Genomic DNA, 72,089 nt, shown 5'->3' on the forward strand with positions numbered 1-72,089 from the left:
CTTCGCCAGCGGGTGGACGAGGCCAAGGCCATTACGCGGCAGAACGAGGACGAGATATGCCAGCAGAGGATCTTGGAGCACGAGCACGGCCCCATGCTTGCGAGGCTCCGAGAGAGAGCCAACGCGGCCTTGGGTAACATCTGCAAGGCGGCTGTCGACCAGCCCCACGTAGTCAACTATGCTGGCAATCTTTAGTTCTTCACCAACGTGGTGATGCAGCTGGAGGCGCGGTCGGCCGGTGCAAACAGGCTGGTGGAGGAGAGGAGTCGCGCCCTGCTCGGACGTGCCTTCTCTCGTGTCTTTAGCCACCTTCAGAACATGTTCCCCAACTTCGACTTCGACGCTGCCATCGCTTCAGTACCCCAGGCCATCCGGGACAACCTGGTGCGTTGGGTGAAAGACAACATGGATGCCCTCGTCAGGGCCTTCGCTTCTGATAACGACAACGCGGTCGTGGCTGCTGATGAAGGTGACGTGGTGAACGGCCCTGGTGTCGCTGCCGGCGATGCGGAGGACGATGGCGAGACCAGTGACGCCAGTGATGATTCAGGAGGCGCCCTTGAGGATGCATTGGGGGATTTATCCGACTGACTGTGTGTTGTCTCTGCTTCCTTACCCTGCGTAAATAGAGTTCGGGTGAGGGAGTTCCGGACTAGGGGGTGTCCGGATAGCCGAACTATCATCATCGGCCGGACTCCAAGACTATGAAGATACAAGATTGAAGACTTCGTCCCGTGTCCGGATGGGACTTTCCTTGGTGTGGAAGGCAAGCTTGGCGATACGGACATGTAGATCTCCTCCATTGTAACCGACTCTGTGTAACCCTAGCCCTCTCCGGTGTCTATATAAACCGGATGGCTTTAGTCCATAGGACGAACAACAATCATACCATAGGCTAGCTTCTAGGGTTTAGCCTCTTTGATCTCGTGGTAGATCTACTCTTGTAACCCACATCATCAATATTAATCAAGCAGGATGTAGGGTTTTACCTCCATCAAGAGGGCCCGAACCTGGGTAAAAACATCGTGTCCCTCGTCTCCTGTTACCATCCACCTAGACGCACAGTTCGGGACCCCCTACCCGAGATCCGCCGGTTTTGACACCGACATTGGTGCTTCCATTGAGAGTTCCTCTGTGTCGTCACCAATAGGCTCGATGGCTTCTTCGATCATCAACGACGATGCCGTCCAGGGTGAGACTTTCCTCCCCGGATAGATCTTCGTATTCGGCGGCTTCGCACTGCGGGCCAATTCGCTTGGCCAGCTGGAGCAGATCGAAGGCTACGCCCCTGGCCGTCAGGTCAGATTTGGAAGTTTGAACTTCACGGCTGACATCCGCGGGGACTTGATCTTCGACGGATTCGAGCCACAGCCGAGCGTGCCGTACTGTCACGATGGGCATGATTTAGCTCTGCAGCCGGACAGTACCCCGGAGGCCGCACTCGAACCCGCTCCGATCTTCGACTCAGAGCCGGCTGCGCAGACCAAGGATGGATGGCTAGACACCACCTCGGGGGCTGGAACCTCTACGGCGATAGAGCCGAACACCGATCCTGTCCCCCATGAAGCTCATGACTCCGAGGTGCCGGACTCCTTGCCGGACTCCGAACCTCCCGCGCCCCTCCAGTCGAATCCGATTGGGCGCCGATCATGGAGTTCACCACGGCGGACATCTTTCAACACTCACCTTTTGGCGACATCTTGAGTTCGCTAAAGTACCTCTCGTTATCAGGAGAGGCCTGGCCGGACTGCGGCCAGGACGGTTGGGATGCGGATGACTAAGAAATTCAGAGCCCACCCACCACCCACTTGGTAGCCACTGTCGACAATCTAACCGACATGCTAGATTATGACTCTGAGGACATCGACGGTATGGACGACGATGCCGGAGACGACCAAGAACCAGCGCCCACCGGGCACTGGAAAGCCACCTCTTCATACGACATATACATGGTGGATATCCCAAAGGATGGGAACGGCGAAGGAATAGCAGAGGATGACCCCTCCAAGAAACAGCCCAAGCGCTGGCGTCAGTGGCGCCGCTCTAAATCCCGCCATAGCAAGAATGAGGATTCCAGCACCGGAGACAATAATACACCGGATAGCACCGAAGACAACCCACTCCAGCAAGATCCAGCACAGGAGGAGGGGGACGCCAGCCCTCATGAGAGAGCGGCCGAAGAAGAGGTAGAGGACTATATGCCTCCCTCCGGAGACGAGGCAAGCCTTGACGACGACGAATTCGTCGTGCCTGAGGATCCCGTCGAACAGGAGCGTTTCAAACGCATGCTTATGGCCACGACAAATAGCCTCAAGAAAAAGCAGCAGCAGCTTAGAGCTGATCAAGATCTGCTAGCCGACAGATGGACCAAAGTCCTCGCGGCCAAAGAGCATGAACTCGAACGCCCCTCCAAAAGCTACCCCAAACGTAAGCTGCTCCCCCGATTAGAGGTGGAGGCATATGATCACGCTTCACCAGGAGACAATACGGCTGATCGACCACCCCGTGGTCGCGACAGAGAGGCCTCAAGGCCCTTCACTAGACCCATACCCCGGCATCGCTCGAAAAGCACAAGGCCACAGGGGAACACTCCGGACCTGCGTGACATATTGGAGGATAAGGCAAGACAATCAAGATCAATCTATGGATCACGTGGGCGCCCCACGATATGTGACGATCATCGTCACCCCGGACACAGTAAGTCCGTCCGGGCCGAACACAACAGACAAAGCTCTTTTGAGCTCCGTCGCGATATCGCCCAGTACAGAGGCGCCGCACACCCACTGTGCTTCACAGATGAGGTAATGGATCATCAAATCCCAGAAGGGTTTAAACCCGTCATTATTGAATCTTATGATGGCACAACAGACCCCGCGGTCTGGGTCGAGGACTATCTCCTCCACATCCACATGGCCCGCGGAGACGATCTCCACGCCATCAAATATCTCCCACTCAAACTTAAAGGACCAGCCCGGCACTGGCTTAGCAGCTGGCCAGCAGAGTCAATCGGGAGTTGGGAGGACCTGGAAGACGCATTCCTCAATAACTTCCAAGGCACGTACGTGCGACCACCAGATGCAGATGACCTAAGCCACATAATTCAGTAGCCAGACGAATCGGCCAGACAGTTCTGGACACGGTTCTTAACCAAGAAAAACCAAATCGTCGACTGTCCGGATGCCGAGGCCCTCGCGGCCTTCAAGCATAACATCCGCGACGAGTGGCTTGCCCGGCACCTGGGACAGGAAAAGCCGAAATCCATGGCAGCCCTTACATCACTCATGACCCACTTCTGTGCGGGTGAGGACAGCTGGCTAGCACGCAGCAAGAACCTCAACAAAAATTATGGCAGTCCGGATATCAAGGACCGTAGTGGCAGGTCGCGTCGCAACAAAAACAAACGCCGCATTAACAGCGATAATAGTGAGGATACGGCAGTCAATGCCGGATTCAGAGGCTCTAAACCCGGTCAACGGAAAAAGCCATTCACAAGAACAACTCAGGGTCCGTCCAATTTGGACCGAATTCTCGACCGCTTGTGCCAGATACATGGCACCCCTGAAAAGCCAGCTAACCACACCAATAGGGACTATTGGGTGTTCAAGCAGGCAGGCAAGTTAATTGCCGAAGACAGCGACAAGGGACTACATAGCGACAACGAGGAAGAGACCCGACCGCCGAACAAAAGAGGACAAAAGGGTTTCCCCCCACAGGTGCGGACGGTGAACATGATATATGCCACGCACATACCCAAAAGGGAGCGGAAGCGTGCACTCAGGGATGTTTACGCGATGGAGCCAGTTGCCCCAAAGTTCAATCCATGGTCCTCTTGCCTGATCACCTTTGACCAAAGGGACCACCCCACCAGCATTCGTCATGGTGGGTTCGCCGCATTGGTTCTAGACCCAATCATCGATGGATTTCATCTCACCAGAGTCCTGATGGACGGCGGTAGCAGCCTAAACCTGCTTTATCAGGACACGGTGCGCAAAATGGGCATAGACCCCTCAAGGATTAAACCTACTAAGACGACCTTTAAAGACGTCATACCAGGTGTAGAAGCCAATTGTACAGGCTCAGTTACACTGGAAGTGGTCTTCGGATCCCCGGATAACTTCCAAAGCGAGGAGTTAATTTTTGACATAGTCCCGTTCCGCAGCGGCTATCATGCCTTGCTCGGACGTACCGCGTTCGCAAAGTTCAACACAGTGCCGCACTACGCATACCTCAAGCTCAAGATGCCAGGCCCTAGAGGAGTCACCACGGCCAACAAAAACACTGAACGCTCCCTCCGAACGGAGGAACATACAGCGGCTCTTGCGGCAGAAGTACAAAGCAGCCTTTTAAGGGAATTCTCGAGTCTGGCTGCTAAGCGGCTGGACACAGCTAAGCGTTCCCGGAGTAACCTACAACACGACCACCTGGCACGTTCCGAGCACGCGTAGCAGTGCGGCCCCAACCCCAGCCCTTGTAAAACATTAAGACAGACCCTTCGCGTACTCCATTACGCTCTGAAGATACCATGGGCATGGGGCAAGGGGCTCGACCACGATAAGCCCAGACTGTGGCTCAACCGCACCAGGGGCTCTTAAGTGTGTCGTTTCTTTTTTTCCTTTTATTTTTTACCCATAGGACTCCGTTCGTCAGAGGCCCTGTCCGGCAGCAGACATGCCGAACCCACGATACAACAGCCAGGGAGGAGAAAGGCTACAACGAAAATCCAGGTGGTCTCCATTATGAGCATTAAATCTGTTTTATGCATTATTCCGTAGCCTACCCCTGGAGGGGGACATGTTAAATAGTCCCATCCCTTTCTTACCGCACCACTTGTATCGTCCTGCACTTACAACAGTTTTTATTGAATAAAGCAATGCAGCACATTTTTACTTCTAATTGCATTTCTTTCTTACACATATGTTCATCTATGACATGTTGCATCCGTACGTTTTGGTACGGCTAAATACACCAGGGGCTTATGTTTCCCGCGTTATGGTGTGATAAGTCCGAACACTTTCACAAGTGCGGCACCCCGAACTTATAGCATTATATGCATCGACTCCGAATCATGTTCTTGGATAAATAGTTGGGTTTGCCCGGCTCCCATGTTTTGGTACCTTACGTTCCGTTTTATCGGCTAAGGTAGCACTGGGAGAATCACTGCGATTGCGCCCCAGTTGAACTGGGTTAACGCCTCAGTGGAGAAAGCTAAAACTGACCGTCATGATGAGGCGAGAGCTGGTCGCTGTTCGAGAGGTTCTTTGGGAGTCCCTAAAGACTTATGCCGCTTCGAGCGAGGAGCCGGATTCTGTCCGGCCAAGGTGTGGATAGCGCCCCAAATTCGGCCTTCCAAAAACTAGGGGCTTCGCCGATATTTAAAATTATAGAATTCTATGGCTAAGTGAGAGTGTTCAAGCATTATAAGTCCGGTTGCCTTGTTCGTTGTGTTGAGCGCCTCCCTAGATGGACCCAAAAATGGGAACAAGAGCGCTCGAGTTTATCCCGAACACCCCAACACTCGTGGCATGGGGGCTGAAGCCGACGACTTGCTATCTCTCAGATTTGATAAACAACCTCACATAAGGTAATATTTTAAATTAACAAGTGTTGCTTAGCGCATATGAACCAAGTTTTCAGCGCACATGATAACAAAATGCGAGTCTACTCAAATATTACATCTTTGGAGCACTCACCCGCAATAGTGCGGGCGCCCATCAGCACACTCCTATAATACATCTCGGGCGTGCGATGCTCCTTGCCCTCTGGTGGGGGGTCCGTCACAAGCTTCTGGGCATCCATCTTGCCCCAGTGCACCTTTGCGCGGGCAAGGGCCCGACGTGCACCCTCGATACAGGCGGAGTGCTTGATAACTTCAACCCACGGGCACGCGTCCACCAGTCGCCGCACCAGGCCGAAGTAGCTCCCAGGCATAGCCTCCTTAGGCCATAGCCGAACTATGAGGCCCTTCATGGCCTGTTCGGCCGCCTTGTGGAGCTCGACCAGCTGCTTCAGCTGGTCGCTAAGGGGCACCGGATGTCCGGCCTCAGCATACTGAGACCAGAAGACCTTCTCCGTTGAGCTCCCCTCCTCGGCCCAGTAGAATGCGGCAGCATCGGACACGCTGCGGGGAAGATCTGCGAACGCTCCTGGAGAGCTCCGAATTCGGGTAAGCGACAGGTAATTAACACTCACATGCTTACTTTGCATGAAAAATGCCTTACCCGCTGCTATTTTCTTCACCGCCTCTATCTCCTGGAGGGCCTTGTAGGCTTCGGCCTTAGCGGCTTTGGCACTCTCAAGAGCCGTTGCAAGCTCAGACTCTCGAGTCTTCGAGTCACGCTCCAGGCTCTCATGTTTCCTCACGAGATCCTGGAGCTCTTGCTGTACCTCCGCCACCCGCGCCTCATGTTTCTCTCGCTCGGTGCGCTCCGCAGCCGCATTGCGTTCGGCCGCGGCCACCGCCTCCTTCAGGGTCGCCACCTCGTTAGTGGCCCCTGCAATACCCCAGTTATCCTTGTCATTTTTCTTGCAACCAAATCCTTTTCTGTAAGGTACAATTTTCATAAGGTATTACTCACCTTCTTTTTCCTCGAGCTGCTTCTTGGCATGGCCGAGCTCGTTCTCGGACCGCTCGAGGTTTTCCTTCAAAGTTTTGACCTCCGCAGTCAGTGCGGCAGAGGTCAGCAGCACAGCCTGCAATCCCATATTGACATATTTTCATGACTCCTGCGATTATCTTTCTAAAGATCCTCAGTCCGGCTTTTCTTTCCGAACACCGAACCGAGCATCAGGGGCTACTGTCTATGCGGTACCATTTTACATATATTGAAATTCTTACCTCAAAGCCTGTTAGAAGGCTGCTGCAGGCTTCGGTCAGCCCGCTCTTGGCGAGCTGAACCTTCTGAATCACCGCACTCATAACAGTGCGGTGTTCCTCTTGATGGAGGCGCCGTTGAGCGCCTCCAGCAAATTATCCGGCACCTCCGGTTGGACGGAGGCAGCCGGCGTCGCGGTCTTGCCCTTCTTCCGAAGGGGTCGCCCGCCGGACTCCGGTGCCACTATGGGTTCCGGGGCTGAGTCCGGTGCAATGTCTGGGAGGTTGTCCTATGACACCTCCGGGGCCCTCTCCTCCTGGTGGGTCCCTTCCTGGGATCCCACCTCGGCATCGTCCGCATCACGGGGGTGGAGGCAGTCGGAAGAGAATCCATATCCGACGCCCCTAAGGACCCGCTCGACGAAGTGGGGAGATCATCCTTAGGCGGACTGCAGGGTTGTATGCGGCATTAGAAAGACATAATGTGGCGGAAAACGAAAACCTTGAAGTTATTCGGGAGTCCGGATACTTACGATCTCGCCAGAGGCTTGGCCCTTGGAGGCCAGTCCTCGTCGTCGTCACTGGCGTTGGCGGAACAGTCCGGGGGAAGAGTTTTTCCCCTCTTGGACCCTTCGGCCTCCCTTGTTGGGGAGGCCTTCCTTTTCTTCCCTCCCCCGCTGGGGGAGAGGCTTTCTTCTTCTCCTCCTCGCCTTGGTGGGAGGAGTCGGCCTCAGATTCATCATCCGATAGCACCTGAAAATGGGAACTCTTCTGAGTCCCCGTGGCCTTCTTCTTGGCCTTCTTCTCCGGCACCACGTTGGGTGCCGGAGCCAGCAGCCCCGTTAGGCGGGCGTCAGCTGGGTCCTCTGGCAAGGGGGCCGGACAGATAGCCTGTGCGGCCTTCTTCAGCCAGTCCTGTCAAAGGAAAGGGAGTTTAGATCCCGCATAGAGTCAAACTATGAATAACAAGCGTCCCGTAAAGTACAATATCACTTACCCCGTCAGCTGGACGCTGCGAGCTGAATCCGCGGTCTTCGGTAGCGGATGCGGGAGCCTCGGCGCCCTTGAACAGCACCTTCCAGACCTCTTCGTACGTAGTGTCGAAGAGCCCATTCAAAGTCTGGTGATGTGCCAGATCGAACTCCCACATATTGAAGCCCCATCGTTGGCACGGGAGAATCTGGCGGATGAGCATGACCTGGACTACGTTGACAAGCTTGAGCTTCTTGTCCACCAGCTTTTGGATGCAGGCTTGGAGTCCGGTCAGCTCCTCCGAATCGCCCCAAATCCGGCCACTCTCTTTCCAGGAGGTGTGCCGTGTGGGGATGCCGGATCTGAATTCGGGGGCCGCTGCCCATTCGGGATCACGCGGCTCAGTGATGTAGAACCACCCCGATTGCCACCCCTTGATGGTTTCCATGAAGGTGCCCTCCAACCACGTAACGTGGGACATCCTGCCCACCATGGCACCTCCGCACTCCGCTTGGCTGCCCTTCACAACCTTCGGCTTGACACTGAAGGTCTTGAGCCACAAGCTGAAGTGAGGATGGATGCAGAGGAAGGCCTCGCACACGACGATAAACGCCGAGATGTTGAGAATAAAATTCGGGGCCAGATCATGGAAATCTAGGCCGTAGTAGAACATGAGCCCCGGGACAAAGGGATGAAGTGGGAAGCCTAGTCCGCGGAGGAAATGGGGATGGAATACTACCCTCTCATGGGGCCTGGGGGTGGGGATGAGCTCTCCCTCGTCGGGGAGCCGATGCGCGATGTCGCTGGACAATTATCCGGCGTTGCGCAGCTTCTGGATATGCCCCTCCGTGTCGGAGGAGGCCATCCACTTGCCTCCCGCTCCGGACATATTTGGAGAAGGTTGAGGTGAGATGTGCGGGTTTGGGCGCTAGAGCTCGAGTTCGCAGAGATGGATAAGCCAAGGAGGAAGAAGGCGCAGGTAAAAAGGTTGGATCTTTATCCCCTTATATGGGCGGACAGAAACACGCGTCCCCACCGGCCTGGTAAAACTCGCTTATCCCCCAAGTGTCGCGATTGATGGCGCGGTTGGGTTAACCACGTCCGTATTGATGGGAATCCCGGAATAAGGGGAACATGATCTCTGCTTCGACAAGACGTGCCAAGGAAACCGCCTCGCTAAATGCGCTGAGATGGAACAATAAAAACAATTTGAAGGCTTGGTAGTGGTGTGACGTTACGGCACAAAATACGTCAGCAGATTGAACTTGTGTAATATTATTCTCTCTACGGTTGTATGTGGAATTTATTTTGCAGAGCCGGACACTATCCTGGTGTTCACAATCTTCTATAAATTATTCGGAGGAGGTACCCGCCTTGCAATGCCGAATACAATATGCGCGCCAGACTCGTCATCATTGAAGCCTGGTTCAGGGGCTACTGAGGGAGTTCCGGACTAGGGGGTGTCCGGATAGCTGAACTATCATCATCGGCCGGACTCCAAGACTATGAAGATACAAGATTGAAGACTTCGTCCCGTGTCCGGATGGGACTTTCCTTGGCGTGGAAGGCAAGCTTGGCGATATGGATATGCAGATCTCCTCCATTGTAACCGACTCTGTGTAACCCTAGCCCTCTCCGGTGTCTATATAAACCAGATGGCTTTAGTCCATTGGACGAACAACAATCATACCATAGGCTAGCTTCTAGGGTTTAGCCTCCTTGATCTCGTGGTAGATCTACTCTTGTAACCCACATCATCAATATTAATCAAGCAGGACGTAGGGTTTTACCTCCATCAAGAGGGCCCGAACCTGGGTAAAAACATCGTGTCCCTCATCTCCTGTTACCATCCGCCTAGACGCACAGTTCGGGACCCCCTACCCGAGATCCGCCGGTTTTGACACCGACATTGGGCCTTGCCGTGAAGATTGTAAGAGCATTTTGGGAGGGGGAGCCCCTCATGTAAAACTCATATTTGGCGTATTAGTAGATGCGATATCACACGTATGCCTGCGCCAAGCGGCTGGCTTAGCGACGAGCCGGCGGGCTTGTTTACCTTTGACCTGCTAGGGCCTAGAGCTAGCCTACGGAGGGTTGTAGTGCCTCGAGCGTCTCCTGAATGAACCCATCGAACCTGTAATGAAAACCTCCTAAGAGGGCGCGGCGTCGGTAGTCTAGGCTGCACGGAAGCTAGGCCTGGCCCGGCTCGCGAGGGGCTCACGAGGGGAGGCAGCTGAGGCGGAGTGGTAACTAGAACGCGAGAGATTGCTCGAATGAGACTAAACACCCCTTCCCCGAACACACACAAATCTTCGAGCTTAAATCAAACTTGAAATCCAACAAGGGAAAAACGACAGCCAAGGGGAAAAGCAACGAAAGCAGAAAAAGGCCACGTCCGGCACCTAGTCTAGTCTTGGACGTCTTCTCACCAGCGCGGAGCTAAGTGCTTCTACTGGGCGTAGGAGGGAGCCCCAGGGCCTGAGGCCGGCACCCCTGAGACTCCGGGGCGTGTACAGCCCCACTCATTATTACGTTAGAGTGTCACGGGGCGGCGAGCTTCACAGGCACTGGGCCTTCTTCACAGGTACCGGCCTTGCTTCATATCGCCAAACGAGGGCCCCGCCTTGCACCACACTCTAGTGCCACCGACGATGACCGGAAACTAGGACGCCACCAATGGGGTAGAGCGGTCGCCAGCGGTTCCCCCGATGACCACAAGTCCTCTGCCAGGGGCAGGCTCTGGGGGCACCTCCCCAGCAGAGGGCCTACCTCCTAAGGACGCCTTGCTCCGAACGCCGTGGTGGTGATGTAGGGTCGTGGCCCCTCTCCTGCAGCCCCCGGCGCCCTCCTCCTGAGGGGTAGGAAACTGCGGGAGTGGGGCAGCCACCCGTTGTCGTGACCTGCACTTCCTGCGATCCACGATTGGCATATGCCTGCTCCTGGGGGATTAGTGGTACCTGATACTCGCTGTTTCCAGCGTAGCCGAATGGGCCTTCTCGGGGCTCATGGAAGAGTTCAGCTTCCAGCGTCTCGTCCCCCCAGCTTGGGACGAGGAGCGAGCCCTGTTCGTCCTCATGGGCGCGCCCTTGGTCCATCATGTGAGGCATGTACTCTTCTAGGGCCGCCATCCCGAAGACCGCGCCGTAGCGCCCCGCGTGCCACGTGATGCTGCTTGAGGCGCTCGCCTGGGGGTGGTAGCGCGGCGGCCCACCAGGGCCGTGGGTTGTGGCGAGTCCTTCTTCAATGGCCGGGGGTGGAGGTCGCGCCATTGCTGGCCCGACGTTGACGGCCTGGCCGGCGTTGGGGTTTCCTTGGAGTCCGCTTGGGGCCGCACGGGAGTGCACGGAGCCCCCGGACGGGCCACCCTGGACCTGAGGTGGGAGTTGGGTGCAGAAGGGGGGAGCCCCCGAGGCGGCGAAGCCCAGGAGCTCTGCCACCCGCTCTAGCAGCACGACGTGGCCGCCTTCCAGCAGCCTGCACTGCAGCAGCTCTCCAGCCACAGTGAGAGTGGCCCTCGAGTTCGCCTGCTCCCGTCGGGTGTACGGCGCCGTGGCCGCGGCATGGTGGGAATCCCTCACCGCCGACCACGCCTGCCGTGTCATGAGAGCTATCGCCGCCTGTCCGCACCGCCCGCGGCCCGCAGCGCCCTGCGGACCGCGAGCTGCCTGGGGCGCGGGGTTGCCCGGGGCGAGCGGTTCCGCATGGGCGGGCCAGGCCGCCCAAGGATCAGGGTTGCCTGCCTGGTCGCTGGACATGATGATGACGATGCGACGGGACGCGAGGCGGCAGAAGGTGGATTCCGGCGCACCCCTACCTGGCGCGCCAAATGTCGGATTTCGGGTTCCGGCAGACCCTCTAGATTCGAACACTGGGGTGCGCACGGAGATTTAGCCCTCTGCCTACCTGCTCCTCACCGCCTCGCTATGAACTAAGCAATCAAAGGAACAACACAAGAGACATAGGGTTTATACTGGTTCAGGCCACCATTATGGTGTAATACCCTACTCCAGTGTGTGGTGTGGTGGATTGCCTCTTGGGCTAATGATGAACAGTACAAGGAAGAACGGCCTCGCGAGGGTCTGTTCTTGGCTGGTGCGATGAACTGTTAGGGGAGTTCAGTCGCTCTCTCTATTGGTTTCTAAGTGAGGATCCAATTTATTTCTCCCTCTCTACCTTGTGGGCGGCTAGTCCTATTTATAGGCAAAGGCCCAGGGCCTCTTCCCAAATATTGAGCGGGAAGGGCGCCAACAATTGGCCATTTTGAAGGGGAACATCTAGTACACTTATCCTGACTAAAGTTGGTCCTCGCCTGCCAAAGGCTCTGGTGGTGACGCCGGCTTGGGCTCCACGATGACTTCCATCCTGCCGTTCTGCTGGTCTTGGTCTTGTTGCACCGAAATGGATGCCTTTGCTTGATGCTCTCGCCTGCGCTTGCCCCCTTTGCACCAAAGAGGAAAGGAGGACACTGTGCGGGCTGGCGCCCGCCCGACGCCCTTGGTCGTCATGGCTTGCGTCATGGGCACCTCGCGAGGTACCCTGCCTTGATCTCTCCACCTCCTCGCGAGCCAGCCTAACGAGGCCATGCCTGAGGAAGCCTCCTGTCGCCCGCCCCGCGAGGCTTGGCCCCTCGCGAGGGTCTTGAACTCGTGCTGATGAAGATGGGCCATGCTGGGCCACCCCTTGAGCCACGCCGCAGGCCGCAGGCAGGCAAGTTTGGGGACCCCCGTTCCCAGAACGCCGACACCTGTCTCTGCTATCACTAATTCCTCATCTGAGGACATTGCTAGTACTACTAATGATGCATGGATAAAGGAATTGTACACGACAGGCATGTACAAAAGCCTCAAAGGGCATCAGATTCTTTGTGATGTGCTCAAAAAGAAGATCCTCAACAGAAACCCTAGTAAAGAGGGTATTGCCTTTGAGAGGAAACTCAATGCTGATGGAACATATTGGAAGCCCGAGCAGTACCCCAAAACCTCATGGGTTGCTGCAAAGGGACATCCAGTTGATCCATCCAACTTATCTGGATTTACATGTGAATCTCCTCATTCTTCTGATGAGTCATTTGACTCTAACTATAAATTGTTCAAAAATCAGAATGGTGAAGTATTTGCTAGATATGTTGGGACTAACTACAGGAACGGTTCCCCTATGAAGAAAATCCGGGTTCCCAAAAGTTGCCTTGAAAGTCTTCAGGTGAATGTCCTCATGACACCACCTGTGAAGAATAGGAACCCCAGATCAACTTCTTCATATGAACAAAATTCTTCATATGGATCCAAGTCCTCACGTGGATCAAATTCCTCAAAAGGATCAAAGTCCTCATATGATCATCATCGTGCTAACCCCTCTATTTCGCAGGATAGAGCTAAGGGCTATGAATATGAGCGTTATTCTTCAAATCATTATGTTCATAAGTCCTCGAAGAATTTCTCTGCTTACTCATATGCTTACCCTAACCCCTCTTATGTGAAACGAAGCGGACTAGCTTCTATGCCACCTTTCTCATATGGTGCTCGCAGAGTGATGAATTATTTTCCACCCCTTCAGATGTGGGTGGTGAAGAAAAAGAACTAATCTCTTATGCAGGGTCAGGTCTCCACACGTGCTCAAAACGTCTGAAGAATTTGCAGGAGACCTGAATGTGCGTGAAAGGACGCACGCTAATCATGAAGAAATGAATTTTCATTTCTCACGTCCTCATACTAAATTATCTGTGCTATTGCTTGATGAAATTGATTTGATGATATTGATGTCATATTCTTCACTGATGAAGTATATGAGTTCATAAGTTGCACTAATTCATCTGCAGGATGATCAACCCAAAGCAAACGAGTGGGTCCTCGATAGTGGATGTACAAATCACATGACTGGTGACAAGAATCTATTGATGGATGCTCCTTTATCACCGTCACATCTGAAGCATATCATCTTCGCTGAAAAAGGCAAAAGGCAGGTATTGGGTCTAGGTAAGGCTGCGATCTCAAAGGATCGTCACATGGACAAAGTCATGCTTGTCGAGTCCTTAGGATACAACTATCTCAATGCTTTGTGATCTCGATATGGTTGTTGTCTTTGGAATATATCGTTGTGTTGTGATCATGGAAGCTGACCATTCCAAAGTCTTCGAAGGCTTTAGGAGAGGAGATCTGTATATTGTTGATTTCTCTACAGGACCGCAACCAGCCGTGTGCTTACTTGCAAAAGCTTCAGAAGGCTGGCTATGGCATCGATGACTTGGTCATGCTGCCATGAGGAATCTGCACACGCTTGCAAAGAAGAAGCATGTCATTGGCATTGAGAATGTCAAATTCCTCAAGGATCACTTATGCGGAGCTTGTGAAGCTGGAAAGATGAAAAAGTCCAAGCATCCAGCGAAGACTGTCATCACTACCACTCGACCATTTGAATTGCTTCACATGGATCTCTTTGGTCCTAACCACTATTCTGCAATTCTGAATGATGCATCTCAATATGGATTTGTTATTGTTGATTATTATTCTCGTTACACATGGGTGCACATTGTCACTTACAAACATGAAGTGCAGGAAGTCTTCAAACGATTTTCCTCGAGGGCTTCAACCAACTTTGGTGTGAAGATCAAGCACATCAGAACTGACAATGGGACCGAGTTCAAGAATTCCGGTCTAGATGGCTATCTTGATGAACTTGGTATTACTCATGAGTTATCTGCTCCTTATACTCCTCAGCAGAATGGCGTCGTGGAGCGCAAGAACAGAACCCTCACTGAAATGGCTCGCACTATGCTTGATGAATACAAGACGCCTCGTCGCTTCTGGATTGAGGCAATTGTAACAAGGTATATCTTCACAAATTCTTCAAGAAAACTGTGTATGAACTCCTCGCTGATAAAAATCCCAATGTGAGTTATTTCAAAGTCTTCGGTGCTAAATGTTGGATTAGAGATCCTCATCACACTTCCCAATTCTCACCGAAAGCACATGAAGGTTTTATGCTTGGTTATGGAAAGGACTCGCACACCTACATACTCTTCAACATCGTTCTTCACAAAGTTGTTGAATCTGTAGATGTGCGGTTCGATGAAACTAATGGCTCGCAAAGAGAGCACCTACCTTCTGTGATAGATGAACCAGCACCTGAGGATTCTATCAAGTTCAAGGCTACTGAGGATGTCATTCCTACCGAAGAATCTGCTGAAGAATTAATTCCAGATCGTGATGATCACTGGGCTGGCGCACCTGAAGAAAATGGTGCTGAAGAAAATGCTCCTGAAGGGAATGCTGATCAAATTCCTCGAAGACAACCCACTCATCCTCGCATTGCTAACGAAGTGCAAATTGAGAAGATCATTGATGACATTGAAGCACCAGGTCCTCTCACTCGCTCAAAATCTTCACATTTATCTAACTTTTGTGGGCACTTTGCTTTTGTCTCTATCTTAGAGCCCACTAAGGTAGATGAAGCATTTATGGAGCCTGAGTGGATTCAGGCTATGCAAGAAGAATTGCATCAATTCGAGCTCAACAACGTCTGGGAACTGGTCAAACATCCAGATCCTCGCAAGCACAACGTCATTGGCACAAAGTGGATCTACCGCAACAAGCAAGATGAAAATGGCCTTATGGTGAGGAATAAGGCACGGCTTGTAGCTCAAGGCTACACACAGGTTCAAGCAATTGATTTCGATGAAACTTTTGCACCTGTTGCTAGACTTGAGGCTATTCACATACTACTTGCTTATGCTAACCATCATAATATCACCTTATATAAAATGGATGTGAAAAGTGCATTCCTCAATGGTAAGCTTGAGGAATAAGTATATGTTTCTCAACCCCCAGGTTTTGAAGATCCAAAGAATCCCGACAAAGTCTTTAGACTCAACAAGGCCCTTTATGGCCTCAAGCAAGCCCCTCGGGCGTGGTATGACACTTTGAAGGAATTCCTTATGAAGAAAGGCTTCAAACCCGGTTCACTCGACCCAACTCTTTTCACAAAATCTTATGATGATGAACTATTTGTGTGCCAAATCTATGTTGATGATATTATCTTTGGCTGTACTGACCAACGTTATAGTGACGAATTTGCCTATATGATGAGTGAAGAATATCAAATGTCTATGATGGGAGAACTGAAATTCTTTTTGGGTCTTCAAATTCGTCAACAGCGCAATGGCATATTCATATCTCAGGAGAAATACCTCAAAGATGTATTGAGGAAATTCGGCATGCAGGACTGCAAAGGGGTCAAAATTCCAATGCCCACTAATGGCCATCTATGCACTGATGAAAATGGTCAAGACTTCGATCAAAAGGTATACCGCTCCATGATTAGCTCTTTATTGTACCTATGTGCATCTAGGCCAGATATTATGCTTAGTGTTTGCATGTGTGCCCGATTTCAAGCTACACCGAAGGAATCACACCATAAGGCTGTGAAGCATATTCTTCGATATCTAGCTCACACACCAACACTTGGATTATGGTATCCCAAGGGCTCTTCATTTGATCTCATTGGATATTCAGACTCTGACTATGCTGGCGATCGCGTGGACCGCAAGTCAACATCAAGCACATGCCATTTCCTTAGTCGATCTTTGGTCTGTTTGTCCTCAAAGAAACAGAACTACTTATCTCTCTCCACTGCAGAAGCTGAGTACATTGTTGCTGGATCGTGCTGTGCTCAATTACTACGGATGAAGCAAACACTCAAGGACTATGGCATCAACATGAAGAATGTGCCTCTCTACTGCGACAATGAGAGTGCTACCAAGATTTCTCGCAACCCAGTTCAGCACTCGAAGACAAAGCACATCTAGATTCATCATCATTTTCTTCGTGATCATGTGTTGAAGGGTGATATCTCCATCTGCCATGCACGCACTGAAGATCAGCTGGCCGATATCTTCACCAAGCCCTTGGATGAGAATAGATTTAGCAAGTTGTGGTGTGAGCTAAATATCCTAGAATCTTCGAATGTTCTCTGAAATGGACACTCATCCTAACACTTATGTTGACTTGATGACTTAGATGCGCAACACACGAAGTAACGTTTTTCTTCAATCAATGAAGACTAACCCTCTAAGTGTGAAGAAATAAACGAAGAAATTGACTCTCAGAGCCCTACGACAATTGTACGCGGTGTCTAAAGCCAACTTTCTTATACGGTGGGTTATGCCACCACAAAAGTTGAAAATCTTCAATTTGAGTTTTTTTTCTTAGTTTTGAAATTCAACACTTTTCAAATTCTTCAACTTGCAATGTCTTCACTATTTCCGTCGTTTGTCTTCATTTGAATATATATATATATATATATATATATATGAGTTTATGTCCTCTACAGCATTCACTTATTGCTAATTCTTCAAGTTGACTTTTTCGCTAAGTGAATGTGATCGGACCCTTCCCCCTCTATGCTAAACTCAATCTAATCTTTTCACAAATTCTTCATGTGCGTTCTGATTTGAAACTCGTTCAAAATCTTCACCGTGTCCTTGACAGCTGAAGAAATTGCGAACGGAAACTTAAAAAAATCTTATCTGAATTTTTGGCTTTGCCGCTCAGACCGTTCCGCATTCCACGACAAAATACTTATCTATTCACCCATGATCCTACAAGATCGCCACCTCACAGTACGTGGGTGACACATGTCACGTGGTCTACCGAAATCTTCAGGCGCACAGTTTTTCACTGCCGCTACAAATACCCCTGCCTCTTCCTCACTTCACTTTTACTCCGCTCGACCTCTCTCCCGCCCGAGCTTCCCAAACCCTAGTGCCGCCGCTACTTCATCATCGCCGGTGAGGAAGAGCTTCACTGCCTCGACCTCATCGCCGTCGTACTCGCGAAGGTTGCAGATTTCTTCACTCCGCCGCCGCCGTAGTTGTTTTCCTCTGCCGAGTTAGGGCGTGGAAGATCTGAACGGATGAACTTCACCTCAACACTTCCCAGTTCGTCGTGTTCTTCACTTCGGGTAATTAAAAGCTACTTTTATTGCCCGCTTTGATTCATGTGTTTTCTTAAAAATCTTCAAAGGTGTTTATTCTTCAAATCTTCACACACTAAACACCTCACATGTTATCTGTTCTTGATTCGTTTCTCTAAGCAACGATTTTCTTCAAGATTCCTCAATTGTGTGGATTTTCAAATCTGTACAACTCTGGAACCTAAGATAAAGAACGCTTAGTGAAATTCTTCAAGACTCATCGGCCAAATTCCTCAAACCTATTCTCTTTTTGAAAAACTTCTGAGAATGCATATGACCTCTCCAAATTCCTCGCAACTATACTCTGTTCACAGGTACACATGTCCGCTGCTGAATCACTAGGTTCTCATCAACTTAACTCATTTGTAGCGTTCCTCGAAGAAAAGTTGCATACCTCTTCAGAAACTTTAGTTGTTCATCCTCAGCTGAAGAAAATGGCTGACGGTAAGAAACCACAGAAGGGAGGAAAGAGGCCTTAGGTTAATACTGCGTTTGAAATCCCTGAGGACATTTATGCTGGATACTGCACTCTTGATGAGGCCAAGTTTGGCAAGGAGGACAAGAATCAACGCAAGGTGCGCATACAACGGATTGAGAGGAGATGGGCACGAGAGTGGAAGGAGTATAGGTATGTTACTCCCAAGTACATGAAGAAATTCACGCTCAACCCTCCATGCTCAAGACCTCCATTGAGACCTGGCCAACTGGCGGATCCCACCAGCCTCAAGCGCGGTGAGGACTATGCTGATGAATGGGCAAGGCGCCAGGACAAACTGACCAAGCAAGCAAAAGAAGCAGTGAGGAAATTCAATGAAGATTCTGCTGCTGCTGCTAACGCTGCTGAGGCCTCTAGTAGTAAGCCCAGGAAGTCTATGCCAAAGAAGCCTGCCCACAAGTCCAGTGCTTCTACTTCAATGCCCTCACGGCCAAGCTCCTCAGAAATGCCCTCAAGGCCAGTATCTTCAAAGCCCTCACGACAAATTCCTCAGTCTGCTCCTCCTCCTCCTCCAAAGTCCTCAGTTCCTTCGACAAAGTCTTCAGCTGCTCCGTCCAAATCTTCGGCACCTGTGCATCTTGCCACGTGCCAAAGAACAACTGGCATCTCTATTGCCTCAGGAGCATCTGCTAGCTCCACTGCTGCACCAAGTTCCTCAGCCGGTCCATCTCTGCTGAAGAAAAAGGCCACTACTGGACGAGGCCTTCGCCCAAGTCCTCACAAGAAGCAGGTTGCCTTCCAAATCCCCTCTGATGACGATGAGGCTGATGATGAGGAACTTGCTGAAATCATCAGGGACAAGGAAGCCAAGGCCGCTAGAGCCAAAGGCAGCAATGTGCCACTAATTCTAGATTCCAAGTTGATCCTTGATTTCATTGACTTATAGCACAAGGACCCTACTACACCTTTGTCGGAGATGAACCTCACTCCTGGTCAAAGTCATGTTCTGACTCACTTCATTGAGGAAGAGAAGTGGAAATATGAAGAAGGACGAAGGCTGAAGAAAGCGCAGTACAAGAAACAGTGCTACCTCAAGGACAATGTCCTCACGCTTACTCCTAAACAACTCATTGCTGTACAAGCTAAAATCAAGCAATTGAGTGATGATTTCAATTGGTACTATGCTGAATGGAAGGGAGCAAAGGTTCGGTTCGTCAATTTGACAAAGACTTTCTCTTCAACTGCCACTGCTCCGGTGCATGTTGAAATTCCTCAGGCTGAAGCATCTGCCCAGCCCACTGAAGAACATGCCAGCACCGCTGATGTAAGTCAGGCTGCTGAAGAAAATGAGAGTACCAGGGCTGATGACTCCATTCCATCCGATGAAGAAATTGCTAGGGCATCCACTAGTGGTGCGCCTGAAGAAAATGAAGAAGTTAGGGCAACTGCAATAGTTGCGCCTGAAGAAAATGCACCAACATCCTTTGCACCTCCTGCGCCTACACTAGCTCCTATCCTTCCATCTGCCCTAGATGTGAAGAAGACCAAGGCTGCAGAGCGTGCAGCGATGAAAAAGAGGAAGGCATCGGCTTCATCAGATTCTTTAGCTCCGAAGAAAATGAAGCCTTTGACAAGTTCAGCTGCAAATTCTATTGATGCCATTCCTGTCTCCTTCATGCCATCAAAGGACCTTGTTCCGTTTGGTGAAGACTATGAGATTCCCGAGGAATCTAATGAAGAAACTCCTTCTGCTGCTTCGACAGAGCAGTTGGACGAAGAAATTGAAGTGGATAGAATCCCTTCAACCCCAGTCATCTCCTCACCTATGACTCAGTTCACTGCTGAAGAGGCAGGTGTTGAGGAAATGGAAGATGAGGATGTGGACATCGGATGTACCACACCAATACTGAATGATGACTTTTGGGAAAGTCAGCACCCCAACTCTCCGTTGTTCACTCCTCGCCAAGTTGTTCCTTAGTCCCCAACCGCTACTGAAGTACAGGTGGGATCTGATGAACCTCATGCAAACCCGTCTGTCCATGAAGAAATTCCAGCCAGTAGTGCTAAAGAAAATGTGAATGAAGAAGTGATGACCCAGGCTGCAGCTGCAGAAGAAACTGAAATTCCTCAGCATGAGGAACCTGAGATTGCGATTCCTGAGGTGGTACTGCAGATCACTGACACCCCTGAACCCAAGCCAAAGAATCCCTTCTCCAAGAAGCCAAAATTCAAGGCTGATGATTTCTTCAGCGAGCGTGTGTTCTTCACTGATTTTAACCCATATGACAATGCTCGTCTTAGAAGGAAGTGCTTCTGGACTGCCAGCCAGGCCAACTTCTATTCCTCAGTTCTCTTCGACAAGGACAAAGTCTTGGACCACGAGCACATTCCTCACGTGGACATGGAATCTATGCCTTGCTTCACGCCGGTCCTCAGTATGCTTCATGATGCAGGTCTCCTTAACTTTTGCACTGACATCGTTGACTGGAATGAAGAGCTAATTCTTTAATTCTATGCAACACTGCATATCACTGGTGAAGCACATGACATCAACTCCTAGGTGTTGGACTGGATGACCGAGAACACTCATTACAAGGCACCAACCTCTGAATTGCTTCATGCCTTGCCAATCAGTCCTCCACCAGAAGGCGCTCGCTGTCTGTATGATGAACCTGAACTCACTGACCACTATATGCAAGTGCTCATGAAGCCGCTGAAGCCTGGACAAGCCCAAAGTACCAAATTCCTCATGAAGGATTTGCTGTATGTACCAAGGACCATCTATCGCATTTTGACGAAGACTATCAGTCCAATCAAAGGTCATGATTCATTAGATGAAGAAATTGTGGGGATGATGAAGAATATGCTCTTCAACATCATGCATGGTATCCCTATCAATTACCATGATTTCTTCATGAGGACTCTAGCGAATGTTGCAGTTTCACCATTTGAGCTGAAGCCTTATGCTCCATGGATCATGAGATTCCTCAGATCAAGGTCTTCACTCAACTACAAGACTGATACTCTTAACCATGGCAGCTACTTTCCCCCTATTGAAGTCGTCAAATGGACATATTCCTCATCTGAAGGAAAGGGCAAGGCACCTGCTATTATCGATGAAGGCACTCGTCCATTGGATGGTCAGTTCCACAAAGCTGCATCTTACTCCACCAATGATGACTCTGCCACTCATGATACTACTGCCAATGCTACCAAGACAAGTCCTCAAGCTACTGCTCCTCGTGTGCTGACTGATCGTGAACTACTGATAAGTCTTCACCAGAAGGTGGATCAAAACCACAAGTGGGTTAAGCGTCAGTTTAGTTCTATTCTTCACAACATGACTTCTACACATAATGTAGTGAAGAAAAACCACTACTACCTCCATGAAGTGTTTGATAGCTGTCGGTGTGAAAACCGGCGGATCTCGGGTAGGGGGTCCCGAACTGTGCGTCTAGGCGGATGGTAACAGGAGACAAGGGACACGATGTTTTACCCAGGTTCAGGCCCTCTTCATGGAGGTAAAACCCTACGTCCTGCTCGATTAATATTGATGATGTGTGTTACAAGAGTGGATCTACCACGAGATCAAGGAGGCTAAACCCTAGAAGCTAGCCTATGGTATGATTGTTGTTCGTCCTATGGACTAAAGCCATCCGGTTTATATAGACTCCGGAGAGGGCTAGGGTTACACAGAGTTGGTTACAATGGTAGGAGATCTACATATCCGTATCGCCAAGCTTGCCTTCCACGCCAAGGAAAGTCCCATCCGGACACGGGACGAAGTCTTCAAGCTTGTATCTTCGTAGTCTTGGAGTCCGGCCGATGATGATAGTTCGGCTATCCAGACACCCCCTAGTCCAGGACTCCCTCAGTAGCCCCTGAACCAGGCTTCAATGACGACGAGTCCCGCGCGCATGTTGTCTTCGGCATTGCAAGGCGGGTTCTTCCTCCGAATAATTTATAGAAGATTGTGAACACCAGGATAGTGTCCAGCTCTGCAAAAATAAATTCCACGTGCCACCGTAGAGAGAATAATATTACACAAGTTCAATCTGCTGACGTATTTTGTGGCGTGACATCACACCATTACCAAGCCTTTACTCGAATTGTTTTTATTGTATCACCTCAACGCATTTAGCGAGGCGGTTTCCTTAGCACGTCTTGTCGAAGCAGAGATCGTGTTCCCCTTATTCCGGGATTCCCATCAATACGTACATGGGTGACCCAACCGCACCATTGATTGTGACGCTTGGGAGATAAGCGAGTTTTACTAGGTCGGTGGGAACACATGTTTTTGTCCGCCTATATAAGGGGATAAAGATCCAACCCTTTTACCTGCGCCTTCTTCCTCCTTGGCTTATCCATCTCCGCGAACTCGAGCTCCAGCGCCCAAGTCCGCACTTCTCACCTCAACCTTCTCCAACTATGTCCGGAGCGGGAGGCAAGTGGATGGCCTCCTCCGTCACGGAGGGGCAGATCCAGAAGCTGCGCAACGCCGGATATTTGTCCAGGAACATCGTGCACCGGCTCCCCGACGAGGGAGAGCTCATTCCCACCCCCAGGCCCCATGAGAGGGTAGTATTTCTTCCCCATTTTCCTCCGAGGACTGGGCTTCCCACTTCATCCCTTTGTCTGGGGCTCATGTTCTACTACGGCCTAGATTTCCATGATCTGGCCCCGAATTTCATCCTCAACATCTCGGCGTTTATCATCGTGTGCGAGGCCTTCCTCTGCATCCAGCCCCACTTCAGCTTGTGGCTCAAGACCTTCAGTGTCAGGCCGAAGGTTGTGAAGGGTAGCCAAGCGGAGTGCGGAGGCGCCATGGTGGGCAAGATGTCCCACGTTACTTGGCTGGAGGGCACTTTCGTGGAAACCATCAAGGGGTGGCAATCGGGGTGGTTCTACATCACCGAGCCGCGTGACCCTTATTGGGCAGCGGCCCCCGAATTCAGATCCGGCATCCCTACACGGCTCACCTCCTGGAAAGAGAGTGGACGGATCTGGGGGGATTCGGAGGAGCTGCCCGGACTCCAAGCCTGTATCCAGAAGCTGGTGGACAAGAAGCTCAAGCTTGTCAACGTAGTCCAGGTCATGCTTATCCGCCGGATTCTCCCGTGCCAACGACGGGGTTTCAACATGTGGGAGTTCGATCCGGCGCAGCACCAGACTCTGAGCGGGCTCTTCGACACTACGTACGAAGATGTCTGGAAGGTGTTGTTCAAGGGCGCCAAGGCTCCCGCATCCGCTATCGAAGATCGCGGATTCAGCTCACAGCGTCCGGCTGACGAGGTAAGTGATTTTGTCCTTTACGAAATGCTTGTTTTCCATAGTTTGACTCTATGCGGGATCTAAACTCCCTTTACCTTTGACAGGACTGGCTGGCGAAGGCCGAACAGACCATCTGTCCGGTCCCATTGCCAGAGGACCCAGCGGACGCCCGCCTAACGGGGCTGCTGGCTCCGACACCCCACGTGGTGCCAGAGAAGAAGGCCAAGAAGAAGGCCACGGGTACTCGAAAGAGTTCCCGTTTTCAAGTGTTATCGGATGATGAATCCGAGGCCGACTCCTCCCACCAAAGCCAGGAGGAGAAGAAGAAAACCTCTCCCCCAGCGGGGGGAGGGAAGAAAAGGAAGGCCTCCCCAACAAGGGAGGCCGAAGGGTCCAAGAAGGGAAAAACTCTTCCCCCGGACTGCTCTGCCAACGCCAGTGACGACGACGAGGACTGGCCTCCAAGGGCCAAGCCCCTGGCGAGATCGTAAGTATCCGGACTCCCGAATAACTTCAAGGTTTTTCCTTTTCGCCACATAATGTCTCTCTAATGCTGCATACAACCCTGCAGTCCGCCCAAGGATGATCTTCCCGCTTCGTCGAGCGGGTCCTTAGGTGCGTCGGATATGGATTCTCTTCCGACTGCCTCCACCCCCCGTGACACGGATGATGCCGAGGTGGGATCCCAGGAAGGGACCCACCAGGAGGAGGAGGCCCCGGGGGTGTCGCAGGACAACCTCCCGGACTTTGCACCGGACTCGGCCCTGGAACCCACAGCGGTTCCGGAGTCCGGCGGGCGACCCCTTCGTAGGAAGGGCAAGACCGTGACGCCGGCAGCCTCCGTCCAACCGGAGGCGCCGGATAACTTGCTGGAGGCGCTCAATGGCGCCTCCATTGAAGAGGAGCACTGCACTGTTACGAGTGCGGTGATTCAAAAGGTTCAGCTCGCCAAGAGAGGGCTGACCGAAGCCTGCAGCAGCCTTCTAACAGGCTTTGAGGTAAGAATTTCAATATGTATAAAATGGTACTGCATAGACAGTAGCCCCTGTTGCTCGGTTCGGTGTTCGGAAAGAAAAGCCGGACTGAGGATCTAAAAAGATATACGCAGAGTCATAAAAAATATGTCAATATGGGATTGCAGGCTGCACTGCTGACCTCTGCCGCACTGACTGCGGAGGTCAATACTTTGAAGGAAAGCCTTGAGCGGTCCGAGAACGAGCTCAGCCGTGCCAAGAAGCAGCTCGAGGACAAGGAAGGTGAGTAGCACCTTATTAAAATTGTACCTTACAGAAAAGGATTTTGGTTGCAAAAAGAATGACAAGGATAACGTGGGTATTGCAGGGGCCACTAACGAGGTGGCGATCCTGAAGGAGGCGGTGGCTGCGGCTGAACGTAATGCGGCCGCAGAGTGCACCGAGCGAGAGAAGCAGGAGGCGCGGGTGGCGGAGGTACAGCAAGAGCTCCAGGATCTCGTGAAAAAAACATGAGAGCCTAGAGCGTGACTCGAAGACTCGAGAGTCTGAGCTTGCAACGGCTCTTGAGAGTGCCAAAGCCGCTAAGGCCGAAGCCTACAAGGCCCTCCAAGAGATCGAGGCGGTGAAGAAAATAGCAGCGGGTAAGGCATTTTTCATGCAAAGTAAGCATGTGAGTGTTAATTACCTGTTGTTTACCCGAATTCGGAGCCCTCCAGGAGCGTTCACAGATCTTCCTCGCAGCGTGTCCGATGCTGCCGCATTCTACCGGGCCGAGGAGGGGAGCTCGACGAAGAAGGTCTTCTAGTCTCAGTATGCTGAGGCCGGACATCCGGTGCCCCTTAGCGACTAGCTGAAGCAGCCGGTCGAGCTCCACAAGGCGTCCGAACAGGCCATGAAGGGCCTCATAGTTCGGCTGTGGCCTAAGGAGGCAATGCCTGGGAGCTACTTCGGCCTGGTGCGGCGGCTGGTGGATGCGTGCTCGTGGGTTGAAGTCATCAAGCACTCCGCCTGTATTGAAGGTGCCCGTCGGGCCCTTGCCCGCGCAAAGGTGCACTGGGGCAAGATGGATGCCCAGAAACTCGTGACGGACCCGCCACCAGAGGGCAAGGAGCATCGCACGCCCGAGATGTATTATAAGAGTGTGCTGAAGGGCGCCCGCACTATTGCGGGTGAGTGCTCCAAAGATGTAATATTTGAGTAGACTCGCATTTTGTTATCCTGTGCGCTGAAAACTTAGTTCATATGCGCTAAGCAACGCTTGTTAATTTAAAATATTACCTTCTGTGCGGCTGTTTATCAAATCTGAGAGATGGCAAGTCGTCGGCTTCAGCCCCCATGCCACGAGTGCTGGGGTGTTCGGGATAAACTTGAGCACTCTTGTTCCCATTTTTTGGTCCATCTAGGGAGGCGCTCAACACAGCGAACAAGGCAACGGGACTTATAATGCTTGAACACTCTCACTTAGCCATAGAATTCTATAATTTTAAATTTCGGCGAAGCCCCTAGTCTTCGGAAGGCCGAATTTGGGGCGCTATCCACGCCTGGGCCGGACAAGATCCGACTCCTCGCTCTAAGCGGCATAAGTCTTTAAGGACTCGCAAAAAACCTCTCGAACAGTGACCGGCTCTCACCTCATCATGACGGTCAGTTTTAGCTTTCTCCACTGAGGCGTTAACCCAGCTCAACTGGGGTGCAATCACAGTGGTTCTCCCAGTGCTACCTTAGCCGATACAACGGAACTTAAGGTACCAAAACATGGGAGCCGGGCAAACCCAACTATTGACCCAAGACATGATTCGGAGCCGATGCATATAATGCTATAAGTTCGGGGTGCCGCACTTGTGAAAGTGTTCGGACTTATCACACCATGATGCGGGAAACATAAGCCCCTGGTGTGTTTTAACCGTACCAAAGTGTACGGATGCGACATGTCGTAAATGAACATATGTATAAAAAAGAAATGCAATTATAAGCAAAAAGGTGCTGCATTGTTTTATTCAAGAAGTGCTGCTATGAATGCAGAACGATACAAATAGTGCGATAAGCAAGGGACGGGACTGTTAAACATGTCCCCCTCCAGGGGTAGGCTGCGGGGTGGTGTATAAAAAATGCTCGTAATGGAGACCGCCTGTACATTTGTTGTAGCCTTTATCCTTCCCTGGATGTTGCATCATGAGTTCGGCAGGTCTGCTGCCGGACAGGGCCTCTGACGAACGGAGTCCTGTGGGTAAAAAATAAAAGGAAAAAAGAAAAAAAAGAACGACACACTTGAGAGCCCCTGGTGTGGTTGAGCCGCAGTCTGGGCTTATCGTGGTCGTGCCCCTCTCCCCATGCCCATGGTATCTTCAGGGCGTAATGGTGTACGCGAAGGACCTATTTTGATGTTTTACAGGGGCTGGGGTTGGGGCCGCACTGCTACGCATGCTCGGATCATGCCAGGTGGTCTTGTTGTAGGTTACTCTAGGCGCGCTTAGCTGTGTCCGGCCGCTTAACGGCCGGACTCAAGAATTGCCTTAAGAGGCTGCATTGTACTTCTGCCGCGAGAGCCTCTGTATGTTCCTCCGTTCGGAGAGAACGTTCAGTGTTTCCATTGACCGTGATGACTCCTCGAGGGCCTGGCATCTTGAGCTTGAGGTATGCATAGTGCGGCACCGTGTTGAACTTTGCAAACGCGGTACGTCCGAGCAGGGCATGATAGCCGCTGCGGAACGGAACTATGTCGAAGATTAACTCCTCGCTCCGGAAGTTATCCGGGGATCCGAAGACCACTTCCAGTGTAACCAAGCCTATACAATTGGCTTCTACACCTGGTATGATTCCTTTAAAGGTCGTCTTGGTAGGTTTAATCCTTGAGGGGTCTATGCCCATTTTGCGCACTGTATCCTGATAAAGCAGGTTCAGGCTGCTGCCGCCGTCCATCAGGACTCTGGTGAGGTGAAATCCATCGACGATTGGGTCTAGGACCAATGCGGCAAATCTGCCGTGACGGATGCTGGTGGGGTGGTCCCTTCGATCAAAAGTTATCGGGCAGGAGGACCATGGATTGAACTTCGGGGAAACTGGCTCCATCGCGTATACATCCCTGAGTGCACGCTTCCGCTCCCTTTTGGGTATGTGCGTTGCATATATCATGTTCACCGTCCGCACCTGTGGGGGGAAATCCTTCTGTCCTCTATTGTTCGGCGGTCGGTTCTCTTCCTCGTCATCGCTATGCAGCCCCTTGTCATTGTTTTCGGCAATTAACCTGCCCGCCTTCTTGAATACCCAACAGTCCCTGTTGGTGTGGTTGGCTGGTTTTTCGGGGGTGCCATGTATCTGGCACGAGCGGTCGAGTATTCGGTCCAAATTGGACAGACCCGGAGTAGTTCTTTTGAATGGCTTTTTCCGCTGACCAGGTTTAGAGCCTCTGAATCCGGCATTGACTGCCGTATCCTCACTATTGTCGCCATTGATGCGGCGCTTGTTTTTGTTACGACGCGACCTGCCATTTCGGTCCTTGAAGTCCGGACTACCAGAATTTTTGCTGAGGTTGTTGCTGCGTGCTAGCCAGCTATCCTCACCTGCGCAGAAGCGGGTCATGAGTGATGTGAGGGCAGCCATAGATTTCGGCTTTTCCTGTCCCAGGTGCCGGGCAAGCCATTCGTCGCGGATGTTATGCTTGAAGGCCGCGAGGGCCTCCGCATCCGGACAGTCAACGATTTGGTTTTTCTTGGTTAAGAACCGTGTCCAGAATTGTCTGGCCGATTCGTCTGGCTGCTGAATTATGTGGCTTAGGTCATCAGCGTCTGGTGGTCGCACATACGTGCCTTGGAAGTTATCGAGGAATGCGGCTTCCAGGTCTTCCCAACTCCCAATTGACTCTGCTGGCAAGCTGTTAAGCCAATGCTGGGCTGGTCCTTTAAGCTTGAGGGGGAGATATTTGATGGCATGAAGATCGTCACCGCGGGCCATGTGGATGTGAAGAAGATAGTCTTCGATCCAAACCGCGGGGTCTGTTGTGCCATCGTAAGATTCGATATTCACGGGTTTAAACCCTTCGGGGATTTGATGATCCATTACTTCATCTGTGAAGCATAGTGGGTGTGTGTCGGGGAGGCTGATCCACCAACACCAATGGGGACAGGGCCCCTTTCGGTTCGGAGGGGGGCGGAGGCTGCATAAAGAGCGGATCGAGGCGGTACACGCGAGCGGTTTTACCCAGCTTTGGGCCGCACGGATGCGTAAAACCCTACTGCTGCTTGTTTGTGTGTATTGAGTTCTTGCTCAGGAGCGATGGACACTGCCAGACTGAGCGTGGGAGTGTTTCTGGTGTTTCGAATGAGCCGAACTGGCCGACCCCCTTCTACGTTGCGCTTGGGCCTCCTTTTATACTCTCAAGGGGTCACCGACAGGTGGCAACGTAGACTAGAAGGGTAAAAATGGAAAAGGATGCGGTAGGTGCAGCTACCGCTACTGTGGATACAGTGCACCCTACCTAACTCTGACGGCAGGGGACAAGGGCATTAAATGCCTGTCTGAGTTGCCTAAACAATGCAAAAAGTGACCGTTAGGAGCGCCACCGTTTGCCACGATGGCCTTCTCTTCATCTCCGCTTGCCACCTCGCACACTAGCTGCATGGCCTCCTGCCACGTGTGCTTGGGAGAGTCCTAGAGCGACACGTTAGTAGGTGTGCTGGAGCGCGGGCACGAAGTGGGGGTTTCCCGTGGCAAGCTCCTTGCCGCGGTCGTCGTCTTGTCGTGTTTGGGAGCTTGTCGCTCACCGGGCCTTGCCGGGACGCAGGGCGCATCGCGGCAAGCTTTCTTGGTATGCCTTGAGTGGCCTTCCTGGCAAGCTCCTCTTGCCGGGGTCTTGTCTCTTCCCGGCAAGATCCTCTTGCCGGGGCCTGGGTTGGCCTTCCCGGCAAGCTCCTCTTGCCGGGGCCTTGGTTGGCCTTCCCGGCAAGCTCCTCTTGCCGGGGCCTTGGTTTGAGTACTTTGTTCTTGAATGGTCTTCAAGGGAACCACGGAGGGTCTTGGCGGTCGCCTGGCAAGCCTTTGCCGCGGGGTGCTGCAACTGCCCGTGCACGAGTTCGGGATACTAGGGTACCCCTACTCTAGTACACCGATAGGAGCCCCCGGGCCTGGGCCATACACGGTGCCGAGCGCTGTTGGGCCAGGCCCAAAACAGTGCACGGGCACGCACGGCCTAGGTCACGCCGCATATCTCTCCGCTCCCACCGCGCACGCCCAGAACGGCACGCGTCAAAACGCGGCGTCGTGGGTGACGCGGGCGGCGTGCGTGGGGCTAAGCCCCTCGAGCATGCGTCAGGCCATGATGATGGGGACGGTTCACGCCCTCCTCCCTGAACGGAGGTAGGCGTGGGGCGTGGTGCATTTATTGGACGGGGCTGGCACACAGTTTTCGGGACGTCCACTCCCCGCGGTCACGAGGCGGAGCGAGGCCGCCTCATCCGTCGTCTTGTTTCTGCATCCCCGCGACATGGCTCCCGTGCGCTTGGAGTCGCGGACGGTGGAAGTGGGAAACTGGGCCGTCGCGAGCAGAGGCAGCGGGTTGGCCCCGACTCCCTGCTCTTCCCATGCCTTGATTTGCTGAGCGGGGCGGTCGAGCCCCCACCTCGCTCCTTTTTCCCTTTTCGCCTCCTTGACCTGCCTCCTGAAGAGAGGGACAGGAAAGGGATTACGGGCATCTTATCTTTTTAATTTGTAAGCCTTCGGGCCTTAGCTGTATCTAAAACTTGTAATCCTCTCTTTCATGTTTTTCATCCTCTATGGACTGTACCTGAGTGGGATGTTTTTTCATGAAAAGGGGATGCTTGCCGGGTTATTTGTCTCGCGGGTTGAACCCACGCCAAGGAGCAAATCCTTGGTATCCCTCGGACAGACATTTCATCTTCCAGCAACAGGCCCTGCCGCCTTCCCATGTCGCTCGACCTTTCTCACGCCTTTGGCGGAGGCGGGAACGAGGTGGGTGCGGTCTCCTTGTTTCATCCCTTTGCTGCCGCGACTACGACCAAACTTGGCCCCGGGAATGAGCCTCAGGGCCTAGAGTTGAGGGAGCACGGCAGTTTTCGGGAAGAAACGCGGTTTCGCATTCCCCAGTCCATAAGAGGATGCATGATGAGGGATGAAAGACTTATCTGATATTGCAGCCCCCGGCAACTCTGGTTTGCCGTGGACGATTCTTGGCACTCGCAGCCCCCAGCGATACTGGCTTGCCGGGGTCCAGGTGCCGGCGCGCCCTTCTTCTCCTTTTCGTCCTCAAGCAGTCCGGCCAGGATATGCGAGCCCTGCGAACGAAAGAGAAGCACAAGGACGGACACTCGACCTCTAGCGTAGATTAGGCCATCCGTTTTCTTCTTTTCTTGTCGCTGCCAGCCATGTCACAGGAACACTTTATTAGAGGCGCGACAAGTTATTTTTGTAATATAACTCTATCTTAGGCAAAAAACTGCTGTGTTACTTCCTTTACTCGACTCTTGGCTTTGTATGGTTCTGCCCTACGCTTTCTAGGGAAACCTGGCGGTGCAGGCACCCTTGCCGCGAGCGCCGAGTGCGGAACTTCAGCAGCCTGCTGGCGGGGTCGCTACCGACAAGCAACCTTGTCGCAAGTAGTTGCAGCTCACTTAAGTTGTTGAGCGAACTCGAAACAAAGTAAGGGCGCTAGCGGCTCACTTAAGTTGCTGAGCGGACTTGAAGCAAAGTAAGGGCGCTAGCAGCTCACTTAAGTTGTTGAGCGAACTCGAAACAAAGTAAGGGCGCTAGCGGCTCACTTAAGTTGCTGAGCGGACTCGAAGCAAAGTAAGGGCGCTAGCAGCTCACTTAAATTGTTGAGCGGACTCGAAACAAAGTAAAGGCGCAACTAGCTACGAGTTGGTTCCTCCGCGCACAGGTTTTCCATACAAAGCACGGTTGTTCAAGGAAAATAACTCAACATTTTAAAAAACTGATTGCTCAATGCTTTAGTAACTTAGCTTTTTTGTCTTCTGCTTCCCGGCAAGGAGAAACTTTCTTGAACGGCCTGGTCCACACCATTATCTTCTCCTTCCCCCCCGGTAAACCTTGTGGGCGAGGGAACCTTCCTTCTTTTGAGAAAGAAACAGAGAAATAAAGTAATGATATGGAGCCTTGGGCTCGTTATCGCTTACCGGGATCTGGTGCTGCACAAAGTGTTAGATAACATATGCAAAATAGGATTATAGCATAAAAAACTGACGAGATGTGCGGGGCACATGAACTTTACTGGTGCACGGGGTCTGCGCCCGGCTTTGTACAAAGGATTACATGCAACAGCGGCAAGACTTGTACAAAAGGTGGTTGCCGGAAAAGCTTCCGGCAACCGCGCCTTACGGGTAAAACTTACGAAGGTGTTCAATGTTCCAGGAGTTGCTCACCGGAACGCCATCTTCGGTCTCAAGGCGGACAGCGCCGGGCCTAGTGACTCGTTTCACCCGATAAGGGCCTTCCCACTTCGGCGTCAACTTGTTGGGATTCTTGGCGGACTGAACACGCCGAAGAACAAGGTTGCCTTCCTCGAAGCTCCTGGCTTTAACTTTGCGGCTATGGTAGCGACGCAAAGCTTGCTAGTAGCGAGCAGCTCGCACAGCAGCCTGGAGATGGTCTTCCTCAAGGAGCAGCGCGTCATCTTGTCGCAGGTGCTCTTGCTCGAGCTCATCATAAGTGAGCACTCGAGGTGACCCGTATACGAGTTCCGTGGGGAGAACTGCCTCCGCTCCGTAGACTAGAGCGAAGGGTGTCTGGCCAGTGGCTCAATTTGGTGTCGTTCTGATTGACCAAAGAACCACCGGCAGCTCCTCGATCCAGTTTCTTCCGCACTTGTGCAGCTTGTCGAAAGTTCTGGTCTTGAGGCTTCTGCTGGAGTGGTGGGCGGCGGAGGTGAACGGTGCGAGGAGTGGGGCGTGCTCGGACTTCTAACCACGTTAGAAGGAGCAGTGCCCCGTCCAGGCGACCGTACTTCGCTCGAGCCAGCACGTTGACGCGCATGTTGGTCTTGAGTGCCACGAGAACCACCAGCTTGATCTTGGCCCAGCGGACGTATGGCACTACGAACGCCATGACGCTGCTGGTCCCGCGCCTCCTTAGAGGGACGCGGTGCGCGCATGGACGCCGAGGTCTGTGCCACCTTGTCCTTGGACTTGGCCGCACTGAGAGCTCCCTCGTGGACGCCCCTTCTTCCGCCGGCGTCCACTCCACCACCCGTTTGCTCCGGAGGTGGTGAAAGCGACGCAGACGGAACAGCTACCTCCGAATCCTTCTTCTTCGGTGGCATGTCGATGAAGACGATGAAGATTTAGCTTGCGTGCACGCCGGATCGGGTTCGCACAATCTCGACGCCCCCTACCTGGCGCGCCAGAGATGTCGGGGAGGTTGATCCACCAACACCTATGGGGACAGGGCCCCTTTCGGTTCGAAGGGGGGCGGAGGCTGCACAAAGAGCGGATCGAGGCGGTACACGCGAGCGGTTTTACCCAGCTTCGGGCCGCACGGATGCGTAAAACCCTACTGCTGCTTGTTTGTGTGTATTGAGTTCTTGCTCAGGAGCGATGGACGCTGCCAGACTGAGCGTGGGAGTGTTTCTGGTGTTTCGAATGAGCCGAACTGGCCGACCCCCTTCTACGTTGCGCTTGGGCCTCCTTTTATACTCTCAAGGGGTCACCGACATGTGGCAATGTAGACTAGAAGGGTAAAAATGGAAAAGGATGCGGTAGGTGCAGCTACCGCTACTGTTTATACAGTGCACCCTACCTAACTCTGACGGAAGGGACAAGGGCATTAAATGCCTGTCTGAGTAGCCTAAACAGTGCAAAAAGTGACCGTTAGGAGCGCCACCGTTTGCCACGATGGCCTTCTCTTCATCTCCGCTTGCCACCTCGCACCCCTAGCTGCACGGCCTCCTGCCACGTGTGCTTGGGAGAGTCCTAGAGCGACACGTTAGCAGGTGTGCTGGAGCGTGGGCACGAAGTGGGGGTTTCCCGTGGCAAGCTCCTTGCCGCGGTCGTCGTCTTGTCGTGTTTGGGAGCTTGTCGCTCACCGGGCCTTGCCGGGACGCAGGGTGCGTCGCGGCAAGCTTTCTTGGTATGCCTTGAGTGGCCTTCCCGGCAAGCTCCTCTTGCCGGGGTCTTGTCTCTTCCCGGCAAGATCCTCTTGCCGGGGCCTGGGTTGGCCTTCCTGGCAAGCTCCTCTTGCCGGGGCCTTGGTTGGCCTTCCCGGCAAGCTCCTCTTGCCGGGGCCTTGGTTTGAGTACTTTGTTCTTGAATGGTCTTCAAGGGAACCACGGAGGGTCTTGGCGGTCGCCCGGCAAGCCTTTGCCGCGGGGTGCTGCAACTTCCCATGCACGAGTTCGGGATACTAGGGTACCCCTACTCTAGTACACTGACAGTGTGCGGTGCCTCTGTACTGGGCGATATCACGACGGAGCTCAAAAGATCTTTGTCTGTTTTGTTCGGCCCGGCCGGACTTACTGTGTCCGGCACGACGGTTGTCGTCATGTACCGTGGGGCGCCCGTGCGATCCATAGATTGATCTTGATTGTCTTGCCTTATCCTCCAATTTATCTCGCAAGTCCAGAGCGTTCCCCTGTGGCCTTGTGCTTTTCGAGCGATGCCGGGGTACGGGTCTAGTGAAGGGCCTAGTGGCCTCTCTGTCGCGACCACGGGGTGGTCGGTCAGCCGTATTGTCTCCTGGTGATGCGGGTTCATACGCTTCCTCCTCTAATCGGGGGAGCAGCTTGCGTTTAGGGTAGCTTTTGGAGGGGCGTTCGAGCTGATGCTCTTCGGCCGCGAGGACTTCAGTCCATCTGTCGGCTAGCAGATCTTGACCAGCTCTAAGCTATTGCTGCTTTTTCTTGAGGCTGTTTGCCGTGGCCATAAGCCTACATTTAAATCGCTCTTGTTCGACGGGATTCTCAGGCACGACGAATTCATCGTCGTCGAGGCTTGCCTCGTCTCCGGAGGGAGGCATATAATCCTCTACCTCTTCTTCTGCCGCTCTCTCATGAGGGCTGGCGTCTCCGTCCTCCTGCGCTGGATCTTGCTAGAGTGGGTTGTCTTCGGCACTGTCCGGTGTATTATTATCTCCGGTGCCGGAATCTTCATTCTTGCTGTGGCAGGATTTAGAGCGGCGCCGTTGACGCCGGCGCTTGGGCTGTTTCTTGGAGGGGTCATCCTCCGCTGTTCCTTCGCCATTCCCATCCATTGGGATATCCACCATGTATATGTCATATGATGAGGTGGCTTTCCAGTGCCCGGTGGGCGCTGGTTCTTGTTCGTCTCCGGCATCGTCGTCCATACCGTCGATGTCTTAGGAGTCGTAGTCTAGCATGTCGGTTAGATCGTCGACAGCGGCTACCAAGTGGGTGGTGGGTGGGCTTTGAATTTCTTTGTCGTCCGCATCCCAACCGTCCTGACCGCAGTCCGGCCAGGGCTCTCTTGATAATGAGAGATACTTTAGCGAACTCAAGATGTCGCCAAAAGGTGAGTGTTGAAAGATGTCTGAGTGTTGAAAGATGTCTGCTGCGGTGAACTCCATGATCGGCGCCCAATCGGATTCGATCGAAGGGGGCGCGGGAGGTTCGGAGTCCGGCACCTCGGAGTCACGAGCTTCATGAGGGACAAGGTCATTGTTCGGCTCTATTGCCGTAGAGGTTGCAGCCCCCGAGGCGATGTCTAGCCATCCGTCCTCGACCTGCGCAGCCGGCTCCGAATTGATGATCGGAGCGGGTTGGAGTGCGGCCTCCAGGGTACTGTCCGGCTGCAGAGCTAAATCATGCTTGCCGTGACAGTGCGGCACGCTCGGCTGTGGCTCAAATCCATCGAGGATCAAGTCCCCGCGGATGTCGGCCGTGAAGTTCAAACTTCCAAATCTGACCTAACGGCCAGGGGCGTAGCTTTCGATCTGCTCCAGTTGGCCAAGCAAATTGGCCCACAGTGTGAAGCCGCCGAATACGAAGATCTGTCTGGGGAGAAAGGTCTCACCCTGGACTATGTCGTTGATGATGGTCGAAGAAGCCATCGAGCCTATCGGTGACGACACAGAGGAACTCTCAATGAAAGCACCAATGTCGGTGTCAAAACCGGCGGATCTTGGGTAGGGGGTCCCGAACTATGCGTCTAGGCGGATGGTAACAGGATACAAGGGACACGATGTTTTACCCAGGTTCAGGCCCTCTTGATGGAGGTAAAACCCTACGTCCTGCTTGATTAATATTGATGATGTGTGTTACAAGAGTGGATCTACCACGAGATCAAGGAGGCTAAACCCTAGAAGCTAGCCTATGGTATGATTGTTGTTCGTCCTATGGACTAAAGCCATCCGGTTTATATAGACATCGGAGAGGGCTAGGGTTACACAGAGTCGGTTACAATGGTAGGAGATCTACATATCCGTATCGCCAAGCTTGCCTTCCATGCCAAGGAAAGTCCCATCCGGACACGGGACGAAGTCTTCAATCTTGTATCTTCATAGTTTTGGAGTCCGGCCGATGATGATAGTTCGGCTATTCTGTCAATAGCACCTGGGCTATTCTGTCACATCTATATGGTGAAGAAGATCTGAAGCAAATGGGCTTCAAGGAAGAATTTGACTGGTCTGCACCTCCACCGAAGAGATTCAAGAAAGTCAATGTTCCTTCCTTGGTGGCCAGCTCATATTCTTCTTCACGCGCCATGGACGAGCATGAAGACTTGGACGACACTACAGCAGGCCCTACAACGACTCAAGACCCTGATAACGCTAGCGCTCCTCCATCAGCATGATATTCTTCAGGGGCGTTAGTCCTCAGTTTCAACCCTTTTGGTCATTCGATGACAAAGGGGGAGAAATTTGAGTTAGTCTTCAAGCGGGTTTATCTTATATGGGCGTTTTTTGCTAAGTTACAACTCTCGTTCTTCTGATGACTTTGCTGGATCGAGTTGTAATCTTAAACTCTATGGTGACCTGATAGTTTTGCTGTGTTCTTCTGCATGCTTATTGCTCTTTAATGTTAATGCATGCATGCTGAATTACATCAGTCACCATATTTCATCATGCATTTCAAATTCTTCATATTATATATCAAATGCGTGTATGAATTACAAGATATAGGGGGAGTTCTCCATGATTATACTCTTCAAGTGTGCATTGCTGCAAAAGCAAATTCCTCACTATGCACATCTTCAGGGGGAGTTCTTCTATATCTTGCAATCAAATTCCTCAATATCAGTATTTACACTTCATACGATTATCCCCATTGAAAAATTAACCTATATTGTCATCAATCACCAAAAAGGGGGAGATTGTAAGTGCATCTAGTGCCCCTTAGTGATTTTGGTGTATTGAAGACTTATAGGTTAAGGGACAGATGCGTTTGTGAGTGTACATAGGTCTATAAGTCTATGAGGAGTTTGATATTTACAGAGAAAGTCGACCCCTAAAAATAAAGTTCTTCGACTGAAGACTTTGGATTTCTGAAGACTTTGAAAGTGAAGAAATTTGTGTGACCTTGAAGACTTGGTAATCATTCGAGGAACATGAAGCATGAAGACTCTTGTTTTTACTGTTTCATTTTCTCTTTCTTGAGTCATAGGAAACACCGTACTGTTAAAGGGGGTCGAGGAAATACTAAGGAAAAAATTCCATGTGATGCTCAACTCAAAATCCTACACCTACCAATCCCTTCGAGTGAAGCCATTGGAAATCTCGCACAGTTCAGTCATATTCTTCAGTGACAGAGACAAAGTTCTTCTGGTCTCTGAGGAATTTGTTCTGACTGAAGAGTTAGGAATTCGCCAGTGCGGATTCCTATGAAGTGAGGAACATGATAGCCCTGAGGAATTCGAACCTCAAATATTCCGACCGTTGCTGTGCTACGCGCCAGCTGTCCCGAAATATCTACCCACCTAATGGTCATATTAGACAAGGGCATTTATGTATTATCATGTTGGGCTGCTCCCCGGCTATAAATAGCTGCCCCCTATAACCACTAGTTGGTTGGCTGCTCCGGGAGAAACTTACACTTGTCATTTGAGAGCATCCCATCCTCCGAGGACTTTGAGCGAAAATCATCAAGTGAGGAAAACCCAAACCCAACACCTACAAACCCAAAGTGATTGAGCATCACTGAAGAGATTGATCCTGCATGGATCTGACGCTTGTTTCCTTTGAAGACTGTGCTTCTTCCAGATGGTTAGGCGTCAAGGTCTAGAGCATCCAAGAGGAATTGTGGATTACCGAGTGACCGAGTTTGTGAAGGTTCGGAAGTCACCTGAAGACTTACCACGAGTGATTGGGCGAGGTCTGTGTGATGTTAGCTCAAGGAGAATACGGTGAGGACTGTGTGTCCGGGACTGTGTGTCCTCGAGTTTAAATACTCAGCCGCTCTAACCAGATGTACAACTGAGACAACAGTTGGAACTGGTCTACCAAATCATTGTCTTCACCGAGCTAACTGGTTCTATCTCCTCAACTCTTTCATTTACTTATGTATGTTGTAGTGTGCCTGTTCATATCTGTTTGAAAACATTGACAGAAGACTTTCTCAATTTCCTCAGTTCTATTTCTTCAGTCTGTCCGTCTTCTTCCTTGTGTTATCCTGTGCGCTTTCTGTACTCTGTGCTTGTCTTCATTTCATCATGATGACTATGCTTGTGTTCTGTTATGTTCCTTTCTGATTACTTATTCCGCTGCAAGTAGTTCTTCATTTAGGAATTTCCTCACCAGCAAATTCCTCAGTGCAGAATTCATAAAAATCGCCTATTCACCCCCCTCTAGTCGATATAACGCACTTTCACCCTGGGTCTGTTGCATCGCCATACCGCTTGCTGAATTTTGTGACATATGCATGCTTCCTTCTGATGGTAGTTTAGTAGAGCCTAGGCCCGCGGAGTTTGATGGTTTTTACCGTACTCTGATAGTGGGGGATGAGAGAGGGGTATCGAGTGCCACTGCCACTAGTTTACACTTCCCCGCTGTGCATTATTTTGCTTTATTCATTACAAAGTGTTTACTTGCTAGAGAGAAGGTAGGTGCACTCAGTGCTCCAGACCTTGTTGTTTTACGTCGTGCACTTTTCAGCGACAACACTTATAGCTTGGGAGCTATTGTGGCACGTCGCCTTCACATTAACAGATCCAAGGGTAAAATACATGGTGGTATTTTTGCTACTCGCTTGGCGAGTCACTTTAACGTTCAGATACACCAACATGATTATCTAGGTTTATCTAGATCGCGCAGCTATGGAACACCATCGGTTTATTGATGGCGAGAACACTAACGTTCCTGTTCCTTATAACTTGGTTTTCAGTGTGGACATTTGTGATATTATTCCATTGCCTGTACCTGCTTTGTTTGATCCTATTGCCAGGGGCAGATACATGATTATGCCCGAAGACATTATCGCCTACCGGAACAACCTGGCTGCGGCACAGGAGGAGCCCCAGCAGTGGGACCCTCAGCTGCCCGCTGCCCAACACTTCAACATAGGACCTCATGGCTTCTTCTAGTGGCCCTAGACCAAGTTATGCCAAAAGCCTAAGCTTGGGGTAGTACGTATTTCCACCGACATTACTTTCATGTTCACACATTTCATTCCAGTTGTCGGTGTTCAAACTTTTTTGTTGTATTATCCATGCTAGATTTATTTTCTCGCCTTCCTCTTGTTTGTTTGAAAAACTTTGAGAAAATACAAAAATATTTCTTGCTTATTTTTGATTTTTCTTTCTAGAGTAGTTAGTTGTAGTATCTAAAAAGAAAACCTAAAAACATTTCCTTGTTCTTCTTTTGCTTGTTGGGAGCTTTCCCGTGTAAATATTTTTTCTCATTTTTATTTTTCCCTTTTATCTGCTCGTTCAAGAAAAACCAAAAACTCCAAAAATATTTCAGTGTGTTTCTCTGAATTCCTTTTCCTTTCTATTGAGTCATACCGAGGAGAAGACCCCGATGAAAATGTTGAATGGCTCTCATGTGCATTATTGTTGATCTAATAAAGAGCCCATATTACGTTGTCTTCTCCTTTTTGAATAAAATGTTTGCAGATTCCATCTTAGTCCACGACACTCTTACACTATTATTATTTTCACATCGTTCGGTCGTGCAAGTGAAAGGCAATAATGACGATATTTGGTGAACTGGTTGTGGCAGAGTGAAACGGGTATGAACTCGACTTGTTCTGTTTTTCTAAATATGTTTAACCTAGTATCCATGATGCAGCCTATTATGATCAAACATGTTTCAATGACAATTAGAGACTATAGTTTCTCATGCTATGCATAAGTAGCTAGGTGTGGATAATGATTTATCTTGGATGTCAAAATTGTGTTAAAACGATTGTGATGGAGTATGATGATATGGTATCCTCCTCAGAATGTTCGAGTGGCTTGACTTGGCAGATGTTTATGCATGTAGTTGAATCAAAACCAACATAGCCTCTATGATATTTATGTTCATGGTGTTCATATCCTACTCATGCTAGTATCCAATGTTACTTATGCATAATGCATGTTCATGACCGTTTTTGCTCTCTAGCTGGCCGCTTCCCAGCCTAATTGCTAGCCTTCGCCTGTACTAAGCGGGAATTCTGCTTGTGCATCAAAACTATGAAACCCAAGTTATTCCAGATGAGTCCACCATACCTACCTATATGCGGTATTATCCTGCCATCCTAAGTAAATTTGCATGTGCCACCTCTAAAATCTTCAAATAAATATCCTTTTTTGTGTGCCTGGATTGTTCATAGAGCGACAGGAGGTAGTCAGTATCTTCCATGCTAAGCGGGTTATTCTCATGACGAGTGTTTATTCACTCGTCCTTGCATGAGGGGGGAGGTAATAGGGATTCCCAGTCCCGAATTCAAATTGCAAATAATTAAATAGAACTCCCCCGGGACTATTTTTGTATGGACGACACCCGTTGTTTCGGATAAGCCGTGGAGTGTGATTGTTGGTGGAGGGGGAGTAAACCTTTACTTTTATTGCTTGGGAACCGCCACTAATGTGTTTAGCATGGAAGATACCGATAACTAATGGTCGCAAAGTAAACAAGAAGGGTGCATTTCTAAAAAATTTATTTACCTCTGTTTTAAAAACTTGAGCTCTGGCACCACTTCATATCACTGCTTCCCTCTGCGAAGTGACTATCTATTTACTTTTATGTTGTGTCATCACCTTCTCAAATAAGCGCCAGAAACTGAGAGCACTATTGTCATCCTCATGCATTGTGTGTTGCTAATGTTGGGTGCATCATGACTGTATCTTTTCTACCATGAATTACAATGTTTAGTCGCTGCTTGGACTTTGGAGGTGCTCTGCATTTATGTTTTGTTGTCTCAGAAAGGGATAGCGAGATACCACTATTCTCATATTATATCATGGTTGTTTTGACAACGTGTTATTGTTTGAGATATCTTATTATTGCTCGCTAGCTGATTATGTGAATCATATGAGTTAATATAATTTTTAAGAGTTATTATCAACATGGTTAGTTATAACCTTGGCTGAAAACCTGGGTGCTACTTAAGCTTATTTATGTAAACAAGATCAAAAGAGTTTGTAAAAGTTTTTCTTTTTCACTTTCAGTTTATCAACTAAATTGCTTCAGGACAAGCAAAGGTTTAAGTTTGGGGGAGTTGATACGTCTCTGTCGTATCTAATTTTCCTAACGCTTTTCCTCTTGTTTTGGACTCTAATTTGCATGATTTGAACGAAACTAACCTATACCGATGTTGTTTTTAGCAGAACTACCACGGTGTTGTTTTTGTGGAGAAATAAAAGTTCTCGGATTGGAACAAAACTTTTTGGAGAATTATTTCATAATGAAAGAAAAATACTGGAGCCAAGAACCACCGGAGGGGGGCACCTGGGTGGGCACAACCCACTAGGGCGCGCCCCCTCCAGGCGCGCCCAGGTGGGTTGTCCCCACCTGGTGGCCCCGCAGACCCTGAAATCGACGCTATAAAATCACATTTTTCCAGAAAAATCAGGGAGAAAGAATTATCGCGTTTCACGAGACGGAGCTGCCGCCGCCTCCTGTTCTTCATCGGCAGGCCAAATCTGGAGTCCGTTTGGGGCTCCGGAGAGGAGGATCTTCGATCTTCATCATCACCAACCCTTCTCCATCGCCAATTCCATGATGCTCCCCACCGGGAGTGAGTAATTCCTTCGTAGGCTCGCTGGTCGGTGAGGAGTTGGATGAGATTCATCATGTAATCAAGTTAGTTTTATTAGGGCTTGATCCCTAGTATCCATTATGTTCTGAGATTGATGTTGCTATGACTTTGCCATGCTTAATGCTTGTCACTTTGTGCCCGGGTGCCATGATTTCATATCTGAACCATTCATGTTATCGCCATTATATCTATGTTCTAGATCCAATCTTGCAAGTTCTAGTCACCTACTATGTGTTATGATCTAGCAACCCCGGAGTGACAATAGTCGGGACACTTCCTGGTGATGACCGTAGTTTGAGGAGTTCATGTATTCACCGTGTGTTAATGCTTTGTTCCGGTTCTCTATTTAAAGGAGGCCTTAATATCCCTTAGTTTCTAATAGGACCCCACTGCCATGGGAGGGTAGGACAAAAGATGCCATGCAAGTTCTTTCCATAAGCATGTATGACTATTTACGGAATACATGCCTACATTATATTTATGAACTGGAGCTAGTGCCGCATCACCCTAGGTTATAACTGTTACATGATTAATATCATCCAACAAATTGCCGATCCAATACCTACGATTTTTCTTACATATTGATCTTGCTAAGTTACTACTGTTGTTGTTACTATCGTTACTGCTACAAAACTATTGCCATCACTGTTACTGTTGTTGTTGCTGCTACCACTATTATCAAAACTATCATACTACTGTGCTACTGATCACTTTGCTGCAAATAATTAATCTCTAGGTGTGGTCGAATTGACAACTCAGCTGCTAATACTTGCAAATATTCTTTGGCTCCCCTTGTGTCGAATCTATAAATTTGGGTTGAATACTCTACCCTCGAAAATTGTTGCAATCTTCCGTTTTTCTTCAGTTTGCTTGTTTTCCAAGATAAAAAAAATCTTTATATACCCTCGAACCCATTGACCACCATATCACGGAGAAATCTTCTGTTTTCTTTTCTTGCTGTTTTCGGTCAGAACTGTTAAGCCAGGCATCATGTCTTGTTCCTCCTCCAACAATGTGGAAGAGGATGCTTGGTTGATGAAGATCGAGCTGAAGAGGGAAGAGCCTGTAGAAGCCATCAAAGGGGACAAGAGCAAGGAGGCTACTAGAGATCAAGCGCCTGTCGTTGAGCAGGCCTTGCGTGTTAAGGAAGAAGATATCCTTAAACCTTATTATGATCATCTCACCCCCGCCAAGATCGAAGCCTTTCGGATCATAGAAATGGTTCATGTGCAAAATAAATACCTTACCCGTGAAAATATTCTGTTGCAAGAGCACATCATCACCCTCTGATATGTTTCCAACGTATATATAATTTTTGATTGTTCCATGCTATTATATTATCTATTTTGGATGCATTAATATGCTATTTTATATTATTTTTGGGACTAACCTATTAACCTAGAGCCTAGTGCCAGTTTATATTTTTTGCCTGTTTTTGAGTTTAGCAGAAAAGGAATACCAAAAGGAGTCCAAACGGAATAAAACTTTCGTGATGATCTTTCTTGGACCAGAAGCAAACCAGGAGACTAGGAGATGAAGTTAGAGGAGCCAAGAGGCGGCCACAAGGGTGGAGGGCATGCCAAGGGGTAGGGCACACCCCATGTCTTGTGGGCCCCTCATGGGTCTCCTGACCTAATTCTTTCGCCCATATATACTCTTATACCCCAAAACCATCAGGGGGAGCCACAAAAACACTTCTCCACCACCGCAACCTTATGTACCCGTGAGATCCCATCTAGGGACCTTTTTCGACATCCTACCGGGGGGGGTTGATCATGGAGGGCTTCTACATCAACACCATTGTCCTTCCGATGAAGCATGAGTAGTTTACCACATACCTATAGGTCCATAGCTAGTAGCTAGATGGCTTCTTATCTCTCTTTGATTCTCCATACCATGTTCTCCTCGATGTTCTTGGAGATCTATTTGATGTAATACTCTTTTGTGGTGTGTTTTCCGAGATCCGATGAATTGTGGATTTATGATCAAATTATCTAAGAATATTATTTGAATCTTCTCTGAATTCTTATATGCATGATTTGATATCTTTGCAAGTCTCTTCGAATTATCGGTTTAGTTTGGCCTACTAGATTGGTTTTTCTTGCAATGGGAGAAGTGCTTAGCTTTGGGTTCAATCTTGCGGTGTCCTTTCCTAGTGATAGTAGGGGCAGCAAGACACGTATTGTATTGTTGCCATCGAGGATAAAAAGATGGGGTTTTCATCATATTGCTTGAGTTAATTCCTCTACATCATGTCATCTTACTTAATGTGTTACTCTGTACTTTATGAACTTAATACTCTAGATGCATGCTGGACATTAGTTGATGTGTGAAGTAATAGCAGTAGATGCAGGCATGAGTCGGTCTACTTGACACATACGTGATGCCTATATTCATGATCATCACCTTAGATATCATCATAATTATACGCTCTTCTATCAATTGCTCAGCAGTAATTTGTTCACCCATCGTATTATTTGCTATCTTGAGAGAAGCCACTAGTGAAACCTATGGCCCACGGGTCTATTTTCCATCATATAAGTTTCCGATCTACTATTTTGAAATCTTTTACTTTTTGATCTATAAACCAAAAATACCAAAAAATAATCTTTACCGTTTATCTATCTCTATTAGTTCTCACTTTTGCAACTAACCATGAAGGGATTGACAACCCCTTTATCGCGTTGGTTGCAAGTTTGTTTGATTGTTTGTGGAGGTATTCGGTGACTTGTGCGTAGTCTCCTACTGGATTGATACCTTGGTTCTCAAACTGAGAGAAATACTTACTCTACTTTGCTGCATCACCCTTTCTTCTTCAAGGGAAAACTAATGCAAGATCAAGAGGTAGTAGGAAGAATTTCTGGCGCCGTTGCCGGGGAGATCTACGCCAAGTCAAGCCATAACAAGTACCCATCATAAACTCTCATCTCTTGCATTACATTATTCGCCATTCTCCTCTCGTTTTCCTCTCGCCCACTTCTAAAACGATTTTTGAAAAGACTTGCCTTTTTCTTTGCCTTCTTTCCGTATGTATTTTTGTTTGTGTTTCCATGTGCCTTATATTTGCTTGCATTTTGCTGGCTAAAAATTTATTGATATGGATCCACTTAAAGTGTTCTACTTGGATCATCTTCGATCTATATGTGCTCGTGCTGAAACCCCAACTAGTTTAGTTGAGGGGAAATCTTTAGGTGAGCATGCTCATTTTGTGCATCACCATTTGTGTGAAAAAGGGAGACTCTTATGGAATCAAATAAACAATTTGATGTGTTATGCTTGGAATCTTTGTGAAATTTATGATTTTACTTGTTGATCTAAGAACCCTAAGAAACACCTTCCCTACCTATATGAGTTTAATGATAACAAAATCTTATCTTCTTATAAAAAGGGTGTTTATAATTACTATGATATTGAAAAAATTGAAGAATTTGTTGTTTTTAAGGGTGCTTATGAGTTGCTTCTTCGATTGAAAAGTATGATATTACTCTCTACAAATCTGAAAATTTTGACATACTTAAATATTGCTATGAAAACTATGCTCAAAATTTATTGAGAGAATGACCGTTGCTTTGGAAGAAAATAGTGATATGCATGAATCTATAGATAATTATGATTCTGATGATTTGATTGAAATATCCCTTGATGAACATGATGCTTGCTATTCTTGTGGCCATGATGCCAATAATTATGGAGATGAATTTGCTATAGTCCCTTATGTTAAACATGAGATTGTTGCTATTGCACCCATACTTGATAGTTCGTTCGATGAAAAGCATGATTGTAAGGATGTTATTATAAATTCTATTAATGTCAATTGTGTTAATGATATGGAAAACCTCAATCTTGGGGATGCTAGTTTTTCTATGTCCACTATTTGTTGCAATGATCATGATTGGGGTGATTCTCCATATGATCTTGAAAATTTATTTAAGTCCCATGATGAATACGAGATTGATAATAATGTTTGCAATAATATTGAAAGTGGGTTTGGAAGAGTGTCAACTTTAGATCCCACATATTTGGAGAATGTTCAATCTTATGATTTTTTTTATGAAAGTGGGTTTGGAGAGGTCACGACTTTAGTTAATGTTGATCCCACTATTTTGGAAGAGTGTCAACTTTGCATGCATGTGGATCGTGTTGAGAATATGTTTTGTGATAGCTATATTGTTGAATTTTCTTATACATGTAATTATTATGAGAGAGGAAAATATGGTCGTAAAAAATTTCATGTTACTAAATTACCTCTCTTCATGTTGAGATTGCTATCGTCTCTTTCCTCTTCCTTGCATATGCTAGTTTTTGCTTGCCTTGATAATTTGTTTGCTTACAAAATGCCTATACATAGGAAGTATGTTAGACTTAGATGTGTTTGTCACGTGTTTTATGACGCTCTTTGTGATAGCCTGGATTTTGCCTTCTCTCTTTTTCCGGGCTTCTTTTGCCTTCATTTTGAATTTGGGTTTTTGGAATCAATTCAAATGGACTTAACACTTGGGCATGTCCTTGATTTTCACCCAAGTGACCCATATATCTCTCATTCAAAATTCTTTCTCTGAAAAGTCCCAAAATGACCCAAGGAATAATTTTCATAAAAGAAAAATATTAAATTTCTTCTCTGAAACTCATTTCAGAAACTTCTGCTCCAAAGCAACCCTCATTTTTATTTCTCCAAAAATCCTGAGAAAATTCCCAAATATTCTTTGAACCTTCGCCCATCTTCCTGAGCAAAAATATTGCATAACTTTTTGGAATATTTTTGCTAGAGTAAATCATTTCTCTTCTGGCCTCAAAATGCACTTTGCACAGCAAGTGTATTTTTCCTTGATCCAATGAAGGTGATCTTTCTTGAGCCTCATTACCCTCTTAAACAAACCTTAACCCCAGGAGATCAGCCCTAATAACTTTCTAGAAGCCCTCCAAACTTGGTGACCAAGTTTCTAACCAAAAACTTGCCAACAATCTCAAGTCTCATCTGGTCGGCCTGGCAGTGTGCCATCACTCTTCCTAGACCTAACACTGCACGAACAACACCCCAAAAATAGTTTGGCATCGCGTGGGCGTCATCTTGACCATGCCATGGTGGTGACCATGTGAAGACACGGCTCTGGCAACATGCTCTATGCTGCACCAGTGCGTCTGTTTCGCATGTGATCCATCTAGAGAGCGCCGACGACTGTCGCACCTCGCCACCATGTTCGTCTAATCACCTTTGACCTCTCCCTGGCGCTCGCTGATGCCGGAGACACCATAGGCATGGGCACGATGCGACCAAAGCCACAGTGCGCCCCATGCCTCTGTCTTCTTCCCCCACTGCCTCCTGTGCTCGTCCACATGCAGCACAGCTCCCGCGTGAATGGTGAGCACCTCTACCCCTCGCTGACACCATTCTTTGTCACTCGCTGGCTTCCAGAGAGCTCCGATGGAGCCACGTACCCCTCTCCCCGTCCGGCTATAGATTCGAGCCCCTCCCACCTCTCCGAGCACTCAAAACCCACCACCCAACCTCCACAACACCGTAGCATAGCCGCAGCCCGGCCGGGCAGCCTCTGGCTGCTGTCCCCTACCCGAGCTTGCCGACAATCCCCGCAACCCCTCCTCCTCACTCTGGTGCCCCTCGAGCTCGATCCACCCCTCAGGCGACTCCTTGGAGGTCCATTGGTGCCATCTGGATGCGTTGGAGCCCCTAGAACCGCTCCTCTCTGTCGTCTTCCTCTCCTCCGGTGAAACCTAACCGCAGCCGCCGCTTGCGAGCTTGGTTGCGAGCTGCTCCAGCCGTCTCTCATCGAGCCATGGGTACAAGCAGGTGCGCCTTGACCCCCCTCTCTTTCTATCCCTCTGTATTCGGCCAAGGACCCCTCCTCTGTGGCTTGAGCTCTGGTGAAGCTCCGCTGTCGCTTTGTTTCTCTCCCCTCCCTTCTTACCTGATCAGCGGGGCCCACTGCCAGCCTCTCCTCACGCGCCCGAAGCAGTATGAGTGGAGGCGTATTCTGAGAATATGTCATCGACGTCACCCCTGGTTTCTGTTTTATTCAAATTAATTCAAATATTTAAGCAGGAACTTTGACCTACTATAACTTTTAAACTATAAGTGCAGATGAGTTGATTCTTTTTGCATTGTGTTTGTTCTGAAGAGCTCTAGCAGCAGCCCCAAATGGAGATTTTTCCTTGCTGTCTAGAATTTCTGGTGATTTTTAGTGTGGTCCTTGAAAGTGCAACTATCCCTGGGTGGTTTTGGTAATGATTAACAACATATAGCTCATTGAACTAATGCCATTTCAAGATAAACATTCCAAGAAAGTTCAATGATTGACATGGCATGGATAAGGATTGTGGACCCCTCAAAATGCTAAGGACAAAAGATTGGCTCAAGCTCTAAAGTCCAAGACTCTTCATTTTCTATTTTAGTGATCCAAGATCACATTGAGTCTATAGGAAAGCCAATACTATTAAAAGGGGATTGATACATCTCCAACGTATCTATAATTTTCATTTGTTCCATGTTATAATATTACCTGTTTTGGATGTTTATGGGCTTTACTTTACACTTTATATCATTTTTGGGGCTAACCTACTAACCGGAGGCCCAACCCAAATTGCTGTTTTTTTGCCTATTTCAGTGTTTCAAAGAAAGGGAATATCAAACGGAGTCCAAACTGAATGAAACCTTCGGGAGCGATCTTTTTGGAAAAAACTCAATCCAGGAGACTTGGAGTGGACATCAAGAAGCAGTCGAGGTAGCCACGAGGCAGGAGGGCGTGCCCCCCACCCTCGTGGGCCCCTCGTGGCTCCCCTGACCGACCTCCTTCGCCTATATATACCTCCATACCCTGAAAACATCCAGGAGCACCATGAAACCCTATTTCCACCGCCGCAACCTTATGTACCCATGAGATCCCATCTTGGGGCCTTTTCCGGCGCTCTGTCGGAGGGGGAATCGATCACGGAGGGCTTCTACATCAACACCATAGCCTCTCAAATGAGTTGTGAGTAGTTTACCATAGACCTTCGGGTCCATAGTTATTAGTTAGATGGCTTCTTCTCTCTCTTTGAATCTCAATACAAAGTTCTCCTCGATCTTCTTGGAGATCTATTTGATGTAACTCTTTTTGCGGTGTGTTTGTCGAGATCCGATGAATTGTGATCAAGTTTATCTATGAGAAATATTTGAATCTCCTCTGAATTCTTTTATGTATGATTGGTTATCTTTGCAAGTCCCTTCAAATTATCAGTTTGGTTTGGCCTACTAGATTGATATTTCTTGCAATGGGAGAAGTGCTTAGCTTTGGGGTCAATCTTGCGGTGTCCTTTCCCAGTGACAGCAGGGGCAGCAAGGCACGTATTTTATTGTTGCCATCGAGGATAAAACTATGGGGTTTATATCATATTGTTTGAGTTTATCCCTCTACATCATGTCATCTTGCCCAATCCGTTACTCTATTCTTATGAACTTAATACTCTAGATGCTTGCTGGATAGCGGTCGATGTGTGGACTAATAGTAGTAGATGCAGGCAGGAGTCGGTCTACTTGTCGCGGACGTGATGCCTATATACATGATCATGCCTAGATATTCTCATAACTATCCAGTTTTCTATCAATTGCTCGACAACAATTTGTTCACCCACCGTAATACTTATGCTATCTTGAGAGAAGCCACTAGTGAAACCTATGGCCCTCGGGTCTATCTTTCATCATATAAGTTTCCAATCTTCTTTATTTTGCAATCTTTACTTTCCAATCTATATCATAAAAATACCAAAAATATTTATCTTATCTTATTATCTCTATCAGTTCTCACTTTCGCAAGTGGCCGTGAATGGATTGACAACCCCTTTATCGTGTTGGTTGCGAGGTTCTTGTTTGTTTGTGTAGGTATGAGGGACTTGCACGGAGCCTCCTACTAGATTTATACCTTGGTTCTCAAAAACTAAGGGAAATACTTATGCTACTTTGCTGCATCACCCTTTCCTCTTCAAGGGAAAACCAACGCAGTGCCCAAGAGGTAGCAAGAAGGATTTCTGGCACCGTTGCCGGGGAGGTCTTCGCTCAACTCAACACATACCAAGTACCCATCACAAACTCATCTCCCTCGCATTACATTATTGGCCATTTGCCTCTCGTTTTCCTCTCCCCCACTTCACCCTTGCTGTTTTATTCGCTCTCTCTTTTCCATTCGCCTCTTTTTCGCTTGCTCCTCGTATTTACTGCCGCTATGTCTGAAACTGAGGAGGTTATTATTGATAAGGACAATAGTAATAACATGGGAAACTTTGATGCTTTCGATGATCCTATTGAAGAACCACCCATCTTACATACTAAAAAGTTTCGAATCGGTAGTGGTAATATTATTGGAAAAAGGGCTCATTCAAGATTTCTTTACTTGTGCTGGTGCTTTACCTTCTATGGGTGGTTCTATCCTTCATAGAACTAGTAGTCTTGCGGATGCTATCGCCTTGCTTATAGTTGAACTTGAAAGACAGTTTATGCATATGCGTCCTTGCATATAAAGGATTTTCTAGAATTTTTCCAATATTGAGCATTCTTCTGTTAAGCGTGCAGCTACTATCTTTTTGGCACATGAGTTCAGATTCATAATAAAAGAAGCCAAAGAAATTTTTGCGCACTATAGGGTAGACGCTGGCCGTCCTCCCATAGAGGCAATCCTCTTCAATCAAGAGGACATAATGCGTTTACAATCTCTAGATTATGTTGCTTTTAATGAAAACCTTAGAAAAAAGGTTCCTACCAATGTTCGAGTTGATAGAATTTCCGAACTTAATAATGATTTTGCAATTCGAAACAATAAGTTAGGATTTTTCTCTTGAGTATAGGCTCTTAACTTTTTGCCAAAAGAATGCTTATAATGATGAATTGGTTGTGCAATATGAAGGGCCAAAGGAGGAACCCATACCTCCCGAGCTTGATCTTGGGGACTCTGTCCCATTAAATTTAGCACTTTTGATTACTTTTTCTTGCCACAAAGAAAACTTGCTGCTGAACGTAGGGAATATGAGATGAGTTTTCGTGATTTATCTTACTATTATGGCAATGCTTAGATCTATTCTCGCTTTTATGCCTAGCTAGGGGCGTTAAACGATAGCGCTTGTTGGGAGGCAACTCAATATTATTTTTGTTACTTGCTTGTTGTTCCTGTTTAGTAATAAATACTTCATATAGCTTCTGTTTAGATGTTGTTTTCTGTTTTAGTTAGTGTTTGTGCCAAGTAGAACCTATAGGATAACCTACGGTGATAGTTAATTTGATCTTGCTGAAAAATAGAAACTTTTGCACGCACGAGATTAATTTTAATAAATCACAGAAACGTGATTTTTAGTTGATTCTTTTTGCATTAGATCAATAGATAAATTTCCTAGGACTTCCTATTTTTTTAGGATTTTTAGAGTTCCATAAGTGTTCTAAAGTTACAGATTGCTACAGACTGTTCTGTTTTTGTAAGATTCTGTTTTTCGTGTGTTGTTTGCTTATTTTGATGAATCTATGGCTAGTATCGGGGGGTATGAATCATAGAGAAGTTGGAATACAGTAGCTTTAACACCAATATAAATAAAGAATGATTTCATTACAGTACCTTAAGTGGTGGTTTTTCTTTCTTGCACTAACGGAGGTCATGAGATTTCCTGTTGAGTTTTGTGTTGTGAAGCTTTCAAGTTTTGGGTAAAGATTTGATGGACTATGGAATAATGAGTGGAAAGAGCCTAATCTTGGGGATTCCCATGGAACCCCAAGATAATTCAAGGACAACCAAAAGCCGAAGCTTGGGGATGCCCCGGAAGGCATCCCCTCTTTCGTCTTCGTCTATCGGTAACTTTACTTGGAGCTATATTTTTATTCACCACATGATATGTTTTTTTGCTTGGAGCATCTTGTATGATATGAGTCTTTGCTTTTTAGTTTACCACAATCATAATTGCTGTACACACCTTTTGGGAGAGACACACATGATTCGGAATTTATTAGAATACTCTATGTGCTTCACTTATATCTTTTGAGCTAGACAATTTTGCTCTAGTGCTTCAATTGTATCTTTTTAGAGCACGGCGGTGGTTTTATTTTGTAGAAATTATTGATCTCTCATGCTTCACTTATATTATTTTGAGAGTCTTTTAGAACAACATGGTATTTGCTATGGTTATAAAATTGGTCCTAGAATGATGGGCATCCAAGTTGGGTATAATAAAAACTAGCATAGAAAGTGCATTGGATGGTATGATCAATTTGATGCTTGATAATTGTTTTGAGATATAGAGGTCGTAATGTTAGGGTCATGCTAGTTGGGTAATTATGAAATTGAGAAATACTTGTGTTGAACTTGGCAAGTTCCATAGCATGCACGTATGGTAAAAGTTGTGTAACAAATTTGTAGCATGGGGTGCTCTTTTGATTGCCTTCCTTATGAGTGGAGGTCGGGATCGCACGATGGTTAACTCCTACCAACCCTTCCCCTAGGAGCATGCGTAGTAGTACTTTGCTTCGAGGGATAATAAAACTTTTGCAATAAGTATATGAGTTCTTTATGACTAATGTGACTTCATGGATTATACGCACTCTTACCCTTCCATCATTGCTAGCCTCTACGGTACCGTGAATTGCCCTTTCTCACCTTGAGAGTTGGTGCAAACTTCGCCGATGCATCCAAACCCCGTGATATGATACGCTCTATCACACATAAACCTCCTTATATCTTCCTCAAAACAGCTACCATACCTACCTATTATGGCATTTCCATAGCCATTCCGAGATATATTGCCATGCAACTTTCTACCATTCCGTTTTTTATGACATGTTTCATCATTGTCATATTGCCTTGCATGATCATGTAGTTGACATTGTATTTGTGGCAAAGCCACCATGTATAATTTTTCATACATGTCACTCTTGATTCATTGCATATCCCGGTACACCGCCGGAGGCATTCATATAGAGTCATATTTTGTTCAAGTATTGAGTTCTAATCCATGAGTTGTAATTAAATAGAAGTGTGATGATCATCATTATTAGAGCATTGTCCCTTGAAAAGAAAGGCCAAAAAAGGAGAAAGGACAAATAAATAAAAAAAGGGGGGACAATGTTACTATCTTTTTCCACACTTGTGCTTCAAAGTAGCACCATGATCTTCATGATAGAGAGTCTCCTATGTTGTCACTTTCATATACTAGTGGGAATTTTTCATTATAGAACTTGGCTTGTATATTCCAACGATGGGCTTCCTCAAAATGCCCTAGGTCTCCATGAGCAAGCAAGTTGGATGCACACCCACTTAGTTTCTTTTGTCGAGCTTTCATACATTTATAGCTCTAGTGCATCTGTTGCATGACAATCCCTACTCCTCATGTTGACATCAATTGATGGGCATCTCCATAGCCCGTTGATTAGCCTCATCAACGTGATTCTTTCTCTTTTTTTGTCTTCTCCACACAACCTCCATCATCATATTCTATTCCACCCATAGTGCTATAGCCATGGCTTATGCTCATGTATTGTGTGAGAGTTGAAAAGAGTTGAAGCACGTTAAAAAGTACGAACCAATTGCTTGGCTGAAACCGGGGTTGTGCATGATGGGAGTATTTTGTGTGACAAAAATGAAACATAGCCTAACTATATGATTTTGTAGGGATAAGCTTTCTTTAGCCTTGTTATTTTGAGAAGACATGATTTCTTTGTTAGTATGCTTGAAGTATTATTACTCTTATGCCAATATTAAACCTTTATCTTGAATCATTTGGATCTGAACATTCATGCCACAATAAAGAAAGTTACATTGAGAAATATGCTAGGTAGCATTCCGCATCAAAAAATCTGTTTTTATAATTTACCTACTCTAGGACGAGCAGGAATTAAGCTTGGGGATGCTTGATACGTCTCCAACGTATCTATAATTTTTGATTGTTCCATGCTATTATATTACCCGTTTTGGATGTTTATGGGCTTTACTTTACACTTTTATATCATTTTTGGGGCTAACATAGTAATCGGAGGCCCAGCCCAAATTGTTGTTTTTTTCGCCTATTTCAGTGTTTTGAAGAAAAGGAATATCAAACGGAATGAAACCTTCGGGAGCGATCTTTTTGGAACAAACTCAATCCAAGAGACTTGGAGTGGACGTCAAGAAGCAGCCGAGGCGGCCACGAGGCAGGAGGGCACGCCCTAGGGGGGTGGGTGCGCCCCCCACCCTTGTGGGCCCCTTGTGGCTCCCCTGACCAACCTCCTTCGCCTATATATACCTCCATACCCTGAAACCATCAGGGGCGACCATGAAACCTTATTTCCACCGCCGCAACATTCTGTATCTGCGAGATCGCATCTTGGGGTCCCCCCGGTGCTCTTCCGGAGGGGGAATCGATCATGGAGGGCCTCTACATCAACACCATAGCCTCTACGATGAGTTGTGAGTAGTTTACCACAGACCTTCGGGTCCATAGTTATTATCTAGATGGCTTCTTCTCTCTCTTTGAATCTCAATACAAAGTTCTCCTCAATCTTCTTGGAGATCTATTCGATGTAACTCTTTTTGCGGTGTGTTTGTCGAGATCCGATGAATTGTGGGTTTATGATCAAGTTTATCTATGAGAAATATTTGAATCTCCTCTGAATTCTTTTATGCATGATTGGTTATCTTTGCAAGTCTCTTCGAATTATCAGTTTGGTTTGGCCTACTAGATTGATCTTTCTTGCAATGGGAGAAGTGCTTAGCTTTGGGTTCAATCTTGCGGTGTCCTTTCCAAGTGACAGCAGGGGAAGCAAGGCACATATTGTATTGTTGCCTCCATGGATAAAAAGAAGGGGTTTATATCATATTGTTTGTAAGGGCAAGGAGATCGCCTACTTCGTGAAGATCTACCCTAGTGAGGCAAGTCCATCATGGGCGATGGCCATGGTGGGATAAACAAGGTTGCTTCTTCATGGACCCTTCATGGGTGGAGCCCTTCGTGGACTCACGCAACCGTTACCCTTCGTGGGTTGAAGTCTCCATCAACGTGGATGTACGATAGCACCACCTATCAGAACCACGCCAAAAACATCCGTGTGTCCTATTGCGTTTGCACTCTCCAAACCCTTCCCTTTACATTCTTGCAAGTTGCAAGCTTTACTTTCCGCTGCTTATATACTCTTTGCATGCTTGCTTGAATTGTGTTAAGATTGCTTAACTTGTGCTAAATTGTTAAAATCTGCCAAGAACTAAAAGTGGGAAAAAGGTTAAGTTTTTACTTGGTCAAGTAATCTAATCACCCCCTAGACATACTTTTGATCCTACAGTTCTTGAATTTTTTTTGCTGTTTTTAAATATTTTGAAAGGGAGAAGCTTGTCTTGAAGATAACCAGGAGGAGTGTGAACCTTCTCTGCACTAAGGCAAGCCGCACCAACATTTGGATGGTGTCATTTCAGTATTTATGATTTTTCCAACTTGAATATGAGTTATTTTCGTGCATTATTTAAATAAACATTGCTTAGTGATAGTTATTTTGTCATGCTTGAAATGCTTGGTTAAGGTACCAGTTGAATGCATTAGCTAGTTTTAGTCAGTAGAAGAAATTCCTATTGAAGTGATTATGCTTTTATGAATAATGGTAGTTTATTTATGAGATAAATGGATTTTCATATATATATATATATATATATATATATTATGAAGTAATTAAAATGATGAATGATATAAACTAGTAAAGTAGAACAAGTATGGTTTAATGATGAGTAGTGCAAGTAGGTTATTTTGATGACGTTGATCCGTTCATGATGAGTGGTATGCTTTGCATGTCAAATAGTTGCATGATCATGGCATCTGATGACTTGAGTTATTTTATTTTCATGTTAAACCTGATGTTAATCCAACTTGAATATAACGTTGATCGAGTGATGGTGCCACTGAATCGAGTTTTTCCCAGTGCGACCTAATAACCCACAAGTATAGGGGATCGCAACAGTTTTCGAGGGTAGAGTATTCAACCCAAATTTACTGATTCGACACAAGGGGAGCCAAAGAATATTCTCAAGTATTAGCAGTTGAGTTGTCAATTCAACCACACCTGGATAACTTAGTATCTGCAGCAAAGTATTTAGTAGCAAAGTAGTATGGAAGTAACGGTAACAGTGATAAAAGTAACGGTAGCAGTTTTGTAGTGATTGTAACAGTAGCAACGGTAAAGTAAATAAGCAAAGCACAATATGTGAAAAGCTCGTAGGCATTGGATCAGTGATGGATAATTATGTCGAATGCAATTCCTCATGTAATAGTTATAACATAGGGTGACACAGAACTAGCTCCAGTTTATCAATGTAATGTAGGCATGTATTCCGAATATAGTCATACATGCTTATGGAAAAGAACTTGCATGACATCTTTTGTCCTACCCTCCCGTGGCAGCGGGGTCCTAGTGGAAACTAAGGGATATTAAGGCCTCCTTTTAATAGAGTACTGGACCAAAGCATTAACACATAGTGAATACATGAACTCCTCAAACTACGGTCATCACCGAGAGGTATCCCGATTATTGTCACTTCGGGGTTGTCAGATCATAACACATAATAGGTGACTATAGACTTGCAAGATAGGATCAATAACTCACATATATTCATGAAAACATAATAGGTTCAGATCTGAAATCATGGCACTCGGGCCCTAGTGACAAGCATTAAGCATAGCAAAGTCATAGCAACATCAATCTCAGAACATAGTGGATACTAGGGATCAAACCCTAACAAAACTAACTTGATTACATGGTAAATCTCATCCAACCCATCCCCATCCAGCAAGCCTACGATGCAATTACTCATGCACGGCAGTGAGCATCATGAAATTGGTGACAGAGGATGGTTGATGATGACAACGGCGATGAATCCCCCTCTCCGGAGCCCCGAACAGACTCCAGATCAGCCCTCCCGAGAGAGATTAGGGCTTGGCGGCGGCTCCGTATTGTAAAACATGATGAAACTTTCTCTCTGATTTTTTCTCTGTGAAAGCAAATATATGGAGTTGGAGTTGAGGTCGGTGGACGTCTAGGGGGCCCACGAGGCAGGGGGCGCGCCCAGGGGGAGGGGGCGCATCCCCCACCCTCGTGGACAAGGTGTGGGCTGTCTAACGCTATTTCTTTCGCCAGTATTTTTTATTAATTCTGAAAAGTTTCTCCGTGGATTTTCAGGTCATTCTGAGAACTTTTATTTCTGCACAAAAATAACACCATGGCAGTTCTCTTGAAAATAGCGTCAGTCCGGGTTAGTTCCATTCAAATCATGCAAGTTAGAGTCCAAAACAAGGGCAAAAGTGTTTGGGAAAGTATATACGACGGAGACGTATCAACTCCCCCAAGCTTAAACCTTTGCTTGTCCTCAAGCAATTCAGTAGACAAACTGAAAGTGATAAAGAAAAACTTTTACAAACTTTGTTTGCTCTTGTTGTTGCAAATATGTAAAGCCAGCATTCAAGTTTTCAGCAAAGATTATGAACTAACCATATTCACAATAACACTTAGGTCTCATGTTTACTCATATCAATGGCATAATCAACCAGCAAGCAATAATAATAAATCTCGGATGACAACACTTTCTCAAAACAATCATAATATGATATAACAAGATGGTATCTCGCTAGCCCTTTCTGAGACCACAAAACATAAATGCAGAGCACCTTTAAAGATCAAGCACTGACTAAACATTGTAATTCATGGTAAAAGAGATCCAGTCAAGTCATGCCCAATATAAACTAATAGTAATGCATGCAAATTACAGCGGTGCTCTCCAGCGGGTGCTTTTTAATAAGAGGGTGATGACTCAACATAAAAGTAAATAGATAGGCCCTACGCAGAGGGAAGCAGGGATTTGTAGAGATGCCAGAGCTTGATTTTAAAATAGAGATGAATAACATTTTGAGCGGTATACTTTCACTATCAACATAACAACTATGAGATCTTGATATCTTCCATGCTACACACATTATAGGCGGTTCCTGAACAGAATGGTAAAGTTTATACTCCCCCACCACCAACAAGCATCAATCCATGGCTTGCCTGAAACAACGGGTGCCTCCAACTAGCAACAATCTTGGGGGAGTTTTGTTTAATTATTTTGATTTGATTTGATCTTCTGATCATGGGACTGGGCATCCCGGTTACCAGCCATTTTCTCGTGAATGAGGAGCAGAGTCCACTCCTCTTGAGAATAACCCACCTAGCATGGAAGATACAGACAACCCTAGTTGATACATGAGCTGCTCGAGCATACAAAACAGAATTTCATTTGAAGGTTTGGAGTTTGGCACATACAAATTTACTTGGAACGGCAGGTAAATACCTCATATAGGAAGGTATGGTGGACTCATATGGAATAACTTTGGGGTTTATGGAGTTTGGATGCACAAGCAGTATTCCAGCTTAGTACAGGTGAAGGCTAGCAAAAGACTAGGACGTGACCAACTGAGAGAGCGACAACAGTCATGAACATGCATTAAAATTAATCGACACCGAGTGAAAGCATGAGTAGGATTTAATCCATCATGAACATAAATATCGTGAAGGCTATGTTGATTTTGTTTCAACTACATGCATGAACATGTGCCAAGTCGAGTCACTCGAATCATTCAAAGGATGATACCGCCCTATCATACCACATCACAACAATTTTAATAGCATGTTGGCATGCAAGGTAAACCATTATAAGCTCCTAGCTAATTAAGCATGGCATAAGCAACTATAATCTCTAATTGTCATTGCAAACATGCTTATTCATAATAGGCTGAACCGGGAACGATGAACTAATCATATTTACAAAAACAAGAGAGGTCGTGTTCATACCAGCTTCTCTCATCTCAATCAGTCCATCATATATCGTCATTATTGCCTTTCACTTGCACGACCGAATGGTGTGTATAATAATAATAGTGCACATGCATTGGACTAAGTTGGAACCTGCAAGCATTCAATTCAAGGGACAAGACAAGGTGATATGGGCTCTAGGTTAAATCAACAATCATGCATATGAGAGACACTAAACATTTTTATTATGGTCTTCTCCTCTCAACCCCCAAAGGAAAGAAAAGAAGTAAAACTATTTACATGGGAAAGCTCCCAACAAGCAAAAGAAGAAGAAGAAATCTTTTTGGGATTTTCTTTTAATTACTACTCTTACAACATGGAAATTAAACTAACTAATCTTTTGTTTTTCTTAAGGTTTATCAAACACACAAAAAGAAAGCTAGAAAAATAAATTAAACTAGCATGGATAGTACAATGAAAAAGTATGAGCACCGATGACTAGAATGAGTGTGTGAACATGAATGTAATGTTGGTGAGAAATACGTACTCCCCTAAGCTTAGGCTTTTGGCCTAAGTTGGTCTATGCCCATGGATCATGGCTACTCTCTCCGGTGTACTGAAGAGTGTCATCATATTGCCACTGGCTGGCGATCTCCACCGGATCCCACTGATAATATGATGGACGATAAGGGTCAAGTGGCGGTTCCAGCTCAGGCTCTGGGGCTGATGTCTGGCCTCGGTGCGCGTAAACAGCCGCCGACAAGACAAGGTAATGGCCTGCAGTTAAATCAAACAAAGAGGGAGCAAGCAAGATAATAATCTCGTTGTGTTTCTTATTAAATCTCAGGTTATATAGAAGCATCTTCTCATCATTGTTAACAATAAACTCATGTGCTATCATGCTCTTAGAATCTAGAAAAGTAGGGGGCAATAATTTTTCTTGTTTCTCAAAATGCCTAATAGGTATCTCGAAGTGTTTAGAAAGGCGTGAAGCATAGATACCTCCAAAGATGGGGCCTTTTGTACGGTTCAGGCTTAATCGTTTAGCAACAATAGCACCCATACTAATAGAGTTGTCACGAAATAAAGCATGGAACAAAATAATAATATCAGGAACACTGAGGTTTCCATAGTTTCCGTGACCTATTAAGCATCGACTAGCAAATATTGCAAAGTAGCGTAAAACAGGAAAATGTATGCTAGTAATTCTTGCATCGGAAACCTTCTCGATTCCCCTACAATAATAGTATAAATAAAACCATCCACATCTCTATGATGTGGTTCCTCTAAGCTGCCCTTGAAGGGTATTCTGCAAATCATGCAAAAATCACGTAATGACATATCCCTAGCTACATCATATGAACGGAAGGCTATTGAAGGAGGTGAATTCTTAGGATAGTAGTAGAAGTTTTGCACGAAAGCATTGGTGAGTAAGAGATACTGTTCGATCCGGTCAAGGAGTATGTCGGTGAGGCCCACATTATCAGCCAAAGAATAAAAGTCTTCATAAATCCCGGCCGCTCTCAAGAAATCATCACAAGGCCATTCACACGGCCGTACTTCCGCCACACAAGGAATATTATACTTGGCCTTTTCTTTCTCCTTAGCTTGTTTATCCTTGGAATCTTGGCTAGAAGAGTGTCGGTGTCAAAACCGGCGGATCTCGGGTAGGGGGTCCCAAACTGTGCGTCTAAGGCTAATGGTAACAGGAGGTGGGGGACACAATGCCTACCCAGGTTCGGGCCCTCTCGATGGAGGTAATACCCTACTTCCTGCTTGATTGATCTTGATGATATGAGTATTACAAGAGTTGATCTACCACGAGATCATAGAGGCTAGACCCTAGAAGCTAGCCTATGATTATGATTGTTGTTGTCCTATGGACTAAACCCTCCGGTTTATATAGACACCGGAGGGGGCTAGGGTTACACAGAGTCGGTTACAGAGAAGGAGAGCTACACATCCGAATTGCCAAGCTTGCCTTCCACGCAAACGGGAGTCCCACCCAGACACGGGACGAAGTCTTCAATCTTGTATCTTCATAGTCGAACAGTCCGACCAAAGTATATAGTCCGGCTATCCGAGGACCCCTAATCCAGGACTCCCTCAGTAGCCCCTGAACCAGGCTTCAATGGCGATGAGTCCGGCACGTAGATTGTCTTCGGCATTGCAAGGCGGGTTCTTCTCCAAAATCCCTGAGTACCTGTTGTAACAAGCAGTGTCCGGGTTCCCATTAATGTTGCACTCCATGGCTTCTGTGCCTTAATAATGGCAGTCTCCATGTGTCAAGCGAATGCGAGAAGTCGGGGCATTTTTACATTTGCCACCCTGACCATGTTAGTAAATCGTCTATTAAAGAGACAGGGATCCTCAGATGCAAATCACGCCATCTTCCCCCTGCGAGCATCCACCAGAGCGTGCCCGGAAAAAGCCATTCCAGCATGGCCGGCCGCCGCAGCTCCTCCTCTCACTTCCGTAGCGCTAAGCCAGGTGACTGGGAGAAGTGTTCTGTCCCCCATGGCCAATTGGTAGAGTTGCAGACCCAAGGGTTTCTCCCGCTTGCATATATGGTCCCCGTCTGAGCCGGACTAGCCACTTACAATGGCAGGGAGCCAGCGGAGAGATTTCCCAACCTATCCAGGGGGAGCGGGTATGCCTTGTCCCTTACTTGCTGAGGGGACTCGGATTTCCAATCCATCCGTTCCTCCACGGGCTCCTGGAGTACTACGGCCTCCAGCTGCATAACTTCACTGCTGCCTCCATACTACACATCGCAGGCTACGTCGCCCTCTGCGAGCTATTTCTCGGCTGTGAAGGTCATTTTGAGCTATGGAAGAGGCTATTTTGCCTCACCCCCCGCACTCAGGAGGGATCAATATATCAAGTGGGCGGAGCCGAAATATGGCGTATCCCCGAGACTGGATACTCGTCCGATACCTCGAAGAAGACATCCGACTGGCCTTCGGAGTGGTTTTATATGGAGGACGTCCCCCTTCCGGACCCTATTCGGATGGGCCTTCCTGAGTTTGCTAATGCCCCGCTGAAGAAACGCCAAAGCTGGCGCCCCCGGAGCCCCCAGGAGGAAGATAACAGAGAGGTCCTTTACCTAATGAGTAGGATAAAAATGCTGGCCAAATCAGGACTGACAATAACTGAGGTTATGTCAATATGTATAATGCGGGGGGTGCAGCCACTTCAGTATCGGGGGAAGCCCATGTGGCACTTCAATGGAGAAGACGATGTCACCCGCTGCGGTCGTAAAGGTCCGGACTCCGCCACCGCTCTGGCGAAAATACTGCCCGATTTGTACAAAGGAGAAGAAGAGGAGTTCATCCGTATTATGCCACGGGATGGATTTTCCATGTACAACCCCCAAGCTGGGTGCGCTGCTGTCTTTTACTCAACTCCATTCATTCCCGCATTCTTCATCACAAATATTTACCTTGCTAATTCATAGCAGGAACTGCGAAAAGCTGTGAGGGAGGTCCACAGCCCGTCTCCACAGCCAGAGGACCCTGATCGGTCCCTCGACCCCAGACTCGAAGAAGATCCGGACGTATTCGTGGAGCTCGTCGACAGGACGTTCTATTAGTTAAGACGTGACAGTGCCTTGGTAGCCATCATAGATGACTATCCTGGCCTACTCCCTGCATCACATGTAAGTAAAACCGAAGCCCTAACTTCCGAGAAGGATCCCTTATTTGCGCTTTACCCACTGCACATGCATCGGGTTTTACAGGGAAGGCCATCAGGGCGCCGTGCCGAACCCGCGGTGACTCGCCAACAAGGGGCACCGAAGCCGGGTAGGCTTAAAAAGAGGGCGGTCAGGACCGAGACGCCATCGTAGAGGTATGAGTAAAAACCTGATCCGTGATTATCGTGTTTAAAATATAATAATGTCCGTGATCCCTGGTAGGAAAAACGCTCGCCGGACAGTATCCGGAGAGCCTGCCGGCCACGCCTCCACCAGCCGGATTCCAGAGCCGAACTCAGGGGCGGAGGCTAACGCGGGGACAACGCCGGACGGTCCTCCTACAGAGGATGCGGATAGAATGTGCGCTACGAATTCCAAAGTGGAGAGCGCCATGAATCACAGGCGTCGACGGGCCGTACTCCGCGACCCTAGTTTCTCCGAAGAGGCATTCAATGCCTTCAACTCAGGAGATGCATACATCCGAACTGCTCAAGATGGTCTTGCTAGGGCCACGGACCAGTATGTGAAGGATATACGGGTAAGAAAATCTGATAATTATGTATATCAGTAGCCCCTGAGACTTGAAATAGTTGGCACAACTGATTTAAGGATCATTGTATGCGTAGGTTCTTACGGAGAAGAATACCCAGTTGTCTAATGAGCTGGAGGAGTGCAAAGCCCAACTACGGGCCGCAGTTGCCAGAACGGAGGAGTCCAAGAAGGCCTCATCTGGTAATACTTGTCTTGATCGAAAAGAAAGTAATGACATGTACCAGTTGATATTTGGCATGCATGCAAATCTAACAATAGATTCTGCAAACAATCCCGGAGGTAATCCGGAGATCGTACCAGGGGATGAGCAATATTCTAAACAACAGGTAGAAGCTGGCGAGCGCGTGCTTACACGGGTTATTCGAGAGAAAAATGATCTCCAGGATGCCCATACCCGACTGGGCGTTGAACTAAAAGATGTTCGGGCCCAGCTTGCTGACTCCGTGAAGGAGAATAAGAGGCTTCAACGCAGCATTTTTAGTAAGTGCTTGAACGAACCTTTACATAGTTCGGCAAAGAAGTGGGCTAACAGAGTTATGTCTATAGGTATGCTGACCAGTCGTCCCGAAGAGGAGATGCCCGGATCCGCAGGCGATTTGCTGCAAGAGCTCCCGCAACTGCATGAACAAGTTCGGCAGGTGATGCAGGGTATTGCCTAGGCCTTGTGGCCCTCCGCCTCCCTGCTCGGAGGCATGAGGGAGCTTGTAGAGATGCTCAAGAGAGCGCGGCAGCGCTTCCGATTATGGAAAATATCAGCCTGCCGTCAAGGTGCGAGGGAAGCCTGGGCCATGGTGAAGATGCGGTACACCGAGTTCGGGCCTGTAGGGTCAGATGGGAAAGAGATCCCCGTTAGTCTGGTATATGACCAGGTAGCATTAGCCGCAAAGTATTCCCAACAGGATTGTAGGCTAGACAGCCTGTTGGATGGCATAGAAGAAGAATTTAGTCAGTCTAAGTGACTGTGTACTTCAGATGACATATTTTGTCCCTAGTCGGATTGTAAATCATTTGTCATGGCGGACCTTTTCGCTTCAGCCTTCGAACCCGATAGTCCGGAGTGTATCCGAATACCCGCTCAGTTATGTAAACCGGGGTACGCATGGAAACTAGGCGTAGGGGTCATAAGTGCTTGAACAAACAAGTACCCAACTAGCTATGTTATGTTACATGGATAGTAAGAAACATCTTCAGGGAGAATAGTTCCGTTAAGGGTTCCTTTCCCTGGGTACACATGCATTAATGTGCATGTCCGAGATGCACACAGAGACGCAAGATATAAAACATCTGGGGGTTTATATTGTAAGTAGGTAAGAAACATCTTTTGTTCACCGACCGAATATTCCCTTAAGAATGCTAGCTTTCGGCTTCACCCAGTCTGAGGTACACATCCGGCTGACCCGACAGTAACAATCGTAGAGGTGCTCCCCTTATGCCCTAGCCGAACTAACGGGAACGTAGTGCATAAACACAGGAGCCAGGCAACCCAGCTTGGCCAAAACTTAAGTCATATCGATGCATATAATGGCGAAAAAGGTACATATGGAAAAGTGACGCATATGTGGTGGGCATAAAGCCCGGAAGGTAATTATATTAAGCTTCTGTATAAGAAGCCCCTAGGTATATTGAGCGCGCATAGCGCGGCAGGAGTGTGTAGTCGAAGCACACTTGAAGCTTTTAAGGCTATAAAAAGGGAAGAAAGAAACAAAAAGAGAAAGAGGATATAACTTAAAAAGGAAAGGCAGAGGTAAGGAGACGAAAGCAGAGTTCAGCACTAGGCGTAGAATCTTTGCAGTCTGTCCGCGTTTCATGGGTTCGACTCGAGTCAATTATCTGATGCATCATATAGACGGTATGCTCCTCCGGTGAGAACTTTATCAATGATGAAGGGACCATCCCACTTGGGGTTGAGCTTGTCTTTTTCTTCTCAAGTAGGCGTAGAATGAGTTCGCCAACATTATAAGTTTTGGCCAGTACTTCTCTGCTTTGATACCTTCGATCCTGTTGCTAATATCGCAACGGGCCTTCACGACGTCACGCTCCTCCTCCAGGGCATCTAAATTGTCCTGCCGATCCAGCTCGGCTTCTCTCTCTTCGTACATGCGCACTCGAGGTGAGTCATGAATGGTATCGGAGGGTAGTACCACCTCTGCGCCATACACCATAAAAAATGGTGTGTATCCGGTGGTGCGATTCGGCGTGGTCCGCAGCCCCCATAATACGGAGTCGAGCTCCTTGAAAGTGCAACTATCCCTAGGTTGTTTTGGTAATTCCTAACAACATATAGCTCATTAAGCAATTACTATTCCAAGACAAACATTTCAGGAAAAGCTCAATGAATGGCATGGCATGGATGAGGAAAGTGGATCCCTCAAAATACTAAGGATAAAAGGATTGGCTCAAGCTCAAAAGCTCAAGACTCTACATTTTACATTTTAGTGATCCAAGATCACATTGAGTCTATAGGAAAAGCCAATACTATCAAGGAGGGATGAGGTGTTGCTTAATGAGTTTCTTGCTCCACAATGCTTAGCGATATGCTCCAAAAACCCTCAACTACTTTATCATATCCAAATATGACCTAAACCTAAAGTCAAACTCGGCCCCACCGATTCTTTCTATCCGGCGCCACCGAGTTCAGATGTCATAGCCACTGCCACAAACCCTAGGCAAATTGGTCTCACCGATAGGGATCTCAGTGTCACCGAGATGGGATTGTAATCTCTCTGTTTCCCTTTGTAACGTTTCGGTCTAACCGAAGTGAGCGATCAGTCCCACCGAGATTGCAATGTAAACTCTCTGTTTCCTTTTTGTAACATTTTGGTCCAACCGAAAAGAGTGAATCTGTCCCACCGAGTTTACCTGACCAACTCTCTGGTTAGCTTATTACCAAAATCGGTCTCACCGAGTTTGTGTAATCGGTCTCACCGAGATTACGTTATGCCCTAACCCTAACCATATCGGTCCTACCGAGTTGCATGTCAGTCCCACCAAAATCACTAACGGTCACTAGGTTTACTAAATCGGTCTGACTGAGTTTGTTGATTCGGTCCCACCGAGATTGGTAAATTGTTTTTAACGGTTAGATTTTGTGTGGAGGCTATATATACCCCTCCACCTCCTCTTCATTCGTGGAGAGAGCCATCAGAACAAACCTACACTTCCAACTTACCATTTCTGAGAGAGAACCACCTACTCATGTGTTGAGGCCAAGATATTCCATTCCTACCATATGAATCTTGATCTCTAGCCTTCCCCAAGTTGCTTTCCAGTCAAATCTTCTTTCCACCAGATCCAAATCCTGTGAGAGAGAGTTGAGTGTTGGGGAGACTATCATTTGAAGCACAAGAGCAAGGAGTTCATCATCAACACACCATTTGTTACTTCTTGGAGAGTGGTGTCTCCTAGATTGGCTAGGTGTCACTTGGGAGCCTCCGACAAGATTGTGGAGTTGAACCAAGGAGTTTGTAAGGGCAAGGAGATCGCCTACTTCGTGAAGATCTACCGCTAGTGAGGCAAGTCCTTCGTGGGCGACGGCCATGGTGGGATAGACAAGGTTGCTTCTTTGTGGACCCTTCATGGGTGGAGCCCTCCGTGGACTCGCGCAACTGTTACCCTTCGTGGGTTGAAGTCTCCATCAACGTGGATGTACGATAGCACCACCTATCGGAACCACGTCTTAAAAATCACCGTGTCTCCAAATTGCGTTTGAAATCTCCAAACCCTTCCCTTTACATTATTGCAAGTTGCATGCTTTACTTTCCGCTGCTCATATACTCTTTGCATGCTTGCTTGAATTGTGTGAAGATTGCTTGACCTGTGCTAAGATAGCTAAAATCTGCCAAAGACTAAAATTGGGAAAAGGTTAAGTTTTTAATTGGTCATGTAGTCTAATCACACACCCCTCTAGACATACTTCAAGATCCTACAAGTGGTATTAGAGGTTTGGTCTCCGTTTGCTTTGATTTCCATAGCTTTTGGTGGTCATAGCCTTGGTTTCACAACCTAGGAGAGTATGGCATCTAGCGAGGGAAATTATCACCGTAGAGGTCCTTACTTTGATGGTACTAATTTTGCTAGTTGGAAGCATAAGATGAAAATGCATATTCTCGGACATAACCCCGCCATTTGGGCTATTGTGTGTATTGGCTTGCAAGGTGAATTCTTTGATGGGAGGGAACCAAACCGTGAAGCTAGCACGGAAGAGTTGAAGATGCTGCAATACAACGCTCAAGCTTGTGATATCCTCTTCAACGGATTGTGCCCCAAAGAATTCAACAAAATCAGCCATCTTGAGAATGCAAAGGAAATTTGGGATACTTTGATTGATAGGCATGAAGGTACCGACTCCGTCAAGGAATCCAAATTGGATGTGCTCCAAAGTCAAATTGACAACTTCAAAATGAAGGCTAGTGAAGGTGTCGCTGAAATGTACTCTAGGCTTGCTCTTACCACAAATGAGATTGCGGGCTTAGGAAGTGAAGAGATGACCGACAAATTCATCATCAAGAAGATCCTAAGAGCATTGGATGGAAAATATGATACCATGTGCACATTGATCCAAATGATGCCCAATTACAAGAATCTGAAGCCAACGGAGGTCATTGGAAGAATTGTTGCTGATGAGATGTCACTCAAGGATAAGGAGGAACGTCACAACAAGTCAAGTGGTGCTTACAAAGCCTCATGTGAAGCCCCTACATCATCAAATGAGAAACAAACCTTCAATGAAGAACTGAGCTTAATGGTGAAGAACTTCAACAAATTCTACAAGAGTAGAAGCAAAGAAAGAAGCTCCAAGTTAAGGTCCTACAATGACAAAAGATCTTCCAGTCGAGAGCGCAATTGCTACAATTGTGGGAGACCCGGACACTATTCCAATGAGTGTACGGCACCCTACAAAAGAAGAGAAGATTCTCCCAAGAGAAGAAGTAGACGAGAAGAATCACCGCCAAGAGAGAGGAGGAGTAGAGATGATCGTTATGAACGAAGAACATCCCGGAGAAGCAAGGATTCGGAAAGGAAGTACAAGTCATCAAAGAGCTACACGAAACGAAGACATCAAGCTCATGTTGGTGAATGGGTATCCGGTTCCGACTCTGAACATCACTCCGAGAGAAGCTATCACTCCGACTCCAAACATACTCAAGATGAAGGTGTTGCCGATCTAGCACTTGTGTCAACCAACTCCTACGACATATTTGATTCACCAAATGAAGGAATTAGGAGATGCTTCGTGGCTAAAGGCCCTAAGGTAACACACCCCGAGTATGTTGATTTCAATAGTGATGAAGATGACTTGTTAGGTGATGATGATTTACTTATTGACAACTCTAGTGATGAATACTATGATGAAACGTCAATTAATCATGCTAATCAAGATAAAACGAATGACAATGATAAGGAGAAAATTGAGCTTCTAACTAAAGAACTAAACACTCTTAAGTTAGCTCATGAAACTATCTTGGAAGATCATCGAGAACTTTTGAGGACTCATGAGAAGTTATGCTTTGAAAAGCTCAATCTCGAGCAAGAGCATGAGTTCTTAAAGGCAATCAATGATGATCTTCATAAGAAAAGTTCTTCTTATATTGCCAAGCGTTTACTCTTATCTACTTACATGCCTCAAGTCAATTCTAGTAACAAAAACAAGAAGGATTCTTCCTCTAGTAGTAACAATCATCATGCTAAATCCAATATTGTTGCTTCTTGTAGTTATCTTGATTCAACTAATGATTCTCTTAGCCAAGTTACACTTGAGCAAGAAAATAGCTTATTGAAGGGAATTATAGAGAAAGGTGTTTACAAGAGCCTTGCCGGGAGTAAGCAATTCGAGGAAATTGTACGCAAGCAAGGAAGGCACCGGAAGAATCAAGGTGTTGGTTTTGAACGAAAGTTCAATGCCAATGGAGTTGAGTGGGAAGAAGATCAATACCCCAAGATGAAGTTTGTTCCTCAACAAGAGAAGTATGATCCTACTTCCTTCAAGGGGACACAAGCTCAAGATGATCTTCCACCACAATACCACAAGCACAAAGGCAAGGACAAGCTTCAAGAGGAGATTGATGCATTTGAAGAAGCTCCTAAGGCCTTGGTCAAGTGGGTTGCCAAGACTACGTCAAGTTATACTTCATCAAGCACGACTACAACTCCAAGGATTCCCATCAAGATGATTTGGATCCCGAAGAAGAAGAACTAGAGAGTTCTTGAGGGTGACTCCGCCAACATACTTCACTCATATCTTTTTGGCAACAACAAGTGCAATCAACTTCCACATCTTGCACTAGTTCAAGGAGTCACAAACCCTCATGTTGGTAAGGCAAGGGACAAGGTAACCTAATTCTTTCATGGACATCATCTTGTGTGTGCATCACTCTATGTCTATGGATATACTTGTTTGTTCCTTGTGGGACTAACCCGTGTAGGTATTGAAAGTGCAACTCACTCCAAAGGATTGCTCCAAATGATCTTCATCAACATTGAGCATCCACATCTTCAACACCTACATGAAGTCATCATCGACAAAACCCAAGGTTAGTTCATCCCTCTAAGGGGGATCTCACATCTAGGGGGAGCTTAACTCTAAGAATTGAGTCAAAGCAACTCTAATGGTGTGAACACATAAATGCATTATGTAAAAGTGGTAACCCCACTTGAGCTTAAACGATGAGTATGACCTATGATCAAATGTTCTCATTTGACTCCTAAGTTAATATACTCATATATAGATGACCTAGTCATCGCCAATTGCTTGATAGATGCTAGAATTGGTTGTGCATGATTTGCCACACATTTCATTTGCCATTTTATTGTGTGAGCATGTTGGTTGCATATTTAACTCATTCGAGGACATCCACTTGTTTCTTTGATTGATTGGCTTCTTTTTCTTTTGCCAAGTGGATGAACAAGAATGCCTAAGAACCTTCTCTAGCTATCTATGCTTTTCTTGTCTCAAAGTCTGTTCATGCTACATCACAAAATTTGATCAAGTCAGATTCGAACCACTCTGTGTGAGGAGCACTCGGAGTCCTCGACTCGTCATAGACTTAAAATTCCAAAACTTCTTTGTGTGTTTCGGTCTGACCGATTCTTCCATTTTGGTCATACCGAGATCACTAAGTTGATCTAGGTTTTCAATCTTGGTGCAACCGATTTGAACTTTTCGGTCTCACTGAGTTGCTGTAACTGTCAACAGTTATGTATCTCGGTGCCACCGAGTTGTTCCACTCGGTCACAACGACAGGGTCGGGCTATATATACACATGGGCAAAAATTTGGAAACTTTATCCAAACCCCTTCGCCCGCGCATAGCTCGCTCTGCCTCCAAGGTCTCCGGATCATCGAATTCGTCGCCAGCCGCCTCCAGTCGCTGGTCTCCACCGTCGTCAACGGAATTCAACCCCGCCGTTGCCGTCGTAGCGAGTTCATCGCCAAACTAGGGTATGGACTCGATCACAATGCTATCCCCGTCCGATTCCTAGGACATTGTGTTCATCATGATTCTTGCAACGACTGAAACGAATCTATCCAGTCAAAACAATCCTTAGATTAGATGTGAATTGAAAATTTAGGGTTAGGTTTCCGCTGAAACTATCTCGGACCCACCGAGTTGAAAAACTCAGTTCTACCGATTCGGCTAAGGCCATTGCACAAGTGATTCTCGGTCTGACCGAGAATTGCAAATCGGTGTGACCGAGTTTAGAATTCTATGAAACCCTAGCAGTCTCGGTGCCACCGAACTGTGACTCGGTCTGACCAAGTTCACTAGTTTAGGTTCCCAAAGCTGCTTCAGTATCACCGAGTTTGCAAATCGGTAGATACGAAATGCTTTCTATGGAAAACTAAAACTAAGTTTTTGAATCATTCTTTTGCAAAAACCTCTGCATTTTGTGATGCTCATCCATTCTATCTCATCTACAATTATTCACAGGGTCATCAGTCAGTGTTTGTAGCATGTCAGACCAAAGTGAAAGCCAGAACAGGGAAGAGGAGCAGATTCACATGAGTGAGGGCACTAGTCCCTCTAGCACCTCAGATGAGGGCAGCAGGAGCACTCCAAGCAATTTGCCCAAAGCTGGCACCAGGGCCAGAAGGAAGAGAACCTCAGACTCTGAGGATGAAGACTATATGGCAGCTGATGATGATGCTACTTCCAAGAAGATAGTGCTCAGAAGGAGTATGGCTCAGCTGCAGCCACAAAGCCAGGACTAAACAGGAAGGTCCTTGCCAAGAGGACACCTATGCTGAAAGTCAGAGCTTCAACTCAAGAACTAGAGAAATCAGATCCCAAAGAGCCTGCTGCAAAAGGGAAGTAGAGGAAGGAAAGGGTCAAAAAGACCATGGCCAGAGTTGATGGACAGCCTTCCATGATGGAAGAGGAAGAGGAAGAAGAAGTTGCTGCTCCAGCACCCAAGGCACAAAAGCTTATGGGTGATGCTATTAGGTCAGGGGCTGCAACATCAAATCCCAAAGAAGCACCCAAAGCTGCCTCCAAGGCCAAATCTGCATCTAAAAGGAATACCAGGAGTATACCAGCTGCTGAGAAGAACAAGGCCCCAGTGCCTGAAGTTGCTGAAGAAGAAGAAGATGAAGGACAAGTTCTGAGGAAGCTGAAACCTAAGATTCCAGACCACAATGATGCTCATCCAGTGGCTGAGAACATGAAGCTGAGGAAGGATGCAGGGCTCAGATAGTGGAGATTGTCTGATCCTTATGCAATCAGAAGAAGGACTGCTGTTGACTACAAGTTCCACACTAAGGAACATTAGGATTTCTATGAGACTGTGTTGTTGGACAAGAAGCCCATAGTTTGTGACATGAGGTGGGTAGACTGGAAATACATGAAGGAAAATGAGGATCACTACCCAGGAGTGTTTGACAGCTTCAAGGCTTGTGGAGTTGATGAGTTTGTTGGACAGAGGTTCACAAACTGGAATGATGAGCTAGTAATGCAATTCTATTCCACAGCTCACTTTTATCCTGATGGTAGGATAGTCTGGATGTCTGAAGGTACAAGGTACCAGTCCACAATTGAAGAATGGGAAAGCCTGATCAATGCACCAGATGAGAGTGAAGATGAATTAGATGTCTATTCCAAGAATAAGAAGGATCACAACTCTATGTCACACATGTACAAGGAGATCCCAGATAAAGCACTTGAGACTTTCAAGTTTGGGTCTGTCCATTTCCTTCTGTCAGGACTGCCAACGATCAACTGGATTCGAAGGCACACCCTCTTGCCCAAGTCAGGTGACCACAACATGATCAGAGGCCATGCAATAAACTTGCTACACATATTTGATGTGCCTTGGAAATTCAAGGTCATGAGCCTCATAGTTGAGACCATTAGGAGGACAATAGCAGACTAGAAGAGAAGCCGTGGGTATGCCCCACAGATCCAGGAGCTGATCAACTCTAAGATGGGCACATGCAAATACTTGTTGGATAAGGAACACTTTGCTATATATCCAGATTTTGAGGACAACCAAGTAGTCAT

This window comes from Triticum aestivum, chromosome 1B (genome assembly GCF_018294505.1).
Source record: "Triticum aestivum cultivar Chinese Spring chromosome 1B, IWGSC CS RefSeq v2.1, whole genome shotgun sequence".
NCBI classification, from domain to species: Eukaryota; Viridiplantae; Streptophyta; class Magnoliopsida; order Poales; family Poaceae; genus Triticum; species Triticum aestivum.